This window comes from Gorilla gorilla, chromosome 11, assembly GCF_029281585.2.
Source record: "Gorilla gorilla gorilla isolate KB3781 chromosome 11, NHGRI_mGorGor1-v2.1_pri, whole genome shotgun sequence".
Lineage (NCBI taxonomy): Eukaryota > Metazoa > Chordata > Mammalia > Primates > Hominidae > Gorilla > Gorilla gorilla.
Window position 1 is genome coordinate 137,149,113 of NC_073235.2, and position 71,787 is coordinate 137,220,899.

At 46.0% G+C, this 71,787-nt stretch overlaps 2 protein-coding genes and 1 long non-coding RNA gene across 3 annotated transcripts; all 3 read right to left on the minus strand.

The window, feature by feature from the left end:
- Positions 1-7,126: 7,126 nt before the first annotated feature.
- On the minus strand, positions 7,127-17,198 carry LOC115933771 (uncharacterized). Its single transcript, XR_004069638.2, has 3 exons — positions 17,088-17,198; positions 12,674-12,954; positions 7,127-7,272 (listed from the first exon to the last, which is right to left on the minus strand). It is a non-coding gene; the product is annotated as an uncharacterized lncRNA (long non-coding RNA).
- A 50-nt stretch (positions 17,199-17,248) lies between these two features.
- On the minus strand, positions 17,249-18,384 carry LOC109025874 (10 kDa heat shock protein, mitochondrial-like). Its single transcript, XM_055380228.1, has 2 exons — positions 18,089-18,384; positions 17,249-17,255 (listed from the first exon to the last, which is right to left on the minus strand). Exons 1-2 carry the CDS (start codon positions 18,382-18,384, stop codon positions 17,249-17,251), a joined length of 303 nt encoding a protein of 100 aa, XP_055236203.1.
- A 37,433-nt stretch (positions 18,385-55,817) lies between these two features.
- ARL4C (ARF like GTPase 4C) lies at positions 55,818-59,915 on the minus strand. Its single transcript, XM_019022743.4, has one exon. The coding sequence runs from the start codon at positions 59,360-59,362 to the stop codon at positions 58,784-58,786; it is 579 nt and encodes a 192-aa protein (XP_018878288.1). The 5' UTR covers positions 59,363-59,915; the 3' UTR covers positions 55,818-58,783.
- Between the last annotated feature and the right edge of the window lie 11,872 nt (positions 59,916-71,787).

A 71,787-nucleotide genomic window follows, 5' to 3' on the forward strand; every position in this document is an offset into this window, starting at 1 on the left:
GGCCACCCTAAGAAGGGTTCTTCTCCTTCTGCTTCAGACCCATTTCTTTCAGGACCATAAGCAGCTCTGCTCCTCATCTCCCACGCTGTAGACAGGGATCCCTGGTCGGCACTGTTTTCTCTGTCCCTAGGATGCCCGTGTCCTTTGGCTGCAGGCTCCCACCACCCAGCCCTTGCTCCCTGCACAGGGTGGTACTCAGTGAATATGTGGTAGCTCTTCGTGGGTTGAAGAAGAGAGGGCAGAAGAAAACCTGCCCCCTCCACTTGCTTTCTTGCAGTGGCTTTTCTCAGCTTGAGTGCTTCCCTTCCCAACTGACCACATCTGAGGCTTTGCTTTGTGCTCCATCCATTCAAAACTAAGCGTCCGAACGATGCTTCCCTTGGGGATTTTCTTTAGAACAAAGACCATTTTCATCAGCACTCTTTTCTCCCGCTCCTGGGCTCCTTCCACCTTTCATGAACTGAGCCCCCTTCTGAAGTAAGGCGTGGGCACCCTGAATGGAAATGGCTGGATTAATGCACATGCATGTCCGCACTGGTGCAGGGCACCTGCTTTTCTGGGACAATTGCCATCTGGAATAAGACGCCTTCCTCATTGTGTGACTATTTCTGGACAAAGAAGAGGAGAATTGGACGAGAAGCAGGCCTCCTCTCCCACATCCTCCAGCCGCCTGGCAGGCCCGACTAAGACACCCGCTCCAGCTCAGGTGGTTTATGTGGCTCCAGTGAGTGGGGCAAGTGGGGCGTTTCATCCCAACCTTCTGCATAACAGCATTAGCAGATCAGACACTCAGGTCTGGGACAACATGTCCTGAAGGGCATCTCTGGGTTCCCCCTCCAGGGCCCTGGGTGCTGCCCTGCCTCCTCTGCTGACGGCTGCCTACCCCTCATCACCAGAGCAGCAGAGTTCCCTTCAGTAGCTTTCAGGGACTGGAAGGAAAGTGGGCTGCCTCTCCCCACAGGTAAGGCTACCGTTGGTCTCCTGGCTCTCGGCGGGCCGGGGGCCCATCCCTGGATAGCAGCTACGGGGAAAGACATGGCTCTGGAGATGGAGGCGGGAGTCAGATGCTGAGACCTCCAACAACGTCCGCTTGTGGAGGCTTTACTATTTATAACACGTTTGTTTTCTACAATGAATAGATAATGCTTTTAGAACAGAAAAGTGAAACGTAAATCAACTCCACAAGAAACAGGAAGCTCAAAATTTAGATCCGAGTAAGTCTTTCCACCCAGGGCTGGTCTAGGGATAGAAGAAAGACTGATGTTTTTGGCAGGAGAGGAAATGGAGGTGAGGAGCTGTGCTGTAGAAGTCAGCCTGTGCGGGGTGGGGGCAGGCGGGGTAGAATTTCAATTCTGCTCTCAATCTTGTTTTCTTAGAATACAATAAAATATTTTCACATAAGATACTGGTCTGGAGGGCAGGCGTGGTGGCTCATGCCTGTAATCCCAGCACTTTGGGAGGTCAAGGAGGGTGGATCACCTGAGGTCAGGAGTTCAAGACCAGCTTGACCAACATGGTGAAACCCCGCCTCTACTAAAAATGCAAAAATTAGCTGGGTGTGGTGGTGGGCGCCTGTAGTCCCAGCTACTCAGGAGGCTGAGACAGGAGAATTGCCTGAATCCGGGAGGTGGAGGTTGCAGTGAGCCAAGATCGTGCCATTGTACTCTAGCCTGGGCAACAAGAGTGAAACTCCGTCTCGGTGAGGGGTGGAGAGAAAAGATACTGGTCTGGAGTGATTTATTTTAGAAATATCAGATTCTGTTAAGTTTTTTATAAATTGTCTTTGGGAGTGATTGAACAAATAGTGCAATGTTTTGAATAATCCAAGATCTAAATGTAAACACAATTTAATAAAATTAGAGACAAGGAAAACTATACATGGGGAGACTATATTACTCTTGACAGGAAATCACTGTGTATGTGCAATTATATTCATGTATTTGTCATTTGTATCTATCATATATATATATATATATAACCTAGGGAAAGATACCTAGGTTACCATACACCTAATCAAATGAAAAGTGATAAATTGGAAAAATATTTTCAGCACATGTCAGACAAAAATACTCATATGCCTATTGTACAAGGAGATCTCACAAACTGATAAGAAAAACCGATGATCAATTAGAAGACAAGGTCAAGGGGAACAGCTCGTGCTTCACTTGACTTGGTGATTCTTCAGTAACGAGGGATCCCATCCCACCCATATGAAGAGCTGGCTTCATAGGAACAGTTTGAACCCTTTTTGGTAATATGGGGAGAGGCCTGGCCCAGGGTGCTGGGGACCCCCCAGTAGGATTGAAGGGAAGACTCTTGGGAGCACCCAGACAATGGGCAAAGGGGATCTGAAAGAAAAGTTTTCAGCAACGAAGTCACAGGGGGATCAGGTGTCTACCAGGAGAATGTGGCTGAGCAGGAAGCAAGTGCACACTCTGGAGTGTAATTGAGTAGGTCAGAATCTGTGCTGTTGTTCCCTTGCCTGCAAAAATAATTCCCTTTCCCCTGTTCTCCTCCTTTTCGGAGCCTCTGTCACTGTCCCTCTGTGCCCACCTGGGCTCTCTCAGATTCTTGCTATGGGATTATCCTTGCTAGCATCTTCCCACCATCAGCATGGACAGGAGGGATGGGTGTGCAGGCCACATGAGCCCAAGAGGAAATGGTGCTTGGGGATACAATTCTCATGAGACCAACATGTGTTTCCTGTGTGAGGAGGTGGCCAGGGAACGGTGGCCATAGTCGGCAGGGAGCCTGGGTGACCACATGACACAGTAGGGCTGGTAGGACCGCCCAAGGTTATAGATGGTGCTTGTCTTTACTGATGCTGGTGGGCAGCCCGTTGCTTAGTTGACCAACCAGACAAATTCCAACACCCTTAAGCCTGCAGCACTGCCCGGCTTATTTCTGAGCGAAAGTGGTTGTGACGTGACAATCTGTAGAATCATGGCATTCACCCATGCATACTATCTCAGCAATGGCACTGCTGTCTTTCCAGAGTGTAAGTCACAGGCCCACATTTATCCTCGACACCACCCTCTCCCTATGCCTCAGAGGCAGAGTGACCACAGAGTTTATTGTCCTGGACACTTGGGAGAGTAAAAGGAGGATGAACCCCATCTCTACTAAAAATACAAAAAATTAGCTGGGCGTGGTGGCAGGCACCTGTAGTCCCAGGTACTCGGGAGGCTGGGGCAGGAGAATGGAGTGAACCCGGGAGGCGAAGCTTGCAGTGAGCCGAGATCACGTCACTGCACTCCAGCCTGGGCAACAAGTGCAAGACTCCGTCTCAAAAAAAAGAGGAGGATGATAGTCCATGGAGGCTACTATAACAAAAGCCCTCAACTGGGTGGCTCATGAGCAACAGGCATCTTCCTTCCCTCCTTCCTTCCCTCCTTCCTTCCTTCCTTCCTTCCTTCCTTCCTTCCTTCCTCCCTCCCTCCCTCCCTTCCTCCCTCCCTTCCTCCCTCCCTCCCTCCCTTCCTTCCTCCCTCCCTTCCTTCCTCCCTCCCTTCCTTCCTTTCTTTTCTTCTTTCTCCTTCCTTCCTTCCTTCATTTCTTCCTCTTTCTTTCCTTTTCTTTTCTTTTCAGCATCTTGCTCTGTTGCCCAGGCTGGCATGCAGTGGCACGATTATAGCTCACTGCAGCCTCAACCTCCCAGAACCAAGTGATCCTTCCACCTCTGCCTCCTGAGTAGCTGGGACTGCAAGTGTGTGCCACTACGCCCAGCTAATTTTTTAGTTTTTGGTAGAGACGGGAGTCTCACTGTGTTGCCCAAGCTGGTCTCAAACTCCTGGTTTCAAGCGATCCTCTCACCTCAGACTCCTAAAGTGCTGGGATGACAGGTGTTAAGCTACCTTGCCCAGCTGACATTTATTTCTCCCAGTTCTGGACTCTGGGAAGACCTAGATCAAGGTACTGGCTGATATTGTTTCTGGTGAGAGCCACTCCTGGTTCACAGACAATCATCTTTTCATAGTAACCTCACATGGCAGAAGGAACAAGAGGTCTCTCTCTGGCCTCTTTTCTAAAGGCACTAATTCTATTCATGGGGGCTCTGCACTCATGACCTAATCACCTTCCAAAGGCTTCACTTCCAAACACATCTCACTGTTGATTAGGTTTCAACATATGAATTTTGTGGGGGGACACAAACATTTGGACCATAGCAGAGTAATAATAAATGGTTTTTTTGTTGTTGTTTGTTTGTTTTTTTGAGACGGAGTCTCACTCTGTCACCCAGGCTGGAGTGCAGTGGCACCATCTCGGCTCACTGCAACCTCCACCTCCCGGGTTCAAGTGATTCTCCTGCCTCAGCCTCCTGAGTAGCTGGGATTACAGGCATGCGCCACCACGCCCGGCTAATTTTTTTGTATTTTTTAGTAGAGAGGGGGTTTCACCATGTTGGCCAGGCTGGTCTTAAACTCCTGACCTGAAGTGATCTGCCCGCCTCGACCTCCCAAAGTGCTGGGATTATAGGCGTGAGCCACTGTGCCCGGGAGAATAAATGGTTACATTGTAGCGACAGGTAACTACAGACAGTTTCAGCAAATCAAGGTGTAAGGTTGCCCAAATCAGAGCCAAACCATCACATCGATCTCTGAACTTTACCTTAGAAAAATCTCTCAAATCTATCCCTTTTTCTCCACTGCCACCACCTCTATCCCAATAACCATCATTTCTTTCCTGGACTGATGTCCACCTAGGCTTGCACCGGTTTCCAACCAAGTGATCATTTCAGATGTAAATCTGATCATGACAGTTTCTACTTCACCACTTTCAATACCCTCCGAGACACCTCTTTGCTCTTAGGATACAATTAGAAGAACCTGAAAGGTCTTAATATCTGTTTCCTTCACAAGGATGCCTCCCAGTGAAGACACAGACCCTGACTATTTGCTCACCCTGTTACCTCTAGTATCTGCTCTGTACCAGTGCTCATTCAGTATCAGCCACATCACCAAATGAGTGAACCTATGAATGAATCCATCAGGTTTCCTGGGCCTGCAGTCTCTGCTGTGATGGAGAAGGCTGCCTAATATACATGTGAACTCATGCGTATTGAGTGTACATGTAATAAAAATATCCCTTATCTAAAGCTCCAATTTTGCATCCACTGATGGCGTCCCCTGTCATGTGTCTATGCTGTTTTTGTTTCCACTGAACTTTCGGTATAAATATAGCTATTTGTATGGTATCTTCCCCTCTCCCCCTGCCCTCAAATTTGCTATTTACTCCCATAGATTTAAGAGATTATTTGAATTCAAACAAAATGATAAACTCCTCTTTTGTTTCATTCTTTGAAAAACAAATTCTATATTTCACTGGAAAAAAATATATTTATCTTCCAGTTAGCTTTCTAAAGGGAGAGCTGGCAGGAAGTAAAGGAGCTGAAAATTACCAACATTCCGTTTTTATTTAATGCCTGTTACACAGACATAGTAGTGTTTCAATAGATAGCAACAAATGCTACTATTACATACAGAGGTTAACAGTACAAGGTATGATTACTATAAATCTGCGTAACACCTAGAAGAAATAAAAACTACTTTCTAACTCTGGAGCACCCATTTCAATAATAGCAGCATTTGTTGGGGCGGCTTGAGCGTATGCCCCTGTGGTTAAGGAGCACGCATGTGTTCTTAAACACCAAATGCATTCACAGTTTTAAGGGAGAGAGAGAATGGAATTTAGCAGAAATATGTATCTAAATAATGCATAGTTATGGTTCCACGGTAAAATATACTATCATCGAAACCATTTAAGAATAATAACCTAAATGCTTTTGTTAGGAAAGGTTTTGGGCCATGTTTCTTGACGTATTGTATTCAAATTAGCTATGGAAATAACTACACAAGAGCTGTGGTTTTTTCCCCTATGAGGGTCAAAACCTTTTCTTGTCAAAAGTGAACGAGTTACTCTAAACCTCTAGCCATGGCACTTCCAAGGCAACAACCCATAAGCAGCAAAAGGCGAGGAAGAACAAGCAGATGTCAATGGCTCCAGGTTCCTGCAAACTTATTCTTGTTGTTGTTTGTCTCCTGTCCAGATGTCATAGCCATTAGTACCTGCAGGTCCCACCAGATTGAGACAGTGAGCCTTGTAAGCGTCATCATCAAAAAACACAGCAAATAGAGGCTGTAAAAGCAAACTCCATAACTGACAACTATAGTAGGCTGAATAACGACCTCCAGAGATACCAGGTACTAACTCCTGTGTCCCATAAATGTTACCTTATATGGAAAATGGGTCTTTGCAGGTGTGATTAGGTTAAGGATTTTGAGATGGGGAGATTATCCTGAGTTAGCCTGGTACTCCCTAAATGTAATCACAAAGGGCCTTATAAAAGAGTGACAGAAGGAGAGTCGACACACACCGGAGAGGAGAAGGTGACGTGACCACACAGGCAGAGACTGCAGTGATGTGGTCACAAGCCAAGGGATGCAGCAGCCCCTGGGACCTGAAGGAAGCAAGGGATGGATTCTCCCCTAGATCTTCAGGAGGGAGCCCTGCCCAACCCATGCCTTAATTTTGGCCCAGTGAAACTGATTTTGGATATTTGGCCTCCAGACTGTGAGAGAAGAAAGTTTTGTTGCTTTTTAGCTGCCAAGTTGATGGTGATTTGTTACAGCAGCCACAGGGAGCAAATATAGCAACTGACCAAGGCAAGACTCTTAGGTTGCAAGCAAGGGAAATCATCTTGGGCTAACTTTAGCAGGAAAGCAACTCATGGGACATTGACTGGAGGGTGCAAAGAATCTAGGATGTTCAGAAGGACAGGGCCGGGCATCTGGACAGATGGTCCCACTGGTGCTGTTGTTAGGGAAGCTGCACTAGAATGGTAAGCTCCAACAACATGTTCTTTCCTATCAGAGACACTTTCTGTGTACAGGCACCCTGCAAAGACGTTTCCATCCTCACAAAAGCTTGTAGTGGCAGTTAGTGACAGAGAGAATCTTAGGGCTCTGAGTCTTACTGCATCAGATCTTTTTCCATTGCATCAACATGCCTCCTTTTAGAAGTGCAAGTAAGATCTGCTTCACATTGAGCTTCGAGACACAGAACACAGTAAGTCAAGATTTCACGGAATGTCCTAAAGCCCAGTCCTCTATATTAAGACGACTCAAAACTGGAGAAGAGAACCTTGGGCTTCAGGAGCTTTTCACATTGCTTGACTCCTTCATTCTTGCCACGGTCTTACGCCTTTTTGTAGGGTCAGGGCTTTCTCAAGCATCCTTAAGCATGTTAGGGCAGTGCCTCTCTAGGTAGTTTCACCTGTAATTTAAACATTTACTTGCACGTGCTTTATGTTTTTCCACCTCCTCCTTCTGTTAACAAACATGAATATACTTTATTATAGAAAAAAACTGCTGAATTAAAGACTGATATTGAGAGTTTACATTCTGATATATTGCCTTTTTATTACATCTCATTACAATGAAAACATGCAAGCAAGCTCCCCCAGCTAACATTCCCTATCCTTGCCCCATGCAAGTCAGCAGCCCGGGGTATGTGAATCACCCCACAGAAGGTTCATGCCACAGCACCACTGCAAACTAAACAAATTCTTTCCACGTTAGACTTAGGGTTAAAAAAAGAAGTTGTGTTCTAAAGGAGAGCGATATGATTTTGAAAGGAGCACTAGAAAGAAAATGAAAAGGAAATGAGACCTCAGTCGACCACGTGCTGAACCAGCCTGCCAGGCTTCCTTCCTCCATTGCTTCTGCTGTGGCTACCTATGAGTGGGGGCTTTCCACAGAAGGCTGCGGGTCCAGGAACGGGGGCAGGACTTACAGACCTCACCAGAGTGTGGCCAAGGACAGAAGTTCTCTGTACGGAAGAGAAGGCTTGTCTAGTATGGAGTTCCAAGTTCTGTACTTAAATGTTCCCTGACAGGGGGTGGGGCTGGGGAGGGTGTAAAACAAAAAATTATTCTGATACTTTTATTTTTTATTTTTTATTTTTTCAAGACGGAGTTTTGCCTTTGTTGCCCAGGCTGGAGCGCAATGGCACGATCCTGGCTCACTGCAACCTCCGCCTCCCAGGTTCAAGCAATTCTCCTGCCTCAGCCTCCCAAGTAACTGAGATTACAGGTGCGCACCACCACGCCCGGCTAATTTTTTGTATTTTTGGTAGAGACGGGGTTTCACCATGTTGGCCAGGCTGGTCTTGAACTTCTGACCTCAGGCGATCCGCCCACCTCGGCCTTCCAGAGTGCTGGGATTACAGGCATGAGCCACCGCACCCGGTTGATACTTTCTAAAATGGTATGTAAGACTTTATTCAGGACAATTGCAATTGGTGTCCACACTGTCACAACAGGGGAGAGAGATCAGGCTCAACTCCCAATACAAGAACAAGGCACCAGACATGGTGGTTCAAACCTGTAATCCCAGCACTTTGGGAGGCTGAGGCAGACAGATCACTTGAGGTCAGGAGTTCAAGACCAGCCTGGCCAACATGGTGAAACCCCGTCTCTACCAAAAATACAAAATTAGCCAGGGGTGGTGGCAGGTGCCTGTAGTAGTCCCAGCTACTAGGGAAGCTGAGGCAGAAGAATCACTTGAACCTAAGAAGTGGAAGTTGCAGTGAGCCAAGACTGGACCATGGCACTCCAGCCTAGTCACAGAGTAAGACTCCTTAACAAAAAAATTATAAAATTAAAATTAAGAAAAAAAAAGAACAAGGGGATATTTACAGCAGGTTGAGGGGTTTCACCAGATGAAGATGATTTCAGGGTCGGGGTTCTTGCTAAACTGATCAAGGGTTCAACAAGGATTCTTGTTGAAGGTAGGCCAGGGTGATCTGATATCGAGGATTCTCAATAAACTGGCAGCAGGATCCCTGTTGAAACTGAGCTTTGCAGGCACAGCAAGGACAGGGACCAAGGTTGAGGGCTTGAAGGAGCCTGACTAAAGTTTGGTCAAGGAGAGAGTCTTTGTCAGGGGTTATGTGGGCTTTTCCTTCATGTTCCTTTAAAGAGCATGCCCATCTTCCGGGACTTCCTCTTTCTGTTTAAGTTACCATTTACTGTGGCTTCTCACGCTCTTTACGCAGCTGCAAAGGCAGAGCAAGACACACTGCGGGCCCAGAAGGGCTAATGATCCAGCAGCCTCAAGCTACGGGTCAGGAGTGAGGAAGTGAGGCTGGCCTTGTGGGTGTGGAGTGGCTCTGAAGCTTCCTGTCTCCACCCAGCCCTCTGCCCCTGCACTAAACCAAAGCCCTGCAGAGCAGAGTCTAGTGACTCTCCTGGGAAGGTGACGCTCCTGGCGGCACATGGCCTTGAGGGCTTCCACGTAGTTTGCCCTTGGTCCTGTCTCTGAGAGGCCTTCTGGTTGCCTCGGTCTCCTCATACCCCCAGGATCCAAGTCCAGGCATACCTGGCTCCCGGGCACTCCCTGTGTGCCTCCCACCTCCTCCTTCCACAGAAGGCAGGCGAGGTCAGCTCTCCCTTCCCTCCTGTCTCTGGAGCCCTCGCTCCACGCCCAGGCCTGTCCCATGGACGTGTCATGCAGCTGCTTGCTTCATGTTCTTCTAGCTTTCTCCCTGAGCCACAGGCAATGCTTTTCAAAAGCAGTGAAAAGTTTAGCGGAGTTGTATTTATTTATTTATTTTTTGTCAAGGTAATAAAATCTGCAGTGATAAAAATAGCTATTAGAAGTTTAGGAAAATTTCATCTTGGAGTAGAAGAATGAGGATGGACTAGGCTAAATAGTGTCCTAACAAATACCTGTCCACCTCAGAACCTCAGAATGTGAACTTATTTGGAAATAGGCTCTTTGTGTATGTCATTCTCATAGATGAAGTCCTCCTGGATTTAGGGTGGGTCCTAAATCCAGTGACTGGTGTCCTTATAAGAAGACCACATGAAGCCGCAGGGAGGCACGGAGAGGATACCATGTGACCACGGAGACAGAGACTGGAGTGCAGCATCTAGGAACCAAAGACAGCCAAGGAATCCTGGCACTGCCAGAGGCCAGGAGAGAGCCGGAACATTCTCCCAGACCTTTTGGAAGGACCCTAGCCTGCCCACACCTTGATTTTGGACTTCTGGCCTTCAGAACTCCAGGAGAAGAGCTTCTGTTGTTTGAAGACACCCAGTTTGCGGTCATTTGTTAAAGCAGCCCCCAGACACTAAGCTGCAGTGTAGCCATATGCTTGGGCTCGGTCCCAGGGCAGCACTGACTGCTCACTTTACCTTGTGTCACAGCAAAGCCCACAGCCAGGAGAGGGGGTCAAACTGCAGCAGCTCTCACTTCTGAGCATCATAACGAAAGCCAAAGACAGCGCCATTTACCTAAATCGGACAGCCTACAGAATCTTCCAGTCTGAAATATGAAATGTCAAGTGTTTTAGCCATGGGAATTATAGGGTAGGGGAGATCCTTCCCCTTAACTAGTCAGTGGTTGAAATTTCTTTTGCAGCAAAAAATTTAAGTGGTAGCTTGACTGTTTAATGTTTGCAGCATTAGAATGCCCTAGTCTCCACTTACTGATTTAAAGAGCAACAGAAATCCTTACAGGAACAGCAGTAGGATGGCTGATTCCCGAAAGCGGCTTCCTGACACCCTCGCCCCAGCACCCCTGGGTCCAGTCACCATTCAGATACATCTTTTGATGGGTTGCAAGGAAAAGAACAGTGTCAGGGGACAAGGCCTCTTTACCTACAACTAACTGAAGCCCTTTGATGAGCTCCCCTCCTATCTCCAATCTGCCCCCAACCACTGGCCGTTCGTAACCCATCTCTTTGCAAATAAAAGTTATCATCATCAGATCTGGGCGTGCCATTCTTCCAGTTGTGTACACAAGAGGGTGGGAGTTCATGGGGTTGGAATTCTTCTTTTCAAAAACCTGTTAAGTTTTTCTGAAACAGCAGCCTTCCCGAAGCTTCTGCTTAGTGCCTGTTAATCCTCTATTGAGAGCTGATAATAGGATGTATTTTGCTTTTTTTTTCTTTAAATGGATAAAAGGATAATGCTTTTTCTTTTCTTTCTTTCTTTTTTTTTTTCTTTTCTTGGCCTCCAGTGTCTATGCAAGTTATTTTTCAGTCCATTAAAATGAATCATTGTTTATCATGTTAGTTTTCACATTTCACAAAATGATGAACAATGGACTTTTCTTTGTTAAAAGGTGGGGGCTTCTGTCCTCGGGCACTCGTGTTCAGAAGATAAGACTTTTTCCCAGTTTCACACACTTCTTTCTTTTCACACATGCATTACGTTTATTTTCTGACTGAAGTCTCCAAAACAAACGCTATGGCTGCTGCTGAAATAGATCACATGTTACTACGGTACAGGCGAGACCAAATCACAGTGGCTGCTTTTGTTTTTAATTGCGACCACCTCGGATGGTTCCTGAGTGCTGAGCCAAAGCTCTGTTTTCCTTTCTTTCTTTCTTTCTTTTTTTTAATCTTTTCAAAATTCCTTTGAGGCAGGTAGGGGTAAACCCTCAACTCACTGTGGAAATTCTTGTTGTTGAAGAGGATTAATAGAGAAGGGGTGGGAAAAGGAAAGTCTCAGGGGTGTTTTTGTGCCTCATTAAAAGGTCACAAAGCCCTCTGTGTTCTCTCCTTCCAAGGGTCTAAACCTGAATGTCTTTTATCCGCTTCATCAAGCTCTGCACGTCCAATTGGGCTGTGAGGGAGCTCCATGTAGCTCCTGAGCACTTGAAATGGGGCTAGTGGGAATTGAGGAGTTCTGTAAGTAGAAATAGGTTTAGTACAAATAAATAAAACTGATTAAAAATATCATCAATAACATTTTAAAATTGATGATAACTTGACATGCAACATATTTGTGTATTTTCTTGTTGATTGATTACCTGACTTGCCCTTCTGGGACCCAGACTGCTAGAAAACATGTCTCCCTAAGTACCGCCAGGAATGCTAATCCCATGACATTCCACAGGAAACAAAAGGCGCTGGGGTCAAACTGAGAAAAACCGCAGCAGAGTTCCACTGGGGATTTGAAAAGACCTGAGCGTATAAAAGGCTCCCGAGCTCTGCAATAAAGACAGGCATCTAACTTTGTTAATATGTTAATATGGCTTTTCAGAAATCCATGACCACAGGACTCCTGCCCCCTCTGACTTTTTTAATGCTGGCCTACTACCAATTAACCTCTCAAGAAACTGCCACTCAGGACTTGAATAGCAGCAATGGAAAGAGAGGAAAGAGAAAAATGGGGCAAAGCTTTGGACCCACAGTCCAAAGGGAAGGACTCTTTTTAATCCAATGGGTTATAGCAAGAGCATGTTGGGGACTCATATCTGGGAACTGCAACAGCATTTTTTTTTTTTTTTTTTTGAGACAGAGTCTTGCTCTGTGGCCCAGGCTGGAGTGTAGTGGTGCGATCCCGGCTCACTGCAACTTCCGTCTCCTGGTTCAAGTGATTCTCCTGCCTCAGCCTCCCAAGTAGCTGGGATTACAGTCACCTGCCACCATGCCCAGCTAATTATTGTATTTTAGTAGAGATGGGGTTTCACCATGTTGGCCAGGCTGGTCTTGAACTCCTGACCTCAAGCGATCCATTTGCCTCAGCCTCCCAAAGTGCTGTGATTACAGGCGTGAGCCACCATGACTGGCCTTGCAATGGCCTTTTTAATCTTACAAACATGTGTCCATGCCTGGAGGACCCAGCTGCAGGGACAGACACTCCAACCCGGTCCAATCTCCTTACCTGCATATTCACTCTTTTTAAAGCAGCTTTAAACCAATGAAATAAGTGCTTTAGCAATAAAGAGTGAAGAGGAGAGTAGAATTTTGTGTTGCAGATCATTTTGTTGGCTCAATATCTTTCTCAACACACAAGCCGTAGGCTGTGTAAGTGGAGATGAACATCTCATCCATCTCATAATGAATCTTCAGCCGGAAACTTCGCGAGCTGGACCGACAGGGGCTTGAAGGTTGGGTACATTTCCATCTTCAGGGCAGTGGGAGGGAGAGTGGCTGACAATGGAGCTGAGGAGAAAGGTTGAATTTTGTGAGGGCACGCAGATGCCGGGGAGGACAGGTTGAATTTGGTGAGGGCACGCAGGTGCCGGGTGCCATGACTGATTTCTGAGCCCAGGGTGCTCTGCTGCCATTTCCCATATCCCCAGAGAAGACCTGAAGGCAGAGTTCTTGTCTTTTCAGTGCCTGGCTAAGAGAGAGGTGAGTCTTGGGGGAGAAAGTTGGTGCACTGTGGGTGAAGGAATGGAAACTTACTCTGTTTGAATTCCTTTTTCATAGTCTGATGTTTGCTTGGGTTTTGAGAACAAAAACCAAAAAGACACAACCCACACCCCCCTGCCCAAAACTTGTTTTTATATGTGGTAAGTTTAATTCTTGAAAGAGAGAGAATAAAAAGTACATTTTATAGGATTTATTTTTACCTTTCTAATGCATATGTACACGCGTATTTAAGAAAAAAAATTCTAGTTGACTTTTTACTTGCCCAAGATCTGAATAGGATTGAAAGATGAAAGACCACCATGATCCTCTTTGACAAACATGTACACATGCGAGCTCACTGTTCCTGCACGTCTGATTTATTATGCTAATTGGCTTTGGGCAGCCTCTCACAAACATGTCTATAGGAGGTCCCTAGTGTAATTCTCAGTCTCTTAATTACATAGACTCGTCTTTGGAGTCTGAATAAAATAGGTGAATGGATTTTCTTCCTGTAAACACTGCACTCAGGCACCTGCTGTTGGCTGCATGATGTGTTAAAGCTTCACTACGCCACCCAAGAGGCTGACTAGTTTACTTTGACGGCGCCATCATCTGCAACCCCATGTTCATGCCTTCACATTATCTAAGACTTGGGCACCGAATGGCCTTCGGACTTCTAGCTTTTCTTTCCTCAGAAAGGTTCTCCACATGGCGGTTCTTAGGGATGGCCCAGCAGCACCCAGTCTCACAGGGCTGCCTCGGCCTCCAGGTCCTAGCTTTTTGCATCTGCATGCCATTTCAGCCACCATTGTTCATGGCCGAACTGTGGAACACATAATGGATTGAATGGCACTAGCGCCAATGTTCTGCTCATTCTTTACAGATAACACCAACCACAGAGGAAGCAGAATCTAATTAGCTCTTACATGGTACAGTCAACAGCAAGAGGGCGGAGCCCTGGTGGTCCCTATATTGGGTTTCCCTGTTAAGGGCTTGCAGGGAAGGCCAGTTGAAACTCTTGAATCACTTCATGCTATTGTCTTGATATTTGCTGTGACCTGCTAACGGCCTGTAGAGCAGGGTCCCTGTCTTGTTCTGGTTTTCCTTGAGCATAATTGGCTTCCTTGCATGGCTTTGGGTGTCCTTGGTTTCTAGAACATTCCTGGGACCTGACTCAAAATCCTGGAAGAAAGGTCTTTGGCTGCCGCCTCCTCCTGGGCTCTGTTGTTCTTCAGGTGAACACAGCTGGGAGCAGAGTGAAGGTGGGGATCGAGAACCAAACAGCCTGTTAAGTGATGTTGAGTTTTGTGCTATGCTTTTCAGCTTCCAGGGGACCCAAGTGTTCATTCCAAAGGGATCACTTGAAAAATATAATCTCAGGGTTTACAAATCAAACCCAAAATACAAGGATATGCAGGCCCTAAGAAAGCTAGCTCCTCAAATCCTAACTCATAAGAAAAGTATTTGCACCAGGATGAGGGTGAACTTATCTCTTGTGATTCATAGTATTTGCCTGAGAACTGAACCACCCTTCAGCTGGAGCTCACTCAAAGGTTGAACTACGGATGGAAGCTTGGGGGATGATTATAAAATCACGACATATAGTGCTTAATGTTCCCAAGAGGGCATTTAATCCCCCATAGTGAATCAGTCGCTCTTATTCTTCTTGAAGAATTTTTCTACTCCTAGAAGCAGGTCTGATCCATCACCTAGAATCAGATTGTTCTCTACCTTTGGCAAAGCTAGTTGCAGTCTTACTGTTACTTTTTTTTTTTGGCTGTAGACTCAATGTCAACTGCTGCTTATTTCAATTCATGAATTGGCAAATATCTTTGTGTGTGTGTGTGTGTGTGTGTGAGAGAGAGAGAGTGTGTGTAGGCTTTATTGATGCACTTGTAACTGGAGCCCTCTTCTTACCTCTTAGACCTCAGTTCTCTGCAAAGAGACTGCTTAAATAACTGACCAAAAATAACCAGCCCTGTTACTCACTACCACACCTGTTTTTTTTTTTCTTATCGTGAGCCATGATAAGCTTGTTTGCCTGCTCCTTTTCTACCTCAACCTTCATGAAGACAGAGATTTGTTTTCTTTTTTTTTTTTTCTTTTTGAGACGGAGTCTTGCTCTGTCGCCCAGGCTGGAGTGCAGTGGCACAATCTTGGCTCACTGCAACCTCTGCCTTCTGGGTTTCAAGCAATTCTCCTGCCTCAGCCTCCCGAGTAGCTGAGACTACAGTCACCCACCACCATTCCTGGCTATTTTTTTTGTATTTTTAGTAGAGGCCAGGTTTCACCATGTTGACCAGGCTGGTCTGGAACTCCTGACCTTAGGTGATACACCTGCCTCGGCCTCCCAAAGTGCTAGGATTACAGGCATGTGCCATTGTGCCTGGCCGAGATCTGCTTTCTTTATTTTATGTTTAATCCATGTCCAATACAGTGCCTGGCCTAACTCAAAAGCTATTTATTGAATGCACAAAATGTGCATATGGGACATTTCACAAGAAAAGTGGCTTGGTAGGAGTTGGTAAATGAAGAGGCTAGATCTATGAACATTCTCACCAAGCAAGGTGGTATCCTCAGAGACAGGACACTAGGGAAAGACTGGGAGGGTTTCTTCAGGAATGTGAGGAATTTTGTAGATATTTGGAATCTCTTGCCCTCATGATGAGTAGCCAGAAAGAAACAGACCCATAGGATACAGGGAACAAGAACATAAAGAAGACAGCCAGGATTGAGAAAGTGGCCACTGAAGCCACGAGAGCAGGTGCATTTTCACAGGGGCAGAGAGTAAAAAATAACAACCAAGAGCGTGGGTGAATGCCAAGACAGCCTCAAGAGAAACAGGTAAGAACCAAGCCCTGGGAAAGTAGCATGTCAGGACTTGGCTTCAGGGACAGGGGTAAGCCCGTCAGAGCCCCCGCATGGCTTTCAGACTACACAGACTTTAACTGCCCAGTTTACCCTCACCCCAGACCTTTATAAATCACCTAAGAGCTAGAAGGAGCCTATAAGGTATTTTGTCCAACATTCTTATTTTACAATTGAAAAACAATGAGTTAAAACTGGGCATGGTTATTGACAGAGGTGGGTCTACCATCTAACTGTGCCTTCTTGTCCAGCATTTCCTCCACTTCTCATGTATCTAGAACCTAGAATTAAAACAACTGGCCGGGCACAGTGGCTCATGCCTGTAATCCCAGCACTTTGGGAGGCCAAGATGGGCAGATCATGAGGTCAAAAGATCAAGACTGTCTTGGCCAACACAGTGAAACCCTGTCTCTACTAAAAATACAAAAAATTACCTGGGCATGGTGGCACGTGCCTGTAGTCCCAGCTACTCGGGAGGCTGAGGCAGGAGAATCGCTGAAACCTGGGAGGTGGAGGTTGCGGCGACCCAAGATCGTACCACTGCACTCCAGCCTGGGCAACAGAGCAAGACTCCATTTCAGAACAAAAACAAAATGAAAAACAAACCATGTTCTAAGTATTTCAAACATCTGTCTATTGTCTGTAGGATTTACTCCCTCCAGTTTCCTAGCTGAGAGAGAAAAGAGTAAAATCAGAATGATATGCATTTATTTCAATATTGAAACCACGTTTTGAAGAGTTCACTAAACTAAATGAAGAACCTAAGCTGGTCTATTAACTATAAGCAGATTTCGCACATGAAAAACGGGACATTTTCTGGATGATTGACACTAAATTCAACTTGGACAGTGAGCTAGCATCCAGGAGAGCCAGTTACTTTGGTTTTAACAAACCCCAGAGAATGGATTTCCAGTCCTGTCTACTCAGTAGAATCAACTAAAGTTAGTTTTCCCCAGCTACAAATATCTACAAATGTTAGCTAAAATATGAAGTTTATTTAAAAATACATAGTTGAATTAACAAAGACAGAGATTCTCAAATGCTAGAAACAAAGAGAAAATTAAAAGCCATACCAATATAGTGTGTGTCAAAGGTGTAATCATCAGGGCTGAGAGCAGGGAGTTATCTGACCCAGAAATAAGAGTTTTAAGTTAGCATCCACATGAAGACAGGAGAGGAGGTTTGGGGTAGAGTTGGAACGGAGAGCTTTACATAAAGCTGATATCTTTGAAACTCACCACCTTCAATGAAGAGGAAACAAAACCAACCCATCGATGTGCTGCTACCCAGGGCTCAGAAAAGAAAAAAAAAAAGTCTGAATTTAAATTACTTGCGTGGGGCAGGAAACTCTAAGTTAAGCTTGTAACATATAAATTGGCCCTGGGTTGATAATACCCCTGTAGCAATTCAAGATATTGAGGTAACAAAATTATCTTAAAAGATTAAAAAATAAGTATGTTTGAAGTTATGAAAGTGATTTCAAAGAAGAAATAGAAAATGTAAGGAAGAACAACATGTAATGAAAACAGGACAGATTGACAAAAGGAACAACTAGAAGCACGAGGGATAGTTTGAATTGAGGATAGACTGAATAGATTTAGCTACGCTCTCTACTTTTTGTCATTAGTTATCATTAGTTTATTATAAAAGACAGATCTGGAAATTATTTACATGATGAAAGATTTCAGAACTTCAGTGGAATGGGCAGCTTCAAGTTGATGTCATTTCAATAGTGACTTATTTCAGTCTACATACTTCCCAAGAATGCACTATCTCTTTTTTATGTATTTATTATTTTGAGAAAGGGTCTCACTCTGTCGCCCAGGCTGGAAGTGCAATGGCGTGATCTTGGCTTACTGTAACCTCCGTCTCCTGGGTTCAAGCCATTCTTCTGTCTCAGCCTCCAGGGTAGTGGGGTTATAGGCACACACCACCATGCTCGGCTAATTTTTGTATTTTTAGTAGAGGTGGGGTTTCACCATGTTGGCCAGGCTGGGCTTGAACTCCTGACTTCAGGTGATCTGCCCACCTTGGCCTCCCAAAGTGCTGGGATGACAGGCGTGAGCCACAGTGCCCAGTCAGAATGTCACCATCTCTAAATAAGAAATAATCCTTGTCATCTAGAACTACTCTGGTGCCTCCATATTCTAGGAGAAGAAATTTATCTCCAACTCTCATGCTAACTGGTTGAATCTCTCCATCCTTTCCTTTAGAACCTGATCCAACAGCTACTCCTTTTGCTTGCAATACTTTTCCTTGAGATTTTTCTGGAAGCATAATGCCTCCTTTGGTTACAGTTGTGGTGCCAATCCTTTCAACAAATACTCTGTCAAAGAGTTGAGGAAACTTTCTAAACACTTGTCCTGCCATGACTTCCTCAACCGCAGACTCATACTCCGCTCTCGTGCAGCACCACAAGGAGAGATCCCTCTATTCTTAATTTATAATGACATCCTCCTTTGGTTTTTTGTTTCCATAAAAGCTCTCATTAAAAACAAAACAAAACAAAACAAAAACAAAAAAACAGTGAAATGTTGAACTTTTTTTAAAAAAAATTTTACTTTAAGTTCTAGGATACCTGTGCAGTCTGTGCAGGTTTGTTACATAGGTATACATGTGCCATTGTGGTTTGCTGTGCCTATCAACCTGTCATCTAGGTTTTAAGCCCCACATGCATTAGGTATTTGTCCTAATGCTCTCCCACCCTTTGCCCCCCACCCCCCGACAGGCCCTGGGGTGTGATGTTCCCCTCTCTGTGTTCATGTGTTCTCATTGTTCAACTCCCACTTATGAGAGTGTCGAACATTTTACGAGGTTGAATAATGTTCCTTCAAAATTTATGTCCACCTGGGACCTTGAAATTGGCCTTTGCACACAGGGTCTTTGCAGATGTAATCAAGCAAAGATGAGGTCACACTGGATTGGGGTGGATCCCCATCTAATGACTGGTGTCCTTCTAAGGAGGCCATGTGAAGACACACATAGAAACACAGAAACACAGAAATATGGAACAGAAAGCCATGTGATGACAGAGGCAGAGAGGGGAGCAATACAGCTGCAAGCCAAGAAATGCCAAGGACTGCTGGTATAGGGGTCAACGGAACTCTCCTTCCACTCTCTGAAGGTGTGATGATTTGAGTCTCTGAAATAAACATCACAGTAGACAGATTAACAGGAGAAAAGGCACACAAATTTATTACACGCATAAAGCAAAGGGGTCCCACAAAATATGAGACTCAAAGAAGGGCCAGGTGGTTGAAGCTTAGGTAGCATTTTAAGCTACAGAAAGAAATGGGGGCTTGGGGCTTCTGGCAGGGGGGAGTTGGCAACAGGTTATGGAAGGTGAGGAGAGGAAATATTTAATATATTGTAAATGAAAGGTTGTCTTGTTAGGCAGGTTGTCTCTCAGGTGGCAGCCCTGAGAAAAAAAGGGGACACTCTGTTTCAATCTCTGGACTCTGTCTGGGTTGCTAATATGATCTTTCCTAGACCTGTCTTTAGGCTGATAAGAAGGTCTCAGAGAAAGCTTCTGCTTGCATCTGCCATTTGGTTTACTGATGTAGATAGATGTAAATTTCTTTTACAAAAGGACAGCTTTTTAGAGCTATTTCTGTGTCTGCAGCTTCTCTGAATAGCTATCTCGATATATGCCAAAAAAGTATATTTTGGGGTAGCATATTTTGGTCTCCCACACTGGCAACCACCAAAAGCTCGGATTCTTCCTTAGAGATTCAGAGGCAGCATGATCCTGCAGACACCTTGAGTTTAGACGGTCAGCCTTCAAAAATGAGAGAAGTAACTGTCTGTTGCTTTAAGCAAATCAGTTTGTGGTACTCTGTTATGGCAGTTCCATAAAACTAATACAAACATATATTCAATAAAAATTCAGAAGGAGGAAACAGAGGTTTCAAGCAAGGCAATATTTGAAGAACGTATAACTGAGAATTTTCCAGGTTAGACAAAAGACAAGAATCATCAAATTTCAAGTCATCAAATTCAGCAAATAAAAATATAGAATTTCCAGTCACATTTGAATTTTAGATAAGCACAAAATAATTTTTAACACAAGTATGTTCTATGCAATATTTGAGTCATAATTATCTAATTCAAATTTAACTCAGCTGCCTGTAATTTGTCTGGCAACCCTACTCAAATTGGACAATCAGAGAGTCCTGAACAGGACACATGAAAATAAACATATGCCTAAATGAATCACCATGAAACTGCTGAGCAATAATAACAAAGAGAAAAACCTTTAAAACCGCCTTTAAACCCTTTCAAAACCATCACAGAAGCCAAAACAATGGATGACAGCAGATTTATCTTTAATGATAATAGAAACCAAAGAGAAATGGAATTAGAAACTCGAAGCGCCAAGGAAGAGCTGTCAAATGCATTCAGATACATTATCTTTCAAGAGTAAGGACAAACTAAAATGTTGAATTACATGGCTGGACACAGTGACTCATGCCTGTAATCCCAGCACTTTGGGAGGCCAAGGCAGGGGGATCGCTTGAGGTCAAGAGTTCAAGACTAGCCTGGCCACCATGGTGAAACCCCATCTCTATCAAAAATACAAAAATTAGTCGGGCGTGGTGGTGCACACCAGTAGTCCCAGCTACTTGGGAGGCTGAGGCAGGAGAATCGCTTGAACTTGGGAGGCAGAGGTTGCAGTGAGACGAGATCGCGCCACTGCACTCTAGCCTGGGTGACAGAGAGAAACTCTGTCTCAAAAAAAAAAATATTATGACAAAGGCAGAATATTTTCCATTCACAGACCTTGATTGGAAGGATTATTGATTGATATACTAGGAAGTAATGCAAGGAGAGAAATTGCTGAGCATGTGGTCAAGTTTAAATATCGTTGCAGGTGGTCTTATAGTGGGCTCCCCAGTGGGGTCAGCCCCTTGATATTCATGCCTGTGTACAATCTCTCCTTGAGTGTGGACTTGCTTCTAACATATATAATGCAGCAGAAGTAATGGGAGGTCACTTCTAAGGTTAGGTTATAAAAAGGCTATGGCTTCCATCTTGGCTGCTTGCTCTCTTTCTTCTCCCTCTCCCCTCTCTCTCCTTCCCCCCAGTCCCCAACACTCAAATCACTCATGCTGGGGAAAGTTAGCTGCCATGTTGTGATCAGCCCTGTGGTGAGGCCTACATGACATGAGCAGGAGCTGTGCCCTCAGTCCAACTGCTCACGAGGAACTGGATTTTGCCAAACCACATGAACGAGCTTGGAATCAGGTTCCTCAGCTCCACTTGAGCCTTGAGATGGCTGCAACCCTGGCCAACAGCTTGACCACAGTCTCATGTGAGGCTCTAAGCCAGAAACACCCAGATAAGCAGCTCCCAGGTTTCTGATCCACAGAAACTGACATAATAAATGACATGACAAATAAACTGACTTGTTTGTTGTTATAAGCTGCTAAGTTTTGGGGTAATCATTATGCAGCAATAACTAACTAATACAAATACTCGTAAACAATAACAATAGCAATGACTAACACTGGATCATATAACATGAGAGATACTGCAAGTGACTAGAGTCAGTGTGTTCTAAATTCCTTGTATTATTGATGAAGGTAGAGATATCAATTTATTTTAAAATTTGTTAAGTCAAGAGGTATATATAAGCTTTAAGAATAACCAGTGAAGGAATAAAAATATTACTTCCAAACCAGTGGAGAGGAGGAAAAAAGAGATAAGGAAAACCAGCAATTCAAGATAAGGCAAAAAAGGGAGAAAAATAGAAGCACAGAAAAAGCGTAGGGAAAAGGGCAAATAAGCTGTTAAAAATTAAAAGACATATCTCATATTCCATACATTCTAGAGCTTGTCAATTTCTCCTTTGCACCCCTCAGAGAAACTTCTAAAATACAATCTGCTCATAAATTGTATTCTTTTGAGGAAAGAGCATGCTGACAACAATCAGAACTGACGACGTAATGAAACTTGCTATGGCCAGTTTGAAGCTTGGAGTAGAGGAGAATGAATTGTGGATAAAGTCAAGAATTGGCTGCAATACTCTCTAGCTTTGTGAACCTGGACAAGCATCTTAGTTTCTCATTTGTAAAACAGAGGGTAATTCTTGCCTTAACCTCTTTGCTGGATATTTGTGACACTCATAAAAGAACAAATATGGAAAAGTAGACTATAGTTTGGATATAATTTGTTTGGCCCCACCAAGTGTCATGCTGAAATCTGATCCCTGAAGGCACCTCACGGGAGGAAGGTGGGGCCTAACGGGAGGTGCTCGGGTCTTAAGGCGGGTCCCTCACAATGGCTTGGTGCCCTCTTGTAGGTAATGAGGGAGGCCCTGCTCTATCAGTTCTCACAAGAGTTCTCCCAAGAGCTGGTTGTTAAAAACAGCCTGGCACCTTCCCTTCCTCTCTCTTGCTTTCACTCTCCCTGTGTGACCTCTGCACACCAACTCCCCTTCGGCTTCTGCCGTGGTAGGAAGCAGCCTGAAGCCCTCAACAGAAGAAGATGCTGGTACCACATTTCCTGTAGAGCCTGCAGAACCATGAGCCAGATAAACCTCCATTCTTTATAATTACCCAGTCTCAGGTATTCCTCTATAGCAATACAAAAATAGATTAAAACAAAGCACATAGTAAAGTTCCATACAGGCCAGGTGTGGTGGCTCACTCCTGCGATCCCAGCAACTTGGGAGGCTGAGGCAGGAGGATTGCTTGAACCCAGGAGTTCAAGATCAGCCTAGGCAACATAGTCAGACCCCATTTTTACTAAAAATTTAAAAATTAGCTGGGCATGGTGGTGCACACCTCTGGTCCCAGCTACTTGGGAGGCTGTGGTGGGAGGATAGCTTGAGCCCAGGAGTTACAGGCTGCAGTGAGCTACAGTTGTGCCACTGCAGTCCACTCCAGCCTGGGCAACAGAGTGAGACCCTGTCTAAAAAAAGAATTAAATAAAATAAATAAAAAAATAAAAAGGAGAAGAAGAAGAAAACAAGAAAAGTTTCATTAAAATATTTATCTATAATACAATCTAGTGTTTATTGCTAGGAGCTGAAGAGTAATCTATATTTTTCAGTTTCAGTTTTACTGGCAGTGAAATACCATCCTGGCTATATCAGGCTTCCTTAGACCCAGTTTTAAATCATATGTCATTTTCATCTCTTTGTATCTCAGATTCCCAGGAATTTGCAGTACAAGACTGCGGTTTACTAATTCTTGGATCATTCATTCATCATTTAATAATCTATCTGCAGAGCATGCTAAATCCATGGGAAAGAGATGAGGAGGTAAGTGTGAGAAGGGTTCAATTCCCCGCACATGCACACCACTTCTACCAGACCCCTCCTGTCACCGAGGAGGGCCAGGGTGGGGGCTGTGGGGATTTTCTCCCTCACACATCTTAGAGTTCCTCCTCCCAAGTCTACGTGTTCCAGGCTGTATAAAAGATCATCAAAGATGCTGGAAACTTGATTTGCTTGTTTATCCACAAGTGCCAGCCTCAGTACACCCTACATTTTCTTAGGCTCTCTTCTTCCCATTAATTGGCTAAATTCCCCTGAGAGTTTATAAGATGGACTTGTTTGGCAGCTTGTCTCCACACACAGCCTGAAGCAGCCGGTACCTCCGCCTCAACATCCCAGGTCCCATCATAAATAAATCAAACCTGCCTTCTGAATTGCGTTGGTGAGCATAGTTGGCCAGTGCCTGCCTGTGCGGTGGAGCCCTTTCTGTGACTGAATGGGCCTCCTAGAAGGAGCTGAAGGGGGCAGGGGAACCTCAAGGAATCCAGACGTTCAGTTAGGGTTGGTGTTCCCAAAGTTCACGTCCTATCATCTTGATTCAAAAATTTTTAATGGGCAAAATTGGCTGGAACTACCACCAAAACTCATATATAAGAAACGAATGGTCCAGAAACTCTTTAGTTATAAAATACGAAGAAAAAAATACTTAGAAATTTCGACTTCAAAAAAGTTCAGTCTTATAAGAGGGCTAAGTTCCTCTGAAGATTATAAATGAGATCCTATACGCAAAATGCATCAAACAATGCCTGGCTCATTGTTAACACACAAATATAAGCTTTTGGTATTATCAACTTGCTGCTTGCAAATATTTTCTGGACTCACCATATAAAACACATACCCGAGTTTTGTTTTTCTTTGTTTCTAATCAAATTTGCAACTTGTTTATAAACACCAAATTCCTATTCGATTTTTAAGGAAATTCTATATCTCTTAGACAACGTAAGACTTAAGCTTTTTGTTTATTTAAAATAAATAAATTTAAACCAGCTTGTTATGGGGTATAAACTTAGTCTTGATTTTAAACTTGTAATAGCAGAAATAGGAGAACTATAGGACTCACAAATTCATATATGAGTGTATGTGTAGGAGTTAATAGCCAAAGTTTGAGTTTCTTTACAGTAGGATTTCTCTAGAACTTAAAAATCTAATTTCCCTGTTGTAGAGTTAACCCTTAAAATCAACCTCATGCAGAGCAGAAACATCACCACCACGATGGGTGAACCAGTAAGAAGTGGCTATAACTTCTAAAGGGCTGAGCACAGCCCAGGACTGCGTCTGGGAGAGCACCAGTTGAATTGCTCACCCCCAAAACAACACAGGAGGACATTCATTGGTCAGGCTCATGCAAGTTTCCAATCTGCTTGACTGGTATGGTTCTTCCTACAAACCAGCTCATCGGCATTATAGTCTTGATCAGTTCTTGGTCCCTAAAATGACAGAGTTCCTGAGCCTTCAGGGAAGAGGGTCACATTCTTGACTCCAATTGCTTCCCCAGGTAGGGCCCAGCCTGGCTACCAGCCGGCTTCTCCAGGCAGCACATTGCACACTCTGGAGCAAGTCGGCCCCCAAACTCAACCAGTCATCTTCATGGGTATGCCGTTGGCCAACAAACCCACGTCCCCACCTCATCTCCAAAGTTCTGATGATTGCAACATTCGCACTTTCACTCAACCTTACCACTTTGGGCTGTGATCCTCTTAGGGCCACAGTAGGTGAAATCTTAGCCAGATGGGTGTGGCCTCACAGCAAGACTTGGCTACAGCCCCTGTGGCTGCATCCGTCCTTATGACTGAACTCTTTCCACAGATCATAGGAGCATGTTTCTCCCACTTCAGTCAGCAGCTTTCCCCTGGACAGCCTTCCAGGCTTCCACTACTGCCCCCCTACCCCACTGCCCAGGGTTCAATAGTTGCCATTTCCAACTGGTCCTTCTGGTGTGCCCTGGAGAGCATTCCCTGGGCCTACGCAATCTTCCAACTTAAGAATGCTCTGCAGGCATCACTCTGGTTGCTCAAGGTGGGGCAGTAAACTTTTATTTACAGGTCATCTGATAACCCTGAACTCTAGCCCAATGACCTGGAGAAGATGAAAGGCAGCTGCATTGCTCAAGGTGAAAAAGAGACACAGGCTAGCAGAAAGACACACAGTGAATAACACCATCAAAGGAACGGATGCATGGGAAGAGGAGAGATGGTGATGCCAGCCAGATGTGGCCGTGGGCTGGTGTTTCCTCTGGCCAGCAGTTCCAATGACACCTCCTCCTGAGGGCTTTACAGGGTGCCCAAATCGAACAATGCCATACTCTGAGCTCCTTTCATACCTCTGTCCATTTTCAGAGGCTGCACACATTACAAGGTTTTGGAATTGATTTGTTTTTCTGCCCACAGCAGCCTCCAGGCTCTCAGGGCATTGGGGTCTGTTCCTGGTACATCCTTCTACTCCAAATACCAAGTACAGTGCTTGGAACATGGTGGCAGATCTTTAAAATTGTATTTCTTTTCTTTTCTTTTTCTTTTTTTTTTTTTTGAGACTGAATCTTGCTCTGTTGCCTGGGCTGGAGTGCAGTGGCATGATCTCGGCTCACTGCAACCTCTGCCTCCTGGGTTCAAGTGATTCTCCTGCCTCAGCCTCCCGAGTAGCTGGGACTACCGGTGTGTACCACCAAGCCCAGCTAATTTTTGTATTTTTAGTAGTGACGGGGTTTCAGGCCTGATAGGGACCCTCAGAATTGTCCTGCTGCAGGGCACAGATTCCCTGTATTGCTCAACTTCCCCACCACCCGAGGAGTTTCTCGAACTCCTGACCTCGTGGTCCGCCTGCTTTGGTCTCCCAAACTGCTGGGATTACAGGCCTGAGCCACCGCGCCTGGCCTAAAATTGTATTTCATTGAGTGAAATCTGTTCCTAAGGAATTGCTTTCCAATGAGATCGGCCGGGCAGTCCTTCCTTCAGACTCTCCCTGACCCTGTCACATACGAGGCTTCCCTCTGACAATGTCTGACTTCCCCTTGCTCCTGGAAGGAGCTGAGGGAGGGACATCAATTCATTATGACGCTGGCTTTTCTCAGCCTCTTGGAACCACGGGCCTACTTATGCCACCTCGGTGTTTCCCTGAGAAGATACGCTTGGGCTCAACCTGTCTGCACTCATTTCTAACTCCCTTAGGCTTCCTTGTGTTGGGTAAGGCATTCTCCATTTCAGTCGAATTTTTGAAGTTTACTACTCAAAAGTATCACTTATCAGGTCCCCAAATGTTCTAGGCAAATACATGTTCACATTAGCCACTGTCTTCTAGAAAAAATTCTCCTAAAGTATTATTAAAAATCTGCTCCTTAATGAGTAATCACTTGCTTTCTCTTTCCCCTTCTCGTCATTGTTTACTGTGCTCCGAATGTTTGCCAAAGGCGCAGGTGGGAGCCGTTCGGCGGCACGGGAGGCTTATTATTCACATGCATTTCCACCGTGCTGTTGAGAACTGATGATATCACAGCAGTGATATCTCTGTGGTTTCTATGAGCAGAACGGATGGAAGCGATACACCGAGCTCATCAAACCAGACCCAGGCAAATGCAGCCCTCAGGTCATCACGGGCAGCTCTCTTCTGCTGGTGTCTGCAAAGCATTCTAAGAGCCTGACTTGAAAATGCTTAAAAGCGCAAGGTGTACGTTTTCAGAACAAAATTAATCCACCCAGTCTGCACAAACAGCTCCAAGATCTTCTGCAGTATAATTGACATATAAGTCACAATCATAAAAGTGAATCAGCCACGTCCCTGAAACACAGTCGGAGATGAGGTGCTAACTTCTTGAAGTGACTGCATGAGTTTTCTTTGGCTGCTGTAACAAATCATCACATCAGTGGCTTAAACAACCTGAATCTATTAAAAGTCCAACACAGGTGTCGCTGAGCTAGAATTGAGGTGTCAGCAGGCCTGTGTTCTTTCTGAAGAATGCAGGGGAGAAGCTGTTTCCTTATCTTTTCCAGCTTCTAGGAACCACCCATCTATTTTGGCTCGGGGCCCCTCTTCCACCTTCAGAGCCAGCTATGGTGCCTTCCCCTGCCTTCCTTCCAGAGCCCTCTCTCCCTCTCCAGTTCTGCTGCCCTCTAATCCTTGTAGAATCCTTAAACATTGGGCCCATTTGGACAATTCAGAATAATCTCTCTGTTTTAAAGTCAATTAGTAGCTTTAATTTTATCCACAGCATCTATTTCCCTTTCCATGTAATGTAACACTCTCAGAGATTTTAGGGCCTGTGACAGGAACCCCTCTAGGGGGCTATTTTTCTGCAGACCAGTGGTGCCCTACTTATCCAGGGATGTCTCTCACTCACTGCCCAGCAGTGCTGGAGCCAGGTTGCAGGTGCCAGTTTGCCTGGAAGGTGAAGAAGGTGTTTGCATCTGGACCTGGCCTCGGCACTTGCTGGTGTGTGCCCTTGGGAAAGTCACTGTGTTAGTTTGGATTCCCAGGGTTTGGGGCACAAGGCGTTTATTTTGGAAGTAATTCCAGGAAGCACTGTGAGGGTGTGGGGACATTCGTCAGGGCAGGAAGCTAAAAAGGAATAAGCTATGAGTAGGTGGCCACTGTGGGCAGTGGGGCTCCGGCCTTCTAGGGACCCTTAGAATTGTCCCGCTGCAGGGCACAAATGCCCTGTATTCCTCAACCCCCCCACCCCCCAGTCCCGCTCAATGACTGAGAGCTGCTCCTGGAACCCCTGTCCTGCCCTGGTGTGGGTTGAGCCTGCTCCCAGGGCCAGAGGACATCCTGAGGCAAAAAGTGACACAGGAAACTGTCCCCAGTCAGCAGGTGGCTCTGGGCAAGCCAAGTAGATGTGGATGGGGCACGGCTAGCAACTGCCACATTCTCTGAGCCTCGGTTTCCTCAGCTGTAAACATAGGAGGATAATGATACTATGTACCTACACTGAGGTCATTGTGAGGATCAACTGGGACAATACAAGCTCATTAATTAGCACAGTACCTGGCACACACTCGGCACCCAAGGCATGCCATGGTTATCATTCTATCGACTCCCTGGCTATGTGGCCCACGATGAGTCACCTCGTCCTCTCCTGCTCTGTTTCCTCACCTGTGACCTGACAGAACTCATTCATTCATGCCTCCCATCCCTGGGGAGTCAGGCACAGTGTGAGAAGCTAGGACACTGAGTGACACAGCAGACACCATCCTCGCTCACGTGGCCCTTCCAAGCCTGCTCTGAGAGACAGATGGCAGCCAAACAATCCTACAAGTAACAAGAAGATGAAGCTGGGAAGGCGCTGAGAGAGAGGGGTACAAGATGTCGGGGGACATGCCAGGGTGGGAATGGTGGGGAGGGTTGGGGGGCTTCTGTTAGCAAGTTGAGGCTGCTTGAGAGCCAGAGAGAGGGATCCCTGAGGACAAAAGAGGAAGGAGAGCTCTTTGGGCAGCAGCAACACATGCAGAAGACCTGGGACTGGAAGGAGCCAGGTGAATTCAATAAACTGCACCAAGGAAGGGGTGGTGTGTCTTGAGCAAGAAGGGCAGGGAGGGGCGGGCACAGGGTGGGTCGAGGAGCAGTCAAGGGCCTGGCATCTCAGGTCAAGTTCAGTCTTATCCAAGGAACCATGAGAAGTCATTGAAGTTGGACTTACGTTCTGGAAGGTTCCTTCTAGCTCCAAACTGTAGTGGGTAACATAACATCTAAACACCTGCCTTTAATGCAAGACAGAAGGAAGGGATGCTTTGCTTCATTTTGTAATTAACCTTAGATTATTTTGCCAGCTATTCTAATCATTTCTTGCCTATCTCAAAGCCCTGGAATGATCTGAAATCAATCAGCCAATCAATCTTTTCTTTTTAAAAGATACAAGAAAGCAGACAGCAGAGTCTCCTATTCAACGTTTAGCTCACCCTTTGGTGGGCAGCAACTCACGTGTGGACATTCATAACTTCACCGTGGGTTGGAGAGGCTCCGCTGATGGGGGAGGGTGGCCCCACGGGCACGGACTGTCTTCGTGCCATCTTATTTCTGACCCTGTGCTACAGCCGGGGCTCCTGTGTGTTGTGTTCGGTCAGGCAGGTCCATTATCTTTGTCCCAGTTCAATTCAACTTCAATCAAGTCCATAACCTTTAACTGAGCAGCCTACTATTGTAGGGTCACAGTGCCTTTCCACAGGGCCTGGGAACTCAGACCAAACCACAGCTTTCCCTTACATCCTGGTGGATTCTCAAGAACGTTCTGGCCGGATGGTAAGGAGAGCTATTTACTCATTATAATGCCCCATGACCATCAGGTGAACAATCTGGAAAGACCCCTGCAGGCCAGAAGGAAGGGGAGCTCCTCAGGGGTCAATGTGTGCAGCCAACATGGCAGTCCACAGCTCCAGGCTGGACCTCTGAGTCCTCTGGTGTGCTTTGTGGACATACCAAGAAGGCACTGGTGCTACGGATGAAATGGACAACATAGTGTTAGGGGCTGCCTGTTTGTGCCCCAACACCACATTCATATGTTAGAGCTCTCATGAATCTCCAGTGTCATGCTAGATAGAGATGGGGACTTTGGGAGGTAATTGGGTTTAGATGAGGTCATGAGAGTGGGGTCCCTAAGATGGTATTAGTATCCTTATAAGAAGAGGAAGAGGGACCAGAACTGTCCTGCTCTCTCTTCTGTGTGAGGACACAGCCAGAAGCCAGGAAGAGAGCCCTCGCCAGGAACCCGACCTGCTGGTGCCTTGATCCTGGACTTCCAGTCTCCAGGACTGTGAGCAATAAAGGTCTGCTGTTAAGTCACCCAGTCTATGGCATTTTGTTATAGCAGTCTGAGCTGACTCATACATATGGATACACACATCTGCTGGGATTCTTCTGCTAGATGGGATTACGTTTTACTAGAGAGGCTGATTCAGCTATGGCTCAACTTCGTGATCTTTCTTCTGTGGCTGCCTGTTATCCCTGTGAGCTGGAGGTAACAGGGTCTGTGAGACAAACGCAGAATCAGGCTTGTTAGGGCAGTCAGTGTTCTCAGTCCCCCAACACTAGGGCTGCCTCTCCATCAGTGCCTTCAAGGGAATACAGTTTGGGATACAATCATGGCCAGCCTGCCCTGCCAGGCTTTGGATGCTGACCTCGGCCTTCCACTGCTGTCTTCCAGGACGCCTCTCTGAAAAGGAGCAAGGGCTGAGGTTGCCAGTGAGTGGCATGTGCCGTGCAGGGGACAGTGGAATTCCTTGGGTATTGTGGGAGTTTCTCAGGACACCCTTCCTGTTCTGCACTATTGCTGGTGACCTCCCGTGGCCTGAGGTGTTCGTACGTGGAGTGGTGGACACCGCAGCCATGAAAGGGACTGAGTGTGACAGGGCCATCACTTTCTGAACCACAGCGGTATCTTCCAGAGATTCCAGAGGATGAGGCTCACTGGGAAATCTCTCTAAGTCAGAATGCTTCCTGTCCCCAGGCCCCAATCCAGACCAACTGTAAAACCTGATAATGTGCACGTTTAACCATGTTTAACAAGCATTCAGGAGACACACAGAAGCAGGGGCGTTTTGGAAACACCGACTGGGTATCCCTTCACACCAACCTTTCCACATTTGCAGCTACACGTCTTTTATACAACTCCTTTATTTCTATCCAAAGCAGCCCAGAGCTCCACAGGCCTGAAGTCAGGCCCGGATTTTCCAGCTGTCACCCACGCAAGCCTCTCTAAGCCTTACTGAAGAGGATACTGGTGCGTCCTCCTGGAGGAACTAATTCCCTGATGTCTGTGCTCCCACAGTTTAGGGGACCCCGACTCTGCCCTTGGCCCCTCAGGTCCCCATCCTGCCCTATGATAGAGGGTTCTGCTTCTTCTCACCACCGCCCTTCCCCACTCCCCTGCACCCCATCCACCACTCACTTTCTCCCTGTAGCTTTGCTCCACCACTGACTCAGCTATTAGGTGGCCTACATTGAAAATAAGTGCATGTTCTGGGCACAGGGCATACCAGGAGGATGCATGCCAACCGCAGAGCTCCTGCTGCTCCAGGGAAAACAGGCACATAGCAACAGGCCAGGACTCTGCAGGACAGACCAGGCAGGCCCAGGGGCACATGGCAACTACTCATCCTATTTGGGAAGGAAAGGGATGGGGAAGATCCAGAGGCCTGACATTGAATTTGTTTGGGGGACATAGTTACTAGTAATGTTCAATGATTCTAAACTTTACTTGATTGCAACCATATGTAGTAAGTGCCTATGCTTTGCCAAGCCATGAGATAAGGAGACAGAGATAAACGAGATACTATCCTGGAGGGACTTACAGGCTAGAGAGGGAGAGAGACTCAGACAGAGAGCATCTCTGTGAGATGTGGTAAGGGCCCTGAAGGGCGTGTGAGCAGGTGCCTGGACACCTGAGGGGCTGTGCTGAGGTCTGCCCTGACTCCTCCCTGAGAGGACGTTCATTCTCAGGGAAGGCAGCTCATCATGCATTGTCTTGGTTCCCTCTCAGTATCCTGAGACAATTACTATGCCCAAAGGAAAGGCAGAAGAAACTCATATTAAATATGGCGCTCACCTAAAAGATTTATAAATGAACATATGGGAAGGAATAGATATCTTTTGATGTAAATTTTTGATTCCTAGCTTCTAAGTATCCTCAGAATTATTAAAACATAGATTCTACAAGTTGTACTCAAAATGAATTAGCTTTAGATTTGAGCTGCTGACAGAGTAATGACAGAGAATAGTTAAAACAGGTTTGTCTGGTCATAAATATTTTACTTGCTAGGCTCAGCAAGCTGCGGGCAGACACTTGCCCTCATAAGTAAGTATCGATTAAATTCTAGTCTGGAATCAGGATGCATAATTGATGGTTTGATGATTTGAGAAATCACACTCTGCAAATGAAAACAGACATTACTTGAGTCACATTGAAGGAGGTACTTATTTTATACCAAAACTCAAGGAGAAGCAGGGTTGTCATATGAGTCAGTTAGACACAAAGCTCACATTGGAGAGTCTGGCAGAATGGGTCTTCATGACTGCACAGAGGCATAGAATTCTTCCCGAGAAGTATAGAATTTGAGCTGGAAGATTCCTTGGGCTCATCCAGTCTAGCTTCATGCTAAGACATGCATCATTCTCTAATACCCAACTGATGACCGTCCATTTGTGAACACTTCTGTTCTTTTTTTATTTCTGGATGGGACAGCAGAAGGCAAACCCTGAACAAGCACATATCACACTTAGACTTTTTAGTCTCCATCTTCACACATCCCTTCACTCATCAAATAACGATAGCACAAAGAAAGTCTACTGCCAGCACTCCATAGTGACTTAGCTGAAAGAATTTTTCTGTTGGCGCTCAATAGGATACAAATTCAGGGTATTTCAAGACTAATAATGAAGTCGTAGATCCAGTGGAACACGTTCTGTCTTTCAGCTCTCCTTTTTTGGTTTCACAAGAATATAGTTTTGGGGAGGAAACCTGGTATGGAGTCTACACAGACTCAGAAGCCAGGGACGAGACACTGTGATGGTCTGAGCTTGAGCAAGACTTGTGGGTCAAGAGGAAACTAGCCTGGTGTCAGTGCATTGACACCCACAGGGAATTAGGTGACCAAACAAGGTCTGTCTGAGTTTGGCTAGGTACCGCCTGCCTGTGGCCTCCTAGGTAATCTGGGGCTTGTGTCTTAGCCACACACTAATAATATTTTTGTTCTCTCTCTCTCTCTCCCTTTTTTTTTTTTTTTTTCTGACAGAGTTTCACTCTTGTTGCCTGGGCTGGAGTGCAATGGCACGACCTTGGCTGACCCCCATCTCCGCCTCCCAGGTTCAAGCAATGCTCCTGCCTCAGCCTCCTGAGTAGCTGGGATTACAGGTGCCCACCATCATGCCCAGCTAATTTTTTGTATTTTTAGCAGGGACAGGGTTTTACCATGTTGGTCAGGCTGGTCTTGAACTCCTGATCTCAGGTGATCCACCCACCTTGGCCTCCCAAAGTGCTGGGATTACAGGCATGAGCCACTGCACCCGGCCTTGTTCTCTTTATATCAGCAGCATCAAGAGTGATGAGGGGTCCTTCTCTTAAGGCTGTGCTAAACTCTACAGCACAACTTTACTTCAGCAACCGTATGTAGCTGAATTGGGAAAAGATAGAGATGCCAACTGTGTAGTAACAGAGGCCACTGGTCATGGTGATTTCCGGGACAGAACTCTGGAGAAACCACCCTACTCAGGGATCAATTTCAAGGTCCCAAGGAAACACCCAGCTCTAGAATTCTATGCTTCAGTGTAGTTGCAGACACCCATTCTGCCAGATTCTCCAATGCGACCTTTGCATCTGACTTATAGGGCAAGTTTGCTTCCCCTAGAGTTTTGGTACAAAACAAGTGCATCCTTCAATGTTACACAAGTGATTCTGTCTTCATTTGCAGAGTGTGATTTCTCAAATCATCAATCCATCAGTGATGTGTCCTGATTCCAGACTAGTGCTCTCACAGAACAAACAGGGATAATTTGCACCTTTTATATGTAAAAACTAATAACAAACACTATAAGAAAGTGCCCTTTGGACTTAGAAAGAACACCAGGTGCTTGTGAAAGCCTGGGTAACTCAAGAGACAGGAATGGGCAGGGGAGGCTCCTGTTCCTCTGCCAGGCTGGGCACAAAGTCTTGAGTGTAGGGCAGAAAAGAGAGGCCCAGTTTCCCAGGGTGGTCTGAGCCTGCATTCAAGGTTGTAGAATCATCAGAAGCCAGGAGGGCCTTGACGACCTCCAGACAAACACTGGGCAGATGCTCAGCCTGCTTTGAGGAATTAAAAAACAAATTCTCCTGTGGATGAGCCTTCAAGCCACTTGGAAGAATGCAAAGGGGCCATTCCAGGGAGAACATTGCGGCACCTGCGCTGTTGTCTAGGGGCCACCTTACTGCTCTCGAGAGATACTGATGAGCAGATCTGTGGGCAAAGGCAGTGTCATTACCTGCCATGGAAACCTAAGCCTAGGGCCAGCTATGTAATTTGTGGGGCCAGGGGAAAAGTAAAAACATGAGGCCCTTGTTTGAAAGTTATTAAGAATTTTGAGAGAGCAACAGAGCAAAACAGTAAACTCAGCATTTAAGCCTGCATTTGTTTCCTAGGGCTGCTGTAACCAATTACCACAAACAGGGCCACTTCAGACAACAGAAACATAGTCTCATGACTCTGGATCCCAGAGATCCCAAATCAAGGAGTTGGCAGTGTTGGCCTCTTCTACAGGCTCTGCAGAAGAATCTGTTCCATGCTTCTCTCCTAGTGTCTGGTGGCTGCTGGCATCCTTGGTTTCCTTGGCTGGTGGCTGCGTCATTCTGATATCTACCTCCTTTTGTTTTCTGTTGCCCAGGCTGGAGTGTAGTGGTGCGATCGTGGCTCACTGCACCCTCTGCCTCCCAGGTTCAAGCAATTCTCCTGTCTCAGCCTCCCGAGTAGCTGAGATTACAAGTGCCCATCACCACGCCTGGCTAATTTTTGTATTTTTAGTAGAGATGAGGGTTTCACCAAGTTGGCCAGGCTGGTCTCAGACTCCTGACCTCAGGTGATCTGGTCCCCTTGGCCTCCCAAAGGGCTGGGATTACAGGCATGAGCCACTGTGCCTGGCCTCTACCTCCATTTTTATATTGCTTTTCTCTGTGTGTGGTTTTGTGTTTCAAATCTTTCCTGTGTTTTATGAGATCTCAGTCATTGACTTTAGAGCCCACTCTAACTCCAGGATGATCTCATCTCAAGGTCCTTAACTTAATTATGTCTGCAAAGATCCTATTTCCAAATAAGGTCACATCCAAAGGTACTGGGAGTCAGGACAGAGACATATCTTTTTGGGGGCCGCCATTCAATCCATTACATGGTCCTTCTGGGCACAACAATCTGGGCACCTGCACAGGTTGCACACCCATGAAGTGGGCACTGCGTAAGTCCCTGGAAATCTCAGCTCCACACAGAGGATTAGAGCAGAGGCCATGCCAGGAGTCCCTTATTTCCAGCCAATGACCTCTTGTAGAATCAACTTATTCTCTACAGCCCCAGCCTGTGGCCTTTTCAGGCAACATGGGTCTAGCAGCCATCAGGGAAGGTCTGTGGTTGCCTGGATCCCAGTGGGCCTGACAAGCCAGGGTGACACAGGCTCATACCCCACCAAAGGGAGGACTCCCATCTCTCTCTGGAGGCTGCTCTTCTTGTAGGACAGAGGGTGCATTGCTGGTTTCATTATGAAACATGCCCTTCCGTCCATTATGTTACTAAGGCGCCCTGGCCCAGGAAACCCTAGGCTTGAAATTACCCCAAGAGTCTGGAGCGAGGCCTTTCTGGGGTAGTGCCACTCCCATCCAGAGCCTCTTTGCTCTGGGCTTCCTCTGCCTCCATATCTGGTCACCTGGACCTAACCTGAAGCTGCTGTAACAAACTGCCACAAGCTGATTGGCTTGAGACAGCACAAATTTATTATCTCACGATGCTGAAGGTCAGATGTACCCAAGTCAGTCTCACTGGGCTAAAACCTAGATGGCAGCAGGGCTGGACTCCCCCCACAGAGCCCCTTACCCCTGAGTTCTGGGCATGCCTGCCTCATGCACCCATGCCAGGGGAAGCAGCATGGAGCTTGTTCCACTCTCAGTGCACCACCTTCCTTCCCACAGGCTCCGGTGCACCCTCTGGCAGCACACTGCCTATCTGCCAGCCTTCATGCATGGCTGCACTCCACAGACACCCTGGTCACCAGCCATCATCCAGCTGATCCCCCGCTGGTACTCACCGGGACCACCATGCTGCTTGTTACTGTTGAAATCCATCCATGCCAAGTTGGCCAATAGCACCTGCCTGATGCCCCCGTTCCTACTCAGGGACCTTGGTAGGACCTAGCAACTGCAGAGGTAACACCTGGCCGTGCGGAGGTCTCAAGACCCTGCCCCAGTGGCACAGGTGACCTCTGCTTGGATTGGCTGATGCCTGCGGTGGGCAGAGAAATGGCTCCTGAGGATGTCTACATGTGTATTCAGCCATCCTTGCGCTGCTGTAAAGAAATTCTTGAGGCTGAATAATTTATAAAGAAAAGAAGTTTAATTGGCTCATTGTTCTGCAGACTATACAGGAAGCACAGTGCCAGCATCTGCTTGGCTTCTGGGGAGGCCCAGGAAGCTTCCAATCATGGCGAAGGTGAAGGGGGAGCAGGTGTCTCACATGGCAGGAATGGGAGCAAGAGAGAGAGAGAGTGGGGGTGGTGCCGCACGCTTTGAACAACCAGATCTCCTGTGAACTCACTCACGACCAATGGGATGGCCCAGGCCACTCATGAGGGACTCTCCCCTGTGATCCAAACACCACCCGCCAGGCTCCACCTCCAACAATGGGGATCTCATTTCAACATGAGATTTAGGTGGAGACAAACATCCAAACTATATCAACAACCTAATCCCCAGAACCTGTGAAGATGCGGGCATACACGGCAGTGTCTTACCCTGGAGGTGATCCTGGACTCTCTGGGGGCAGGGAGCAATGTAGTCGCCAAGGTCCTTATGAGAGGCAAGAGGGTCGGGGTCAGAGAAGCGGATGTGACAATGATCGCAAGAACAAAAAACCAAACACCGCATATTCTCACTCATAGGTGGGAATTGAACAATGAGATCACGTGGACACAGGAAGGGGAATATCACACTCTGGGGACTGTTGTGGGGTCGGGGGAGGGGGGAGGGATAGCATTGGGAGATATACCTAATGCTAGATGACGAGTTAGTGGGTGCAGCGCACCAGCATGGCACATGTATACGTATGTAACTAACCTGCACAATGTGCACATGTACCCTAAAACTTAAAGTATAATAATAAAAAAAAAAAAAGAAGTTGGATTAGAGGAAGGAGCCAGGAGTCAAGGATGCAGGTGACCCCTAGGGCTGGAAAGGAGGTAGAATGAACGCTTCCCTGGAGCTTCCAGAAGGAAGCAGCCCTGCTGCCATCTTGGTTTTAGCCCAGTGAGACTGACTTGGGGACATCTGACCTTCAGCGTCCTGAGATAATAAGTATGTGCTGTCTCAAGCCAATCGGCTTGCGGCAGTTTGTTACAGCAGCAACAGGGAATGAATACAATGCCCAGCCATACCTGTTGTTAAACATTTTGAATATCACCCCCATTCTCATCCATTCATTCCCAACAGGCCCTCCCATGGGCACCCTGAGCCCGTGCCTGGAAGATTATCTGGCATTGGCCAAAGCAGCACCTGGGCAAATTAAGAGCCAAGATGCAGTGTCAAATATACTTGGGTTCAAATCCCAGGGGAAGTCACAGACCCTCTCCAAGCCTCAGCACCTCATCTGTCAAAGCAGATAATGATTCTTACCTGCGCTATGTGTTTTCTAGTACCCTCCCCTCTTCTTGTTCTAAGAGGCCCAGCTTTCATAGAGTGGGCACATGCCCTAGATGGGCCACTCTCTGGCCAAAGGGATCAGCCCAGGACTGGCCCTTGCATACAGGCAGGACGTACGAGTCTTTCTCTAGAATTTTTCGAAGTGGACAATTGAAGAGCTCTCATGATAGAAGGGGAAGTTGTGTGCTTTTTCACTATACGAAGACCTTTCCACTGCAAAATGAGAAAAAAGGCAACATCTAGAAGAGAGCAGAGGTGGGGGTGTGTGCTAATGGTGACCTACTCCTGCTTCCTAGTCCGCAGGCCCCCTGGGATGCTTCGGTTTCTGTAATTCTCCTCCAATTGTCTGAGTAACACCACCGTACTTCCAATCATTCCCTATTTTGAATTTGACCTAGCTTGGTTTTTGTAACTGAGAAACCTGACTCATATACTGCCTCCCGGGGCTGATGCAAAGATGAAATGAAATAAAAATACAAAGCGTTTAGCAAGTTCTTGAACATAATATGGCCTCAATAAATGATGGCTCTTATTATTATTACACTAAACTTCCTGGGGATTCCCTGACACCCTTGTGCCTTGGACAGTTCTGACGTCCGCAGATTTCAAAAGCTCCTTAGCGTCTACTCGTCTCTTCTTGGCCTCCTTAAGGCCAGGCCTCCAAGCCTGCTGGTCTCAGTGCTGCCCCATGGCCCAGCCCTGCTGCCAACCCCAAGTGATCCGAGAACCTTCTTTCTCATACCACCATTCTCTCCTGCTCTCACCAGCCTCTGCCTTCTTGCTAGTGACCTTGATCACAGACATGTGGCCTGCCAGGATGACCTCAGGCCAGCTGCTGCGTTAGCAGCAGGTGCTCCCAGGGTCCACAAAGAAGCCATAAGTAACCTCCTGCAGCTTCCCCACTGGGGAATACCCACTAACTTTAGGACTGAATAAGAAAGACCATTGTTAGCATCCTTTTTTTTTTGAGATGGAGTCTCGCTCAGTCGCCCAGGCTGGAGTGCAGTGGCGTGATCTCGGCTCACTGCAACCTCCGCCTCCCGAGTTCACGCCATTCTCCTGCCTCAGCCTCCTGAGTAGCTGGGACTACAGGTGCCTGCCACCATGCCCGGCTAATTTTTTTTTTTGTATTTTTGGTAGAGACGGGATTTCACTGTGTTAGCCAGGATGGTCTCGATCTCCTGACCTCGTGATCTGCCCGTCTCGGCCTCCCAAAGTGCTGGGATTACAGCCGTGAGCCACCGCGCCAGGCCAACATCCTACTAGAACAGAGACATCCAGGTTTCTAGGAGGGTTATATCATCAGAAATCCACAGCAGCACAGCAAGAACACTAGAGATATTTATTGATTAGGAAGGTGAATGGCGAGGGTCTATGCTCAATGTTCAACTATTGGGAGAGAATCAAATTGGGTCAAGTGCATATGGCATCCATCTTCACACACATTTTCCTTTTGTCAATCATCTTTCATAATTGTGTTATAACAAGTGAAATTACATTAGAAAAACTTGCAATGATATAATGAAGTCCATTCTGTTCTAATTTCAATGAGTAAACTGTGACATGGCTGTAGCCAGCACCCCCAGGAAGATCAAGTGTGGGCCCCACACACCTTCTGTTCCTGGGAGTTCAGCTACTTTGAGCAAAATGCTTCTTGACAAGGGTGTCAGGTGGGCTGCCCATTTCACACCCCCTGAGGGTCAGGTTAGCCTGCCTTGTGTCCCTCCACTTGGGGAATAAGTTCTCTGGCTTCCCATCAGATGTTGGTGCTTCGAATTGGATTCCAAAAACCACAAACACACATACTAACAAAAACAAAAAGAGGCCGGGCGTGGTGGCTCATGCCTGTAATCCCAGCACTTTGGGAGGCCGAGGTGGGTGGATCACTTGAGGTCAGGAGTTCAAAATCAGCCAGGCCAACATGGTGAAACCCCGTCTGTGTTGAAAATACAAAAACTTAGCTGGGTGTGGTGGCACGCACCTGTAATCCCAGCTACTTGGGAGGTTGAGGCAGGAGAATCCTTGAACCTGGGAGGCGGAGGTTGCAGTGAGCCGAGATTGTGCCATTGCACTCCAGCCTGGTCAACAAAGCCAGACTCTGTCTCAGAAAAAAAAAAAAAAAAGGAGAGAGAGAGATAGAGAGAGACAGCCACCACAGCAGTGTGCTGCTCCTCAGGCAGAGTGCGTGTTAAGACAAGGTCCTCTCCCAAAGGCTCACAGGATGACACCTTGTCCATACTGCATCCGGATACAGTCGGCCTTCCGTATCCTCCCCGCTCCATATCTGAGGACTCAACCAACTGCATATCAAAAATATTTGGGAATAAGAAACTACAAATAACAATATAATAATTAAAGTAATGCAAATAAACAATACTGTATAACAACTTACATTGTACTCAGCATTATAAGGCATCTAGAGATGATTCCTTATAATACAGGAGGATGTACGTAGGTTATCTGAAAATACTACAACATTTTGTATAAGGGACAAGGCTCTGCATATTTTGGTATCCAAGGGGTTGTCCTGGGACCAGCTCCCTGCCGATACTGAGGGATGACTGTAATTTACAATGAGAGGTGTACATAGAATGGGCTTGAGCCAGATAGTGTCCTCCCAGCTTACAAAGCTCTGAGAATATTTGGGGGTATGCCTCTTCTCATTGGCTTCTGTAGGGGGTGGAGCGGTGGCCTCCTAAACGGTATGTCCACCCAGAACCTGTGGATGAGACCTTTGGAAAAAACATCTTTGAAGGTGTAATGAAGTTAAGGATCTTGACATGAGGTCATCCTGGATTTAGAACTGGTCCTGAATGCATTGACCAGTGTCCTAGTAAGAGAAGAGAAGGGGAGAGAGAGACAGAGAGAAGGTTAGGGATTGGAGGGATGCCTCTTTAAGCCAAGGAATGCTGAGGGCTGCCGGAAGCCCCCAGGAGCTGGAGAGAGGCCTGGAACAGTGTCTCCCCCAGAACCTCCAGAAGGAACCAGCCATGACCACACCTTGATTTCAGATTTCTAGTCTCCGGGAACTGTGAGTGGATACATCTCTTGTTGTGATTCTGTTGCTCTATTGTTGTACCCAATGTGTGGTCATTGCTACGGCAGCCACAGGTAGTGAATGCACCTCCCAAGACAAGCTTTCATTGCCCAGTGACCCCCAGCACCAGCTTTAATCTTAGTCTCATTTTTGTTGGAGCATAACCATACATGCCTGCCAGCGAAATTTAAGATTGAAATAAACTTGATGCTTGCCTGATGCTGACCTTTGAGAGGCATTACCCTCGATGCCAAAAGATTAAGAGGACCTGGAAGTGCCAGTGGGCAGTGCACTGTGTCACAAAAAATAAGAAATAGGCCAGACGTGAGGACTCAGGCCTGTAATCTCAGCACTTTGGGAGGTCGAAGGGAGGAGCACTTGAGCCCAGGAATTCAAGATGAGCCTGGGAAAGATGATAAAACTCTGTCTCCGCAAAAAATTAAAAAATTAGCTGGGCATGTTGGCACACGCTTGTAGTCCCAGCTACTCAGGAGGCTGAGGTAGGAGGATGTCTTGAGCCCAGGAAGTCGAGGTGGCCATGAGCTATGATCATGCCACTTCACTCCTGCCTGGACCACAAAGAAACACCACCCCACCCCCCAACTCTAAAGAAGAAAAAAATGTTTTGAAAGTAAGAAACAGAAGGTGGTTGAACGAGACCCCAGAGAACATATGCCCAGAAATTGGAGAACATTTTGCATGCACAGACTCATTGTCACCAACCATCTAATAACCAGCAGCTTGCCTGGCATTGCAGGTTCTTGTGGTGGTGGGTGGAGTGGGTAGGTGTTCAACGCTAATCATGCTAAACTTTGCTATGTCAACAGATAAACTCTGAAGTCTCAGTGGTGCAACACAGCAGAGGTTTTTGTCTAGCTCACATCACAGTTGGCTGCAGACTGAGCACAGTGACTCTAGGAAGAAGTGACTCAGGCTTCCAGGCAGTTCTCATCTTGCCCCTCAGTTATCTTATTTTTTTTTAATTTTTAATTTTTTATTTTTTATTGTTTTTGAGACAGAGTCTCATTCTGTCACCCAGGCTGGAGTGCAGTGGCATGATCTCGGCTCACTGCAATTTCTGTCTCCTGGGTTCAAGCGATTCTTCTGCCTCAGCCTCCTGAGTAGCTGGGACTACAGGTGCACGCCACCACGCCCAACTGATTTTTGTACTTTTAGTAGAGACGGGGTTTCGCCATGTTGGCCAGGCTGGTCTCAAACTACTGACCTCAAGTGATCCATCTGCCTCGACCTCCCAAAGTGCTGGGATTACAGGTGTGAGCCACTGCGCCCAGCCTCCTTCAGTTATCTTAGAATCCACTGCTCTCCACTCCCCTCTCCAGAGGGGAATGGAAGCAAGGAGAGTGGATATTCTCTTGGAACTGTCCTTTTCCCCTCTAGTTACATTGGTAAGAACCAGTGGCATGGTCCCATTTCAATCCATGGGTCTGAGAAAGGGGAGACACGTGAGTGTGCAGGGGCGCAGGGAGATTCTGCCTCAGTGGGCGTGGAAGGGACCAGGAGGGATTGTGATGTCGGGTGTAGGTAGTGACTGCCAGCATCTCTTCAGACTGCACATCACCTCGGGTCATGCATGCAGCTATTCCGAGGTCCAAGCATCTTAAGATTCTAAAAAAAAAAAAAAAGGTTACGAAAGTCATGGATACTGAGAGATGTCCTTGAAATCTGACAAAACAAGTCTCATGAATATGTGAGGCCACACCAGCAACCAACTGGTATTGCTGTTTCCTTTCCTGCCCCATGTGCTGGCAGGGGCCGTTGCAATAGCCACGTCATGAAGGCAGAGCTGCGCATTTTCCAGGTGCTCTCCAGCTGTGGGCATGCATTTCCCTTCTGTAGCGTTCACCCTCTACACTGGGTTCGGCAAGTGTACATGCGAGGGCAGCCTATCACGCATTGTATCTGTCTTCTGCAATACTGAAACCATGGCTTCGTTCCTTGCTACTCAGACCAGCAGGGTCAGCATCACCAGGCAGCTTGTTAGAAGTACAGAAGTTTGGGCCCCACCTGGGCCTAATAAACAAGACTTGGTGTTTTTTTAGCAAGTGCCCCAGGTGAGTCCTATGTGTATTACAGTTTGAGAAGCAAAGATCTATAGAATGTGTTCATTCCAGAGCAAGTCAGTAAGAATGGTAGATTAATGTCTAACTTGAATGGTGTTGATCATAATCCTAAAAGGGAACCGGATAGACAAGAGTTAATCTGAGTTTAAGAAGATCCAGACACAAAGACCGATCTGGAAGATCAACTTGGTCAAGGAAGAACAACTTGGAAACACAAGAACCCTTTTTACAGACTATTGAGTCCTTGGCTGAACTATAATGATGAATGAGTTCCTTATAGGAGTATAAGAGTGTAAATGTGCACACAGATAGACATTCAAATGCTTTCATTTGGCAAAGCACCTGCAATCGGAATCAGCATCCTGACTTTACTGTAAGACAAACGGCAAAGTCACAGCCTGCACCATGGAGTGCTGTTCTGGAATCAGTGCATATTTCTGGGAGTGTGAAAACCTAAGATCTGAAAGATGAAAGAAGAAATGTTAGAAATCATTGGTCAATGGCACCAGGCTGTTTTTTTCTTTTCTTTTTTTTTTTTTTCTCCCAGGCCTGTTCAACCCTTGAGTCTTACCAGAGGAATCTCTAATGTGATTTAGTACTCAAGGGCCCAACTGTAGCAGTTAAAGTGGATAACAGAAACTCAAACAAGCCCTTGTTAATAACTTAATTAAATCTGCCTGGGATATCATTTTCCTTGGCTGTTCAAATTTAGTCGTATAAGAATGGCACTCTCTACTGGGTACAAAAAAGTAAACTGTGATATCATTTATCATTCTCATCAGGCTGGCTAGAAAGGAATCCGTTCCTAAGGATCTTTCAAGATGACAAGTCTTGTCAGATAAGGTACTATGTTTGGGTGGGTTTTTTCTTTTTCAATTTTTTTTATTTTTCTTTTTTCTTTTTTTTTTTTTTTTTGAGACAGAGTCTCGTTCTGTCGCCCAGGCTGGAGCAGAGTGGCATGATCTCAGCTCACCGCAACCTCTGCCTCCTGGGTTCAAGTGATTCCCCTGCCTCAGCCTTCTCAGTAGCTGGGATTACAGGCATGTGCCACCATGCCCGGCTAATTTTTGTATTTTTAGTAGAGACAGAGTTTCACCATGTTGGCCAGGTTGGTCTCGAACTCCTGACCTTGGGTGATCCCCCTAGCCTCGGCCTTCCAAAGTGCTGGGATTACAGGCATGAGCCACCACACCTGACCTCTTTTTCAATTTTAAAACTTGAGATAAAATTCACATACTATGAGATTCATGTTTTTAAAAAACAATGTTGTGATTTTGAGTGCATTCACAGTGCTGTATAGTCATCATCACTGTCTAGTTCTAGAACATTTTCATCACCCAGAAAAGAAACCCTGTACCCGCTGCTGTCAATCTCTCCCACCCACAACCCCTCCAAGCCCCTGCCCACCACTCATCTACTCTCTGTCTCTCTGATTTGCCTATTGTGGACATTTCCTATAAATGGCATCATACAATATGTGTTCTTTTGTGTCTGGTTTCTTTCACTTAGCATAATGCTTGCTACGTTTATCCATGTTGTAGTGTGTGTCAGTGCCTTATTCCTTTTCATGGCTGAATAATATTCTGCTGTACAGATATACCACATTTTGTTTATCCATTCATTAGTCGATGGACATTTGGGTGTTTCCACTTTGGGGCTATTATGAATAATGCTCCATGAACATAAATGTACGAGTTTTTCTGTAAACACATGCTTTCAACTCTCTTGGGTGGAGACCTAGGCGAGGGATTGATGGATCCGTTGGTAATTCTGTTTATTTTTTTAAGGAATGGCCAAATTGTTTCCACGGATGCTGCAGCATCTAACATCTCATCAGTAATGTATGAGGGTTACCAACGTTTGGTTTCCCGGTTTTTGTTTTTTATTTTAAAATTATGGCCATCCTCAGGGGTGTGAAATGGTGTCTCATTGTGGTTTTATCTGCAATCCAGAAATGATTAATGATGTTGAGCCTCTTTTCCTGTGCTTATTGGCCATTTGTATATCTTCTTTGGAGACGTGTCTATTCAAATTCTTTGCCCATTTTTAAATTAGGTTGTCTTTGTTGTTGAAGATAGTATTTTTTTTGTGTCATAATTGGTTAAATTAGCTAAAGGTAAATGATTTTTGCTTATATCACTACCTTTAGCAGAGACATTTTCACCTGGCAAAGCATATAAGAGACAACCTAATGGCTGTCTTATACACTGGGTTTCTATGGCCACATCTATAAAAGTTTCCCTTGAGATGAACAGTATCTTATTGAATTGAACAGGGAGAAATTGATGATGAGGATTAACTTGATTTGCTCACAAAATGATGTTATAGACCAGGCAAAGTGCCTCACGCCTGTAATCCCAGCACCTTGGGAGGCCGAGGCGGGCAGATCACCTGAGGTAGGGAGTTTGAGACCAGCCTGACAACATGGAGAAACTCTGTCTCTACTAAGAATACAAAATTAGCAGGATGTGGTGGTGCATGCCTGTAACCCCAATTACTTGGGAGGCTGAGGCAGGAGAATCACTTGGACTCTGGAGGTGGAGGTTGCAGTGAGCCAAGATCGCGCCAGTGCACTCCAGCCTGGGCAACAAGAGCGAAACTCCATTTCAAAAAAAAAAAAAGTTATATTCACTAACATTACTAACAAGAGAAGTGATCTCTGTGTCTCAGTTTTAGTATTTCCATATAAAATAGTAGAATCTTATTTGCACTTATTTTGGAGCAGATTCTCCAATCTTGTTGAAGAATTAACATCCCACCAAGGTTTAGGGGCTGTCACAAATGTCACATACACGGTTCCTTCAGGAGCATCTGTGTCTCGTGATAGGTTATTCTTAGTACTTGCAGCTCTGTGAGGTAGGTCTTATGCACCAATTTAAATATAGGGAAACAGGCTGAGTGAGTGTGTGACAATTTAGTCAGGGTCACACAGCTAATAAGTGACAGGAATTGAATGAAAATATTGTTCATTTATTTAGCATCTTCTACGGATGTGGACTCTGAAAAGTTAAGAAAATTACCCAGGGTCACACGGCAGTTATGAACCTGAGCTACAGTTTGAATGTACACAGGCCTGATTCCAAAACTGCCACCTGCTCTGAGGTTACACTGTCTCTTTTGGCATTTTTGTTAATTCATACCACATTTCTCATTCTAAGTAAAAATCCATCTAAGCATGGTGACATGCATATCTCTGAGTTGTCTCCTCACTGTGGGATTTGACTTACCTCACTCCTGGCATAGCAGGCTTATTTTTCTGCATTCAAATATTTATGCCAATATGTTACATCTCAAGATAGCTTTTTTTTTTTTTTTTTTTTCAGACAGAGTCTCACTCTGTCGCCCAGGCTGGAGTGCAATGGCGCGATCTTGGCTCACTGCAACCTCCACCTCCCAGGTTCAAGTGATTCTCCTGCCTCAGTCTTCCGGGTAGCTGGGATTACAGGCATGCACCACCATGTCCGGCTAATTTTTGTATTTTTATTAGAGACAGCATTTTGCCATGTTGGCCAGGCTGGTCTCAAACTCTTGACCTCTGGTGATCCACCCACCTCGGCCTCCCAAAGTGCTGGGATTATAGGCATGAGCCACCGCTCCCAGCCAATATAGCATTTTAGCACGGATTTTTACCCTGAAACTCAGCTATAAAACATTATGTAATATCAACAAGATGAAAGCTCCCTGTGAACGTAGGAGGCTGAATGGGAAGTGGGTACAGGGCCAGGTGTAATCAGTGAATAGGCAGCTGTCCCCAGTGCCTTCTGTGAGGACTTCCCCATAGTTTGTGGTTTCCTGGTGTCTCGAAGCTAATTAAACTTGGAGATTCAGATTCACGACGTCTCAATTCACAGAAATCATGAGTTATGGTTGAATGGCATCCCCTGCAAAAGATATTGAAGTCTTAACTCCTCGTACCGTGAATGAGACCTTATTTGGAAATAGAGTCTTTGCAGATGATCAAGTTTAGATGGGGTCACTAGGTGAGCCCTATTCCAACATGATCATGTCCTCACAAAAAGGTAAAATTTGGACACAGAGACCTGCACACAGGGAGAATGTCATGTGAGGGTTGGGGTGATGCTGCCGCAAACAGGAAAACCAAAGATTGCCAGCAAACCACCAGAAGCTGGGGGAGAAGCCTGGAACACACGCCCTAGTGGCCTCAGAAGGAACCAACCCTGCTGACACCTCAGTCTCAGGCTTTCAGCCTCCACAACTAGATGACAACACAGTTCTGTTGCCAAAGCCCCTCTGTTTGTGGTGTGTTGCCATGGCAGCCCTGGGAAACTAACACACCAACTCACAAACCAAAATGTATACGGGTTAATTTGCTGTTAGAGTTGTACCTGCCAAGGGGGCATTTATTTGTGTCTGCTGTCCAGGCTTTCCACCCCACGTAGGAAAACCATGGCAGCCATCGGTGGCCACACTGGCTGTTGAAAGAGTGAGGTCTCTGCTGCCAGCATCTCTTGGGGTCTCCTGTTTTCCACCGCCTTGTTGGCTGGCCTGGGCCCTGTGGGTGGACACCATCCTTATGTGGATCCACTAACTGCTTTGTCCAGATCTAACTCTGGCCAGGACAGTAGCCTGTCTCTTTAAGTTTCCTTCTTATATACCGATACTCATCCATGACAAATCAACATTACAGTTTGACTCTTACAGGTGAGCCATATTTTCAATGGGGAGGGTGTCTTCTGTTGCTTCCAGTTTCCTGATTATTTCTTCTGAAAACCAAGGGTTATTCATCATCCAATAAACATTAAATGGTATTTAGGTATTCCTAAGTATCAGGCCCTGTGCTAGGCTCTGGGGATTTAGAAATCAACACGTTGGATAAAACTCTCTGCCTCCGTGGTGCTTTCATTCTAGGAGGGTGTGGTGGGCAGAATAATGGTCCCCCAAATGCTCATTTCCTAATTGCTGAAACCTGTGAATATGTTACCCCACATGGCAGAAAGAACGCTGTGGATGTGATTAAGCTGAGGACCTTGAGGTGGGGAGTTTGTCCTGGATTATTTGGGTGGGCCCGATGTCTTCATAAGGGTTCTTATAAGAGAAAGGCCAGAGTCAGAGAGAGATTAGAAGGTGCTGTGCAGCTGGCTTTGAAGATATTAGGTTGATGCAAAAATAATTGCATTTTTTACCATTAGTAACTGCAATTACTTTTGCACCAACCTAATAAAAGGGAGGCCATGAGTCAAGGAACATGGGCAGCCTCTAGAAGCTGGAGAAGGCGAGGAACAGACTCTCCCCTGGGGCTGCAGAAGGAGCAACCTCTGCTGACACCTGGATTTGAGGCCTTCTGATCCCTAGAACTGTAAAAGAATGCATTTGTGTTATTTGGGGCCACTAAGTTTGTGGCCATTTTTTTCAGGAGCAGTGGAAACTAACACATAAGAGAGACAGACAATGAACAAACCATTGAGGAAAATGCATATTATGTCAGTGAAATTATGTGCCATGGAGAAAAATGATGCAGGGAGGGGAGAGACAGTGAGGGATGGGAGTTACAATTTAAAATGAGGCCGGGCAAGGCTGGACCCAGAAGGGGATGTTGGAGCAAAGACCTGAAGGAAAGGAAGGATGGAGCCAGGCAGTCCCTTGGGGGACAAGTGTCCTAGGGAGAGGGAACTGCCAGTGCAAGGACCTCTTGCAGGCTTCCTCAACCTCAGTGCTATTGACATTCTGGGCCAGATCTGGGGAGCTGTCCCAGGCATGGTAAGATGTTCAGTGGCATCCTGGCCTCTACCCACCTGATGCCTGTAGCCCCCTCCCCTTAATGGTGACACCCAAGCATGTCTCAGGACATTGCCATTGCACCTGGAGGACAAAATCACCCATGGTTGACAGCCACTGCTTTAAAGGGACCAGAGAAACATGGCTGAGGCATGAAATTTTCTGGGGTGCTGGCATGATACAAAGCCAAGGTCTGGCAACTCCCAACAAATGGATGAATGCTCTGATGCTTGCATTCAGGGAACAGCAGCATCAGCCTCACTGGGAACTTACTAGAAAAGCAGAATCTCATGACATACCCCAGCCCCACCAAGTCTAGGATGTGCGATGCAACGGAATCCCCAGGCAGGCAGTAAGTATGCCCATCAGATTTGAAAGGCTCTGGTTCAGAGATCCCTGTGCGGTCCTTCTCAGCTGCAATGGTGGTGGATGCTGCACAATTAGGAGTCCATTCATGAGACAGATATCCTGGGGCACCTGCCATGTGCAAGTTTCCAGCTCAGGGCTGTGTAGAGCTGCCTCACGGCAGGTGCACAGGCTCTGAGGTCAGACTGCCTGGGTTCAAATCCTCACTCTGCATAGTAGCACTGTGACCCTGGCAAGGCACCCAGCACCTCCAAGCCTGTTTCTGTATTTCTGTAGTGAGGCTAATGATAAAAATAGTCCTGATTCCATGATGTTTATTGTCAGGGGTAAGAAGGACAGCCCAACTAACATGTTTGGCTCAGTGCTTGGCACTCCAAAAGTGGTCAACCTTTGTTTTTAAGAGTATCTATCTGTCTGTCTATCTGTCTATCCAAAGGAGGCAGTTGGTGCAGGCAGGAAGTACATGCCTACCTCATAGTGCTTCAGAGAGGATTAAATGAGATGACTGTCAAGTGCTCAATTCAGCATCTAATATAAAACAAACACTGCATGAATGGCAGTAATTAATATTATCAGAATAATTTCTTTTGAGAAAATGAACAGTGGTAAAGGGCTTAACAATGAATGACGTTCTCAGCTGTTTACTCTGAATTACACTCTTGTGGCCAGAATGTCCTTGGCTCCTTGGCAGTAATTGTCAAACCAGGATGGGAGCAGTCAGTCCTTCCACTCCCCCAGCCTGGGCCAAGCAAGGCAGGTTTCCATCTGCTTGTGACCTCCTGTCACACACAGAGAAGGTGGAGAGGCTTCTCTCACATGGCAGCTCTTGTGGGGAGCTCTCATTGTTTTTGCAACATCAGGGTTGGTGATGGTGTCTGAAGGATAGCTGAAATCCCAAGCCCTGAGTTCAGGCAGTCCTGGGGTTGGTTATTCCAGCATTTGGATGACATTTTCTAAGACCCAGGTTCCTTTCATATTTCCTTTCTGCCCATCCTCAGTGTCTGGGTTGGCTCTCCTCATGGGATCAGGATGGCTGCAGTCACTCCAGGCATCACATCTTCATTTGCCGAAATTCAGAGGCAGCAAAGGAGAGCCATATGGTCCCTATGTCTCATTTTCCAATATAAAAATTTTTTTTTCCAAAGCCCACCCACTCTCTCTTCTACAAAAAGCTTTTCCTTTCATCCTCATTGGTCAGAATGGCAACAGGACCTATCCTAAGCAAATTGTGGGCAACAGGAATGATTGATTTTTATGGTTGATATTAATTTCTCTTAAAGCTGGGGATAGGGTAGCCTTTTCTGAATACATAACCATGAGACAGAAGGTGCCATCCAAGCAAAATCAGGGTCCTGCCAGCAAGATAAGATATTGACTGTATAGGTTACCTGCAGTGTCTCCTTCTGAGGCCTTCACCCCATATCAGACCCTTTAATCTCTGATTCCAGCATCCAATTATCTATACAATGAGATTCAGGAAGAGCAGAATTAAGACACAGCCTGGATTTCAGGGGGAAGTAGTCATTCGCAATACATCTGCAGGAAATTCTTAACTCTATGACAGCAACCGGATTGCAGGCAGACCACACATCTCCCTTTAGGTTGATAGAGCGCTGGTTTAGAACCCAGAGCTGGGCCCACACCAAGATTCCCATCCATCCCAGGATTTCTAATCAGTTAAGGCATCTCTTGGCAAGAACTCCATGGAGGGGACTAGTGGGCTGATACACCCGAGAAAGGCTCCAGGAGAGAGAGCCAGTGTCAGATAAAAGGGGGATTCTGGGATGGCAGAGCATTAGACACTCAGATAATCCCTGGGCTCTTTGACTCCTGTGTTCCTTATATGCAAGAGCAGACACTGAGGAGCCAGGTCCCCGAAATATCTGCAGGACATTGAGAATGGGGCGGACCCAGGTGGGGTCACCAGTGTTTGGGGTCAGCAGTTTGAGCCATCATGCTGATCATGATGATCAGCTTCTCCAAAACCTGCAAAACTGGCACTGCCTCCAGGAGTCAGGGAAGGAAAGGAAGCGGAGGAGGCTGAGGACATGTGTACAATGAACATCCCTCCCTGCCCCAGGAAATCTCTGTAAGAGTTGGAGAAGGATTTTGAGGGGGGCAGAATTCTTCACATTGCAGGTACCAGGACCACGGAGTAATATCCTTTGGGAACATACATTGCTTCTGGCTCTATCCCAAGGCTGGTGTGGCTTGCAATGGTGGGTTTGGTTAAATTTGTGACTTTCTCTTTGGTAAAATGATGGATGCTTTGCACTGGAGTCAAGCACCTCACTTGATCATTTAGGCCTGACTCACCTACTAGAATATCAGCCCTCTGAGGACAAGCGCCTTTGCCTATATCACAGTCTCCCCAATATTGTGGGTGTCACTATTGGTTGTCCATTCTGTTTTTGGAAGCTTTTTTTATACGATAAATACAGCATCCCAGCACACTTCAAATTACATAGCAATGCAAATTTTCATTCATGTAATAATGGATTCAAACACATATTTATGAAATAAACTGTTGCAATGATCATTACTTACCATGATGCCTTTTAAATGTTACAATTGTAGTTTTTTTAGTTGTTATGAGGCATAGGCAGTTGAAATTAACTGCACAGTGAGTTAGCGTTTAAGGAAATGGAAACACCCAGGAGTAGCCATTAGAAGAATGAGAATTCTGCAAACCACAGATAGAGGAGGCTCGTTTCCCCCACAGCCACTTACTGGAAACTTCCACTAAACATTCAATGCCCAGAATCTCGCAAGGAAAGATGTTTTCCCTTAGGAAGTCTCCTTTGGTTTACTCTCCATGAGCTGGAAGTCTTATCAGTGAAAATGAAGAGGGAGCGAGCACCAGGGCTGTTTGGCCTGTCTGTGAAAAACAGACCAGCAGAATTCCCCTACAAGCAGGAGGGGGCATCCTGCCATTAGCGGGGAGAAGGAGTCACAGCCGAAGCATCATATGCATCCTTGCCGTGTGTGTGACTTGCCTTGCAGCTTGCATGGTGCTTTTCTGTCTAGCGTTTCATTTTACCTTTAAAACAATACTGAGAGGTAGGCAGGATGGGGATTCTCAGCCTCATCCTGTAGTTGAGCGGTCTGAGGTTGAGTGGGGTTAGACAGGTGACTCATTCAAGATCACATCCCCAAATGCAGACCCAGTGACACCTGACACTCCTCCCTGTCCATCCTCTGTGGGGTAGGCATCGTCCCCGACACAAACACTCCTGAAAGGAAAACTGAAAACAAAATTGTTCAGGGACAGAATCTGAAGCAAGAGGGGTTGTCTTCTAGACACCGGGAGGTGCTAAGGAGAGAAAGCAAGGTGCAGTGCTGGGATGTCGGCAGAGCCCTGGCAGTGGGGGAAGGGGGAGGGGAAGGAGGTCACCCTTTCTGTCATCAGCATGAGGGTGGTGATGCAGGCTGGCAACACAAACCGTCCATCCTCGTCTTCCTAGATCCAGAGCCCCAGATTTATTATTATTTATTTTTTAGACGGAATCTCGCTGTGTCGCCTAGGCTGGAGTTCAATGGTGCAATCTTAGCTCACTGCAAATTCCGTCTCCCGGGTTCAAGAGATTCTCATGCTTCAGCCTCCCAAGTAGCTAGGATTACAGGTGCCTACCACAATGCCCAGCCAGTGTTTTGTATTTTTAGTAGAGACAGGGTTTCACCACGTTGGCCAGGCTGGTCTCAAACTCTGGACCTCAGGTGATCCACCTGCCTTGGCCTCCCAAAGTGCTGGGATTACAGGCATGAGCCATCGCGCCTGGCCCAGAGCCCAATATTTTTTAAACTGCAGAACCTTCCTGATCAAAGAGCAGCAGGTTAGTGGAGCCTCCAAGAGCCCAGCCCTTGGGTTGAAGGGATCTGGGGCTTAAACTAGTTCCACCCTCACAGAACATGAGCTAATCTCCTCTGAACCTCGGTTTCCTCATCTGTAAGTGCAAATAAAATTAGTTGATCTCTTGGGGCCTTTGGGAGGAAAAATTATCAAGCACGTGAAGCACTTAGCATGGTATCTAGCATATACTAAGCACTCAGTAAAGGCTGCAGTGGCTATTACCATGATCGTCTAGGACTAACAGGGACTATAAACCAGGCTGTGCCTAATGTTACTATGTTACAGTAATTTTAATTAACAAATGCAAACGAGATGCTTGTCTTCTAAAAGGCATGCTATAAAAACAACTTTAAAAATTGCTTTTTTTGGTTACTTCTTTCACACCATGCTGCCATGCTCCATGCAGAATGCAGTCACAGTTACATCCTGCATTAGGAGCAGTTCACGCCCAGAGTTGTGTGTAAGGTGGTACCATTCAAAGAAAGCCACGGCATATTCTGAAAATTTAGGTGGAGTAAGTAACACAGATCTTTCATTCTCACTTCTAATCTTGGGGAAGAAACAACAGGCTACTTTCTCAGAAACCCTCACATTGCAAGTTCCTCTCTGAAACTGACGCAGCCCCACGCTTAAGTTCAGAACTGGTGCAAAACAAATGTATAAAATCCTCCAATGTCTTGTGCAAATTCTATTTTAAACGAGTTTCAGCTGAGCCAGGGAGAGCCAGAAGGAGAGGGCTGTTTTAAGGATAAGTGAACATGTACGAGACAGCCGAATGAGGAGAGAAGAGAAATGCCTGCATATCAACTGAGATGGCGGATTTCTTTCTGGCAGGCAAATGCCAAGCTGTGGGCATCAGACCTACAACAGGACACAAAGCAGAAGAGAGGTTATTCAGCTGGGCAGCCAGAGAGCTGCTAAATCAAGGACTATCAAGTTCTGCATTTGTTCTCTTCTTACTTTTTTCATGTCAAACCTTTAATCTTCACATCAGTTATATGCACATAATTTTGTCGTTCCTTGCTACCACATGATTGTGACATCAAAACAGTCTAACAGTTAACACTGGTAACAGGATCGTTCCAAGAACCCAAGCTCTGGAGACGAGCATAAAGGCACAAAACAGTAAGGCCAGGCATCCCTGGTCTACCGAAAAAAACTTACAAATGAAGAATCGAAACCTTGAAGGAAAAGTTCAGATTGTGGGAAATAGGACAGTGGCTTAGGATTAACACCAACCTCCTCAGTTACTAGTGGTCAGAGGGATGGGGCCACTTGCAGTTAATTTTCTAGAAAACATAAAATGATTGATGTTGTCTAAGTATCAGACGTCACTTGGCTCCCCAAGAATGTATTTGTTGAATCAAGATTAAATTAAGGTTGCCCTATAAAGCAAGGGTTTTGGTCTTTGCTTCTTCTGATTCTCAACATTTTTACTCCTGGGGAGCCACAATAGTTCCTAAGTGGTTTTTCAGCCGCTTTTTAGGTTTCAGAAACAGCATCCGTGCCCTTTTGATGTAATCTATGTCCCAATAATTAGTTCCTGCAGCAATGTAAATGATTAAAGTCAAGCCACGCTCATTTTTAAAGAAAAACCTCTAAACCCACAAATGTGTTCACCAATGTGTAAGTTTTAGCACGCTTGGTTGGAGCAATGATTCATCTCACAATACTGATCTGGAAGAATAACAATATTTTGTCTATTTTCATTTAAATATTTAATAGGAGATAGTAATTTTATTTAATTCCTAAAGTTTATGACCAAAACTAATTGACAGGAATTAAGTCATTCAGCCAATATTTACTGGGCACCTGCTATATGCTCAGTACTATGCTAGGCACCAGCAATTAAAGATCTCCTCCCTGCTTTGAGGGCATCACAGCCTAGTGATATGGGATGTATGAAAAGTAATGGATTCAAGAGTCTGGCAACCTAAGTTTGACACCTAATTCAGCCTCTTACACCTTTGGAGGAGAAGACCACCTGGGTTGATCAGATGGTCTCCAGGTGCTTGTTTTCACTCCATTCTGGCCCAAGCCCAGAGTCAGCAGCCTAGGTTTTAGTGGGATGAGGATACCAAGAAGTGTGGCTAAAAGGGAGATTGCAAGGACCTGACTTAAAGACCTGCAGGCGGGTGAGGTTATCACACGTTCCACATGTTGGCAGCCAATAACAACAAATTGAAAGCGATTGAGCACTTACTGTGTGCCAGGCATGGGGATAAGCGCTTCACCTGTATTATCCTGCTTCATCCTCCCAACAATGCTTTGAGGTACCATTATGATCCCATTTTACATATGAGAAACTGAGGCTTAGAGGGAAAGGACTTGAGCAAAATCACAGGGCCCTAGGCACTTGAGCCAGATTTTGGAACTGGCTCTTTTGGGCTCCATGCTTAAGAGACCCCATACCCCACTAGGGTCTTAACCATCACTTAGTAACAATTAAGCCTGTCGCTTAACAGCTGCCACGTGCCTCCATATGCTACCCATTGCACCCACTCAAGGTTCTATTGGTTCTGGCCCAATCGCATTTTTCTCTAGAAAGTGGACCTTTTCTCTGCAGAGTCTACAGAGTGTGAGGGTCTAACTACACCTGCTATTTAAGAGAGCTCAAGCCTTGGACTCAAAAATCATGGACTCAGCCCAGGTACTGAGCAGAGAGACAAAGCCAAGATACTGAGTAGCTTTGTAACTTCCAGCATTCTTATATTAGTACATAGCTATTTCCAATTTTATATAATTACCTTTTTGAGGTAATTATCAATTCATGACCTTTTTAGTAAATGAGAGTGCTGAGGAAGGGCTAGACACTGAGGCCATTTTCCTAAAGGATTTGAAATGACGCAGTGGAAGGCACCCAGATGAAGGACAGGCGCAAGTGAACGAGCCTCAAATGCATACAGACTCCTGCATTTTAGCATCCAGATCCACCATTCACGGCAGAGCTAGAACCTGACACCAAAAATTGAGATGACTGATATACCGACTAGAACTCCAGACACCATCTTGTGATCCATCCCCCCACTCAGCAGAGGCCTAGAGAATGAATACCAGCAATGTCAAAAAAACAAAACAAAAAATTCCACAGAAAATCTCCCCAGTCATTTGATTGTATAAATAATTTATTTCTGTTCACAGCATCATATATGCATTATAAAAGGCTATGGAAACAAAAGAGAAGGATGATGAGACAGAGAATTACAGCAGTAGAAAGGAAAACAGAAACCAGGGCACACAGTTCCAACACCAGAACAGAGAATTTGGGAAGATAATTGCTCTGAAACAGAACTGGCCTCCCTGTGTCTATTAGAAAACATTTCCAAAGCTCACGGAGGGAGGCCAACTTCCCCTATGGGAAACCCATTCACTCGCCAAAGGGCAGAAGGCATCATAAATCACCCATTGATACATTGGTGGGGGGCTCCCTGTCCCCCTGGTGACCACTCCAAGGTGATTTGATCTGTGCTTCCTCTGTTGGGTCAGAGACGAAACGGGCTATTATTAGGTCAAACATTACAGAAATCAACTGAGACTCTTAACTAGTAGTTGATACACCACAGGGCTTTACTTTACTGCACAATTACTAACAGTTGATTGCACCCTTAAGTATTGATTATGCAAAAAACAAAATCATCTCGCATCAGTTTTAAAGCATGACAGGGTTTGAACAGTGATCTTGAACCTAAGTATTGTTATCACGAGAAGGTTACAGTATTTGGCATCTGCAATGTCACAAAATAAATATATTATTCTCTCAATAGTGTGGAACTACCAAAATGTCAAAGTGCTTAAGAAATTGTCGCATGTGAAGAAAATAAAGAAAGATGGATTTTTTTTTAATAATTCTATACAGAATCTTCAGATGATGGGACCAGCCCATTTAGAAATCAGTGGATATGCTGTCGATATGTAAACTGAAATCTTGCAGGCTTTTCAACACTGCTTAGCTAGACTTTCTCTACTGAGTTTCTACAAAAAGACCAGCATTGGAGGGGTACCAAATACACCGACAAAAGAGAAAAAGCAGATGGGCTGCTAGGTTTCTGCTTTTAAAAAATTTCATATAAGAATTGGGTTTCAAGCAGGAAGCCAGAACTTCTGCCTCTGGTTCTTAAATTAACATTCGGTGTGTAATGGACAATAGGCAGGGACTCATAATTTGACTAACTCACATGCTCAAGCATGATTGTGTCCAATTTCTACAGGCCTCCTTTGTAAAGAAATGTGTAACAATGGGGGGAAAGTCATAATTCTACCTGAAAACATAGATTGTAAGAGGAAATAAAAAAATCAAACAGTATGTTTTAAGTTTCCCTTTTGATACTGTGTTTCAGGGTAAGTGACAGCTTCTGCAAACCAAGACTCAGTCCTGATTATAAAGGATTTTTTAAATTACATTATTAAAAATATGTATTTATTCTTCTTTCACTTTATCTATTTTCCAAAGCCTCTTTCAAGTAAACTGTGAAGTGCCTGAGTACCAGTGACCATGACGTCACACTTTCTTTTATCTCAAGCACTCATTGTTGTTTGCATTTGCCCAAAGTGCTGGCTGGCTCCGAAGGCCAGTTCCCACAAGAATGAATTCGGAAAGACTTCATCCTCGTGTTTTTCCTTCTCTTTTAATTCCATGCAACGAGGTCAGCTTTTGCAACAAGGTGGGGTTTTATTTTTTTGGTGCATGACATCAAATACTCTAACGAGACATTTTTAATGAAATACTTAAACCAGATAGGCCACAATGAACCAAATTAGAAATCTGAACATGTCGCCACTTGCAGCATAAAGGAATATAAAAGGGCAGAGCAAAGTCTTTTTTCCTAAGGTGAATATTTCTAAGGTAAGTATTCATTTGTAAAAGTTTTTTTTTTTTTTTCAACATGTCTGAAAACCCATTATCACGCGGTTAGTATTACAAGAGACATCCCTTGGTTAAAAAAAAAAAAATACCATCTTGCAATTCAGCACACACCTGCAGCTGGTGTGTTCATCCAAACCAATCAGTAGGCTAAGAGAATTTAAAATTCCATACATATGAGTCTAGGTATTAATGCCGATTACACAGTACAGAGGGAGGTCCCTATATCCACACACACACACACCCCATCCAGCATTTACACCAAAAGCCTTACCCTTTAAACACCTTTAACTATCCTGCAAACAGTAAATGCATCATTGGCCACCACCTCCAACAGTTCGTCTTTTTTTTTAATTTTTTTTATTTTTATTGGTCTCTTTGTGTGATAATGACCTACACATGGACAGGGTCCAAACCATCTGGAAGATGTCTGATTCCAGGCTGAAAAGCAGTTCTCAACAACACTGGTCTTCTGCAGCCACCACAAAGCACCAGGAAAAGGGCACCTCCGCGGCCATCCCCAGCCAGGCCAGCACAGCGCTCCGTGCCCGCTGAACCGTCCCAGGCAGTCCTCTGATGACCCAAACCACCACCACCTTTGGGCCCAGAGCAGGACAAATGAAATTTCAACAGGGGCCTGCCCTGTGACCGAAAATTACTCAGCTTCACAGCCCCTGAATGCAAGGAGAGGTGGTCCCCCCAGAACCAACATGCCCCCCGAGGTGGGTACGCCCACGGTTCTGGGAAATGCATACCTCAGGTAATTCACAGGTGCGATCCCCCAGTGGGGGCGGGGCAGCCTGAACTTCTGGCCCTGCAGGAGTGGGAAGAAATCCCTTTTGTCTTTCCGACAACTGAGCCTTCCACCTGGGGCTGGGAGGGCGGACAGCAGGACCGGCTCTTCCACTCCCCACCGCGGCCCCCCGACCTGGTCAGTAGCTCTGGCGTTCAGACAAAAGGTCCCCTGAGCTGGGGGTGGGGGTCAGGTCGAGAGTAGGCCGGTAAATCAGACTTCGCAGCTCCTTAAGTCACCAGTCCTGCATTTGGGTGCAGAGATTCCGTTTTAAAAATTCGAAGCATCGCTTTGGTTCGCTCTTTGTTCGCGGGCGCGGGTTCTCGCTCATCCATCCATCCATCCATCCATCCATCCATCCATCCATCCATTCATTCTTTCTTGACGCACTTGCTCGCTCCCCGGTCGCTCCGGGCGCATTACCGCTTCTTCTTCTGCTTGAGGGACTTCCTGCGTTTCAGGATCATCTCATAGAGCTTGTCCATGCCCTCGGTGAGGCCCTCGCCGATGATGGCGCACGCCGGCTGGACGTGATAGGTGGTGGCCGGGATAAGCTCGTGCAGCGCCAGCTGCTTCTCAATCTCGGCCACCGGCAGCGACTTGGGCAGGTCCTGCTTGTTGGCGATGACCAGCAGCGGCGTGCCCTGGTTCTCGGCGAACTTGGTCACCTTGTGCAGCTCCGTCTTGGCCTCCTCCAGCCGGTCCACGTCCACCGAGTCCACCACGTAGATGATGCCGTCCGTGCAGCGGCTGTAGGACTTCCACAGCGGCCGCAGCTTCTCCTGGCCGCCCACGTCCCAGAAGTGGCAGCTGATGCCCTTGGCCGTGCCGTTGCTCAGCTTGATCTTCTCGGTGTTGAAGCCGATGGTGGGCACTGTGTTCACGAACTCGTTGAACTTGAGCCGGTAGAGCACCGTGGTCTTGCCGGCCGAGTCCAAGCCCAACATGACGATATGCAGGGACTGGAAGGCCGAGATGTTAGAGGAGATGTTGCCCATGGCTCCTGGCTGCGGCGCCGGCCACTGCGGCTGCGGCGGGAGGGCGCCGCCCCCCGAGCAGTCACGGGCCCGACGCGGCCGGGCGCACCTGGGCCCCGCCCGCCGCCGCCCGCACCGGCCCCGGGGCTCGGCGTCCCCGCGGGCGCACGGCTTGGCGCGCTCAGACGCCGCAGTCCCCGCGCCCTCGCCGGCCGGGCTCGCGATCGGCGGGCATCGCGTCTCTACGCGCGGCTTTGTCTCCCGCGAAGCCGCCTCAGATGTTCGGCGCAGGAGGCTCGCGCCCGGCGCCCTCCCCAGGCCTGGGCTCGCTCTGTGGTTTCCTCGGGCCGCGCCCCCGCGCTCCGGCAGCTGCCCGGGCTCTCCGCTCTCCCGGCGCCCGGCGCTCGCCTCTGGCCTGGGACGGCGCTGCTCCTGCTCCTGCTCCCGCTCCCGGGGCGCGGGCTTCCCCGGGAGTCGCTGTCCGCTCGGCAGCCTCACAGTCCCCGCAGTCCCCGCGCCGCCGCAGCAGCCGCCAGCCTGCCGCGGCCGGAGGGCTCCCGGACCCGCCCCCTCGCGCCCCGCCCCGGACCCGCCCCCGGCCCCGCCCCGGGCCCCGCCCCGCCCGCCGCCGGGGGTCAGGCGCGGTCCTCCCCGCCCAGCCGGCCGTTTTCGCGCGCTTCGCTGCGTCCCCGCCGCCCCCCGGCCCCTCCCGCGCCGCGCCGCGCAGACACAATGGGCGCGGAGCCGGCTCTTCCTCCCCAGCGGCTGACGCGTTTGCAAAAATAGCTCTCGGCTCCCGGAACCCCCGCCCGGGTCCTAGCCCGCGCCCTGCCCCGCCGGGCCGCAGCCGTGGGCGACGCAGCCTGCCTGAGGGAGTGGGTCCCGGGGTCCCAGCTCTGTGGGCGCGAGGCGGGGCAGGGCGGCCACCAGGGTGACTGGGAGAGCGCGGCTCTGGGGAGTGAGGGCGGCGAGGCTGGAGCCTCCAAACCCCAGAAGGGACGGGACGGGGCTGGCCTCGGTGAGCTGCCAGCCTGCGCTCTGGATCCAGCCGGGCGCGTCCCCTCCCACCCTCGCGCCGCGGCTGTCGCCGGCCCCGGCCCCAGTGACGCCCAGGCTCGCCTCCTGCCTGGGTTCCAGGGGGCTGCACCCGGCCAGCGCCGCCCTCCGGAGCCCAGGCCTGTGCCCAGGGCACCCTGGAGGCCCAGCCTTTCTTGCCCGGTGGCGGCGGTTGGGGCAGGGTCGGACCTAGGCCGCGACGGGGGATTAGAAGACCTACCTGCCCCAAGTAACTCGGACAGCTCACCCTCCCAGACACGCCTGGGCTACCTCATTTCGTCCGCGTCGACTCTGCTGCCATCCCAGGGGAAGCGTCAGCATTTCGGGAGAGCACCCCTTGCCACCCGACTTTGGGAACTGAGAACCACCTGCCCGCAGGTGAACTACTCCGCAGAAATGGCAACACCAGCCCCGGGGGCTGAAAGAAAATGTGTCTACAGCTTGGAGCTGGTGGCACAGTGGGTTACAAACACTGATATTCCACGGGTTCCACCTCCTGTCACCTCAGTTCAATGGTTTTATTCTGGTTTGTAAACATGTAACAAATGTATATCCTCTCTGGGTGCGGAGAAAAGTGAGAGTATATTATGGCAAACACACAGATCTGGGGAGAGCTGCTCCGCAGGAGACAGCAGGCCGCAGCATGGGCGACCGCATCTTCCCAGCTCTAGCTTATGAGACAGAAACGACGGAAACGGGGTCAAGGGGGAAGAAAATGAAAATGCTAAGAATTTATGAATAAAAGCTACAATTTTAGAGAAATACTTTATCATCTTCCGTTCACAAACCACGAAAAGACATATAATATCGTTGGTACCAAAGCATGTGAGAAGGCCTCACCTGTAGAAGGAAGGACAAGCCACCACCACCCCATCCTTGGAATTCCCAAGGCGGCAGCCGGAGCGACCATCCACTCTACTGAGTGGATTTGGGGCTGGAAACGAAGTATCAGGCTGGAAAGGACCCTGCCTATCATTCCACCCAACGCTGTCCAGTGAGGTAACAAGGCCTAGGCGCCCGTGACGGCTAAGGCAGAACCTAGAGGCCCACTGCCTGCTCCAGCACCAACGGTCTGTATGCACAAAACTGGGCACCTGCCTGCCCTCTTCCTCACACCCCACTCTACCCACACGCTATTTCCTTCAATGAGGAATAAAGTCAGCCACCTGAAGGATAGAGTTCAACAGAAAATATTGGCTGCACTGTGCCACTTACTTCATTTTAAATAAAAATGGAAATGTATTCACTGACATCACTGAAAAGTTAAGGATAAAGGTCCTCTTAAGGCATGGCTAGACCCAGGAGCTCAAAAGGAGTCTTTAGAGCAGGTGTCTCTCCAGTCCTCCTCCGTGTTCCCCTGTGTTGATTCTTTTTCCTTCTGGCAGCCTTGGACTCACATCCTTGGTTTAGATCCTGGAAAGGAAAAGGTACAACTCTTTCCCAATAACTCTAACCAAAGCCTGGAGCATGCGCCCTGGATCAAGGACTGCAGTCCAGGAGGAGGGAACACACCAGTGGATGTGGCCTAGGGTTGAAATCGGGAAGGGTGGTTCTCCAAGAAGAATCCAGGATCTGTCACCAAAAGAGCAACTCTAGTGAGGCAACAGAAACAACATATGTTGGCATAATTCATAATGATGACGTTTCCGTTATTGGGAACCCTGGGGAGACAGGATTTTGTGTTTTTGGAGTGATTTTCTTGACTCTCTTTAATGCCTGCCCCATAGATAGCCAGCTTCTCATGAGACTGTTTCTTGTTTCTCTTTCTTCTCTGCCACAGACAGGGCCGAGGCTGAGCCCCAACCCAAGATGAGCCTTTGGTTTAGTAGCCTGGGACCTGGACATTTGGAAAGAGACAGATCAGACTGGAAGCCTCTCCATCCGGCTTCCACAGATTACCTTTGTGTTACTTCCTTCTCCCCTAGTCAAGACTTGCTTTGATTTTTAAGGTGGTAGGAAGGAGATATTTTAGTAAAGTATCTGATGTATCTTTTTGGTGCTATGCTAATTATTACCAAGAGCCTCAGTGGTTTTGACTGCAGCCTCCACATTTTGCACCACCATGATGGGGTTTAGCAATAAAGGGCTGTCTGCTGTCCAGTAGAAAAAAACAGATTAATAGACATTAATAGAGCCTTCCAGAACACAGCCATTAAACAGCAACTCACCATAATTGAATAGCAACCACTCTACCTGCTAATGTCACTCACCAGGTGATAAGTTAATTTTACAGTTGATAATTTAACTTCTAACACATAAAAATATCATTTGGTTGAGTCGACTGGTAACTTTCCTTCAAATGTGGATTTTTATTGAAAAACACTGGAATTATGAAAAGGAAAGTAATGTTTACCACTCATATCAGACATGTAAGGCCTCCTTTGAACCTATTTCTTCATGGACATACATCATGGCTAAATTCCACTGAGTGGAAAATATTGGCTGCTCTGTGGCACTTACTTCATTTTAATTAATCAGAAGGAGACATTTTTTCAAAGAATAGCGTGTACTTGTGTCCTGCCTGAGATGAATTCCTCTTCCAGCAGCAGTGACATTTCAGGTCCTCTCCTTTCTATTCTTCATCAAGATGACTGCATCCAGAGAAGAACTCAATTATTTCAAGCAAACAGAAGGCAATAACTTGGCAGTAATTTTGAAATTGCATCCTAAAATATTCTCCTTTTTTTCCCTTTAAGGGCTTTGAAATAAAATATGCCACCAATTAAAATGACTTTTGAGTGAATCTGATGACTAGAGCAATATATCATGGCATTATTATCTTTGCTTGAGTAAGGCTAATAACCTAAAATGCAAAAGGGAGCATCCCATTTATTCTTGAATATGATGAGTAAATAAAGACCAGAACATGGGCACACGTGTACACACATACACACACCCGCGCGCGCGCGTAAGTGTGGGGTTATTTGCATGTTCTCACGGCAGACCTGCTGTGGAACTCTGGGTTCAGGTTCACTGCCCCGGTGCTTAACTGTTATAATACAGGAGTGCCCTCTGCTGAGCTTCTCGGATAATAGATGAAGGGCTCTACAGAGGCACATTGGCCTAGTGCTTAGCAAATGTTGAGTCCATAGTTATGGAATGAATGATGGATAAGTGACCCCCTGCTTTTCTTGTCTCTATGGAGATGCAGGAATAGAGCCCTACTGGTTAAACTGAGAAAGTGCCAGGGGCCCGTGGGTGCTTTGCTTGGGGCTCAGAGCTCGGAGCCATTGATGCCAGTGTAGGTCTTGTCTGTGAGACCTGTGGGTTATCTGCTGGGAGAGGGGAGCCAGGAACCTGGCAGAGCAGGAAGTTGCTTTACCAGGAGAACTGTTCAAAGAATCACAATTGGTGGAAGAGATCAGAAAAGAGCATCCAGGAAACCCAGCTGAGACCAGAGAAGGGAAGAAAACTGATTTTTGCATCTATTTCGCAGGCAGGCATGAGCAGCTGTAAATGGAGAATGGGGCTGGGAGTCAAGAATGAAGGAGGCCAGTTGGCAGACAAAGTGACAAGGCCTGAAGCTCCCGAAGCCAGGTGGTCCAGGATTGAAGCCTTTTATCTGTCAGGAGAGGTTCCTTAAGGAAGAACCAAACCAATACTTCCAGAAGCCCCAGGGCGTGCTGGACAAACCAGTCACCATCACTGCAGTGCAATCCCCTCAACTCCAGGAGAAACGCCGGCTCAGGCTACGTAACAGTGGAAGCCACTAAGACACTGGTGCCAAGGGAAGTTTTGTGGATGGGACGGTAGATCTGGGGGGAGATAAATGAAAATCTGTGATGCCTGCAAGCTTCTGCTTCATTCAAGTGGTCCAAAGCCTGAAAATAAAACAGATCCACTACTCTAATGGCCATTCAAGTTTATAATTCTAAGGAAAAAAAAAATCAGGGTGCCTTATTTTTTATTTTGCTAAGCAACAGGGCTGAAACAATTCAGGTTTTTATTTTCCCAATGATCACCACTGCTAGTGTTTTGTATGGTTGTTGTTGTTGCTGTTTTCTCCAAGAAAAAAAATTTAAATAAAAAGCTAAAAGGCTCCCCCGCTTCAAGTCTTCCTTAATAATTGTTGATCTCTATTACATTCCTGAGATAGATATAAAACTTTAGAAGCCATTATCTGGGCTGGGCATGGTGGCTCACATCTGTAATCTCAGCACTTTGGGAGGCTAAGGTGGGAGGGTCATCTGAGGTCAGGAGTTTGAGACCAGCCTGACCAACATGGTGAAACCCCATCTCTACTAAAAATATAAAAATTAGCCGAGTATGGTGACAGGCATCTGTCATCCTAGCTATTCTTGAGGCTGAGGCAGGAGAATGGCTTGAACCCGGGAGGCAGAGGTTGCAGTGAGCCAAGATCGTGCCACTGCACTCCAGCCTGGGCAACAAAAGCGAAACTCCATCTCAAAAAATAATAATAATAAATAGAAGCCATTATCTTTCCTATCAGTAATATTTTCAAATATAATTCTTATATAACACTATTTTACATCTCTCCCTAATATTTACATGGCATATATTAAATGAACCTTTGTCAAGGACGTTAAGACTCAAAGCTTTGGAAATCAGCACTCAGGCATACCAAAGTGACAGAAAAGTTCTTAGTGCCAGCTTCCAGTTCAGGGGGAAGAAAAGGCTTAGTATGCAAAAGGTATTTCTGAATCCTTTAATAATTCAATCACAGTAATTAAATTTCTACTCTAATAGCTACAGTGAAGGAAAAAAAAACAAGTTAACAATAAATATCAGGTGATTAGAGAGCTGCACCATGAACCAAGAAGTATTTGATGGAAACTTGGATTACTTTCATTCCTCTTCTCCCGCCTCTGCAGGTGAACTGAAATGCTATTATTTTCATTTAATTAAGCTTACTTGGCTGGACCCCAGAGAGATGAAAACAATAATGCTTTTGTGCCCCTATCAAGCCCTATTGGCTTTCTACAGTGCATCAGGGAGGATGGGGTGTGTTGCCAGTGCCCCTCTCTCTAATGTGTGGTCACTCAGGATGACTCTTCCCTTTAATACAACAGTTGGCTTTTATAGAACCATCCTCTGTGTGGATACAGCACAGCATCTGAACAGAGCTCCTTTGCCCGTTGCTGCTTCTGTTGGAGTAATAGCCACTTGAGATGATCATTTCTTCCTTATGAGTCACACAGTGCTTATGTAACCTGATGCTTTGCTCCATCAATCACAGAAAATCCCTTTTACTCTCTTGCTTCTGCCTCTCCCAGTCTCCTGTAGCTGCTCTCCTAAGATCATTGACGACCTGTGGAAAAATCCAAAGGGCTGATCTGTGCGGATGGCTGTTTGGGATGGAGATGCTCATGGGTTACAGTCACAGCACCCACCAGGACCTCCAAACGTGCGTCTTACAAAGCTGTGCTCTCTCTGTCTCCCTGATCACTAATACTACTTTTTGTGTGAGTCTTCTCATTATTTAGTCATCAGCCACAGACTGTGTTGGTCCTCAGTGTTGGGTCTGTAATGTTTTCTTTCTCTCAGTATCTAATTCCATCTAGCTCTCATGATTTCTCAATCTCTGTCACTGTCAAAAGCCAGAAGAGAACAACATGGACTATTGGACTCAGAGCATGCTTTCTTTCTCTGTCACTCTGTAGATAGGTAGATGATAGATAGATGATAAATAGATAGATGACAGATAGATAGATGACTGATAGATGACAGATTGATAGATAAATGATAGATGATATAGATAGATGATAGATCAATAAACAGACAGAAAGAGATTATCCAGCAAACACATCAACCAGCACAAGATGATAGACAAACTCACTGTCTTTCCCCTCCCTCTGCTGACCCTCTGCATCCAGTCAACCAATGTCCAGATGATTTTACTTTGGAAATGGCTCTTGGAATTAAAATTGTGAGCACTTTTAAACCACATTTATTGTTTTTTCTTCATGACAGTTGCCTTTATGTCCTCAATAAATGCAGTGTTTACTTCCATTTTTGCATGTGGAAAAGAGCAAACTTCACCAAGTTCACTAGCAAGGGCCTCTATCCAGTCTGCTTGGGTACCAGGGAGGAGGGTTGGCCCAAGCTTACTTACAATCTGATTGGCCCAAGCTTAATACTTCATTGGTACCATTTCGATGAGTGCTCAATGAAGGGATGTGCTTCTAAGGGCAGGCTTAGTGTCCCGTTCTCTGCCTGTCAGGGGCGGGTAAGCTCTGTGGGACTGGCCACCTTATGTTCAGGAGTAGAGAAGGCACAGCTGGTTTATATCCTCAGCCTAAGCTGCTTGCTTCAATCTAGCATTTACTGCAGAGTTCTAGAAACAGATGGGGGAGGGTGTCCATCAGTGTTTGCCCAACTTGATAAAGTAATACCACCTGGTCCATATAGGGAAGTGATAAACCCAACACTCAACCTCTCACATAACCCAGAAGGAAATTCCACTAAACTCTTTGGCATCCAATATGGAACATGAAGAGACGTGACCTCTAGGCTACAACGAGAAAACCCTAAGGAGAGAAGAGACCCAAATAAAAAGGTGCCAAGATAGGATGAAAGGACACTTCAGACAACAAAAAATAAAAGCGGAGAGTTTATTTCCTCCTCCTTCTCATCGTCCCACTTTTACTTATTTTTGATATTTTTATTCTGGTCAAAGGTATCACAATTTTTGTGGAGTATCTAGCCCTTTATTTGCATACTGCAGAGCAAATTTTTCTCTCCAGAGAAACTGACATTTAAGAGAACTAAGAAATGACTGAGTTGATAAATTTTTAGTATTTTTTAATTAGGTAAAACATTCACATGGTATAACATTCATAAGGAACACCACCCTCCCTCACCCCCACACCCTTGCCCCCACCTTAACTCCTCTCCTTAGAGGTGACTGCATTCATTAATGTTTTGTGTTTCCTCCAGTAATTAATTATTCTTTTTCACAGAGCCATGCCTTAGAATGCACTTAGACATCTCCAGAATCCTAAGCAAAGGAGGCAAAGGGAGGGCCATATTGTTAGTGAATGTGGTCATGGGGAGTCTAGCAGAGCTAAAATATATCATGCCACACCAAGGTGAAGGACTCCAGAGAGAAACTACAAGCCTTATTGAGAAAGTAAGAAGCTACTGGACCTTTCCTGCTGTAGTTATGAATATCTTCTTCCTGCAGCCCAGCCTTGCCCAGACCCTGAGCCCAGACAGACCTGCTCCCAAGAGCAGCTGGGCTCTGCAATTACCCTGCAGATAGAAGCTCCAGGTACATCCCTAGGGAGCCAGCCCCTGGGAACTTCAGCCGTGCACTGAGCACTCACCATCCAGAAGACAGGTCTTCTGCTCCATCCTAGGCAGGCACCCTGACATCTGGCTAGCCATTTGGAACCAGCCTTCCCATTGCCTGTGACTGTAGCTATAGCTGCTGGCCATGCAGCCCTAGTTCGTCCCATTTTATTGGACTGGCTTAGACGGGAGAAAAAAGGCAAACTAAAACACGATAACTCCAGAAAGCAAAGCCAGCAGTTTTCCAGCCTATAATGGCTTAGACCGAAAAGAAAAAAATAAAGAAAAACAAAAGCAAAGAAATGAAAATAAATTTGATTTTTGTCACAGAAGAAGCTTACCTGTCTTGAATTCTGGCTTGTTGATCTAGTATTTCTTAATTTCCAGCCTACTGTTCATGGACCATGTCTTTGTTATGATTTTATCTAGCGCTAAGCAGGGAAAATAGTTAAAATAAAAACAATCCCAGTTTTTTCCTTGCCAAAAAAAGGTCAAATATAAAAATTGGGTCTAGATTCTGGGCAGAATGATGATGCAATGTATTAGTCAGGGTTCTCTACAGGGATATATATATATATATATATACACACACACACATATATATATATACACTATATATATACACACACACACACACATATAGAGATATCGATATATAGACATATATACGTGTGTGTATATATATAGATATATATATATAGAGAGAGAGAGAGAGAGGGAGAGGAGTTTACTAAGTATTAACTCACATGATCACAAGATCCCACAATAGGCCGCCTGCAAGCTGAGGAGCAAGGAGAGCCAGTCCAAGTCCCAAAACTGAAAAACTTGGAGTCTGATGTTCAAGGGCAGGATACATCCAGCATGGGAGAAAGATGTAGGCTGGGACGGTGGGAGGGTAGGGCAGCCCAGTCTTTTCACATTTTTCTGCCTGCTTCATATTCTAGCCTCGATGGCAGCTGATTAGATGGTGCTCACCCAGATTAAGGGTAGGTCTGCCTTTCCCAGCCCACTGACTCAAATGTTGATCTCCTTTGGCAACACTCTCACAGAAACACCCAGGATTAATACTTTGCATCCTTCAATCCAATCAAGCTGATACTCAGTATTAACCATCACATTAAAAAAAACAGGCTTAAATTCACATGTCACTGTAGGGACACAGAGTTGGTGCCAGCAGGAAGCTTCCCTAGAAAGTTGTTCATACAAGCCAGGAACTGACATGCCCATCGCTAGCTACGTTATGAAGTAATCTAAGATACTTCCACGCAATCAAAAACTTCACAACTATTAAAAAGAATGAGATAAATTTTGTGTGTTGATATGGTTAAGAAGACCCAGATATTGTTAAGCAAAAAAAGCATGATACACAAATGCTTCCATCTCTATTTAAAAAAAATGCGTGTGTGTTAGATAGATATATGACATCCATGATAATTTCCCAAAAAGGTACACAAACAACTACTGGTATTGATTATCTGGATGATGGAACTGAGGAGGAATAGAAAGCAGCCTCATGTTTTACTGTAAATCTTTTTGTACTGTTTAATTTGTGTTCTCCATGCATGAAAGTATTATTTTCATAATGACAATGAAAAAAATGTAGTTAATGAATGCATGCACAAAAAGAAAAAATTCCTGCAACCATATGCAGATTTAAGAAGCTCTAAACTTTGTACTGCTTTCTAGAAAGAATTAAAATAAGTACAAGTGTCCAGAGAGCGAATCAACACACCAGCGAATGTCAGATATCCATAAATAAGTGATTTCATGTTCAGCAGCATGAGATCCATAAAGGTAGCCTTCAAGCATGACTGAGATGTGCGGCTGAGCTTCCAGGGGCAAACTGGTGGAGAGCATCGTTTTTCTCTAGAGCTGCTATCCTCCTTCCTCAAGGTCAGGCTGACAAGGTGAAATGAAACATTAACATTTAGAAGTGATTTCCCGTGGAGGTGGAAGTGCAGAAGTTTAGCTCTTCTGAAAACTTTAACCTTCCTGGAAGGTGTTAATACTGCCAGTATCCCAAGTTCTCAGCAGGTTTTCAAATGATTTTTTCCAGGGCAGACCCTGAGATATAAAACAATGGACTGCAACAGGCCCAGGATACTGCAGATATTTTGTGCTGTTACTTAAGAATTAAAATTCTTTCTTTCTGCTGTTTGTGCATGCAAATTATCTTTCCTAATGACATTTAATCTACATATCATTAACACCTTATCACATAATAGGATTGGAAAACTAGTTTCTCAGCAGAGTTTCCATAGGTAGTGGAGAACTGGCTTTGCATAAGGGCTTTTCATACATTCTGTATTAGTCTGGGTAGAGCCAAGTGCAGCGATGTTGCATGAGGAGCAAGTAATGAGGCAGAGTTGAGTCTTTTACGTTTGGTGCATGGCTCATGGCTATCTAGGCAGAGTTTCCTGTGTACAAAATGACACCTTTCATTTCAAAAGGACGTATGTTATTTATGTATCAGTCCTTATCAGCCCAAAATAGAACCGCCTTCTATTTTACTAAATGTGTACAATAGCTACAGACACTCTTCTCTCCTTCAAGCCTCAGTGCCTCTTGTTGAAGTAACATTTTCCTGAAGAAGTCATTCTTCCAGATCATTTTTAATTTTTAATCAAATTCCTAATGAAATTATGCAAGGGACCAGAAAGTGTAGAATAACACATTGTAATTCTGGAAACAATTGAGTACACCGGGGTAGTCAAACATGTCAGCAAGACTGGTATTGATCTTGTCTGCACGCATCGAATTGATCTTTTGAGTTCTCCATGATAATTTCAGTAAACTCATTCCTTTTCTTTTTTCAGGGCATTGTAAAGACCCAAGCCAAAGAACTTAGTCACCATGTTTGATTCACTCAGGTCCCAAATATAAAGTTATTTGTCTATTTTTTCCTTTCTAGAAACTTCTCTTATAATAACCAATACACAGAATTGAAAATTTGAAAATATTGTAAAAATGTCAGAGGATTCTCCAAGGCATATATGCCTCATGTGATCTTACAATCAAGCTGATGATATCACCATTTCTTCTGATTTTTAAGATATTTTTCCACTTCTTCATTTTTGTTGAAGTAATTTTCCTGGTAAACACCTGCTGCATTTAAAAAAAAAAAACTATTCAAAAAAATGCTGTGTTTAGAGTGCTTGAAATGGTGCTGAGAAGTCAACACTGAAGGAAGGAGAACGGAAGTATCAATACAGGTTGCCAAGACGATTATTTCCACAGTTAATCCTGCTGCTTTAAGTGCACCAGGACTTCATTTTCTGCTCCTCAAGGTACTTAAAGTAAAGGAGCTCCCTTACTGGTTGCATGAATTACTAAGCATAAAATACTCATCCAGGATTATGGCTAAACTGTTCATCCTGTCCCCATATCCAAACAAAAAGCCTAAGGACTTTCAGACAGGTAAATGATAGACAGACCAGTGTCATAGGCCATAACACACCCTTCTGCTGGGTGAGGCTGTAAAATCATGACTGCTCATGTGATAGACACATGTGCTCTGGAGTCACAATGTAATAGTCCATGTGTGTAACATAAGAAAGAGTTCAAGTATAATAAGGAAATGCATCAATCATCGTTTCAATGAGAAATACACTCTCTGGGTAAATGATTCCATATCATTCATTTAAGACAGTTTGTGAACATACCTGTTGTGTCAGGTGATGGAATCATAAAACATAGTCCTAATGCTCAGTGTTTACAGACAACTGACAGATGCAGCCACATCACAGGCAGGAGAAACAGAGTAGGGTAATCTGCTCCAAGGGAGGGATGATCCCTGAGCAAGGATGGGGTGGGGTGGGGCTTGGGAGTAGAATGTAGGAGGGATGCTGAAGCAAATATTACCAAGGAAAGCATCCATGAAGATGACTTCTAAGCAAGAAATATAATTAGCAGATATTTGGGTAAGCAAAATATCTTGCCAGCTCTTTGGTGTCTGTGATTCTGTCCCCATATCCACCCTAATGCACTGTGGTCCCCTGAGGATAATGCGGAAGAGGGTGTCATAAACTCACAAAAGAAAACAAAGGAGCTTTGCTTATTCAGAAGGACTCTGGACAGTGGCTCTGGGTAGAGACAGACTACAGTATAACAGCACAGATGCGATCCAAAAGCATAACTGG

Bases quoted from the DNA above. Each gene is read 5' to 3' on its own strand.
- ARL4C (XM_019022743.4), bottom strand. From the start codon at position 59,362: ATGGGCAACATCTCCTCTAACATCTCGGCCTTCCAGTCCCTGCATATC.
- LOC109025874 (XM_055380228.1), bottom strand. From the start codon at position 18,384: ATGGCAGGACAAGTGTTTAGAAAGTTTCCTCAACTCTTTGACAGAGTA.